Here is a 72,089-nt window from a genome sequence, read left to right on the forward strand (position 1 = left end):
CAGTCCCAAGGCCTCAAACACCTTTGAAGGTGGAGAGAGCTAGTGGGGAATGAGGGTAGGGAAGAGGAAGAAGAATCATCCATAGGAGAAAGAAATAGTTCCTCACTTATCATCACTCTTCTTGCTTAGCATAGCATAATAGCATAGTAATGAAGATGAAGAAGATGGCAAGCTTAAGCATTGAAGCATGGCTCTTGGTTGGATTTGCATTCCATAGCCAAGAGTGTTACATACATGACTTTCTCATGAAGGGAGTGGGTAACACATAGCCTATTTCCATGGAGAAGATAACCATCCTGCAAGGTGAATAGTTCTTGTTTCTTTCCCAAAGCAAGGGCTGACATTATGTCTCTAAAGTTAGTCAATAGCATACTTGTCTATCATAGAAGATAGATCATTGTGAGTTGCTATAGACACCGCATTAACTTTTGGTCGTCTCATGAAAGTGCATCGACCACTTGAGTGTGCTTACGAGCAATGTGAGCAATATGGAAATTAAATTGTGAAAGAAAAATTTCCCACCTCATTTGTTTGTCGAAAAGTTTGGTTTGCGTCATGAAGTACTTGAGAATTTGGTGGTCGGTTCATAGAATAAATGGAGTCCCCAATAAATAGTGCTTCTATGTGTCTAGGACATGTAGAACATCTAAAAGCTCTTTCTCATAAATGCCTATGGCGCGTTCATCTGTATGTAGCCTTTAGCTCTCATATGCTATGGCATGCCCTTCTTGAAGCAAGACTGCTCCAAAGCAATCACCACAAGCATCACATTGGACCTCAAATGGCTTTGAGAGATCCGGAAGCACGAGGACTGGTTGGGAGGTAAGCTTCTCTTTGAGCATGTCAAAAGAAATTTTCTCCTTAGCAGTCCATAAATACTTAACGTTCTTCTTTGTTAAGTCATGTAATGGTCTTGCTATTTGATTTTTTTTTTCTATGAAGCGTCTATAGTATGCACACATACCAATAAAGCTTCTTATCTCATGTAGATTCCTTGGATTAGGCCATGCTTTTATTACCTCTACCTTCGATGGATCCATACGGATACCATCTTGAGAGATAATATGACCTAAGGATTGGATCTCTTGAAGGAAAAATTAGATTTTCTTTTGGTTGAGAACAAGCTTGTTCTCCCTCAATGCTTGAAAAATCACTTGGAGATGTTTCTCCAAGAACTTGGAGTAGATGATGATATCATCAAAGAACACTCCAGTGAACTTGTGGTAGGGTCTAAATATTTTCTACATCAAATGGTTGAATGTGGCTGGTGCATTGGTTAAGCCAAAAGGCATGACTAGATATTAATAAAGACCAAACGTTGTACGAAACGCGGTTTAGGATATCTTCATCCACTATTCTTATTTGATGATAGCCACTTGTTAGAAGTAGGTAGAGCCTTGTAGCACATGAAAGCTATTTTTGATAGTGATATGGTTTAGTGCTCGATAGTCCACACACATACGGTATGTACCATCTTTCTTTTGCACTAAAAGGACTGGAGAACAAAAGGGAGAGGAGTTAGGCCTCAACATCCCTTTGTCTACCAATTCTTGTACTTGCCTCATGATCTCCTCTTGTTGAGCTTGGAAAACTTGATAAGGAGGCTTGTTAAGCAGTGAGCTTCCTGGTAGGATCTCAATTCGATGGTCATCATCCCCTCGTTTTGGAGGTAAGTCCATAGGGATATCACCGATGAAAACATCTTGGAATCCATTTAGAAAAGTAGACAAGTCTAACTCTTCTTGATTCCTACCATTTTCATTTGATAAACCATTAGCGTCATTAGTGGATTCTTTGCCAAAAAATCATGTATGCAGAAATCGAGCTTTTCATTCACTTATCAAAAGCTGGTGAATTTACAAGTGGTATAGTACTATGACCAGACTCATTAGCATCTATATACATGTTCTTTTCCCTATAGGTGAAGTAGATTCTCCTTTCAGGGAACTTCATGTTGGCAGCCATGCGATCAAACCATGGCGCCCCTAGGATAGCATCCTCGTGTTGGAGAGGAGACATGAAAATTTCTTCTTTGTCGACACAACTTTGGACATGAAGCCTCGACTTCCCAATCAAGGGAGTAACAGAGGCTTGCTGTCCCTTGAAAGCTGTGTCATCCGTTACAATATCTCCCATCTCAAAAGCTTGAATGTCCAACTTGGTGGCCAACTCCGTTGATATGAAGTTGTGAGTAGAGCCAGGGTCAAACAAGATGAAGGTATCATGCTCCGTTACCTTTCCCCAAGCATAGGAGAGAGATGATCCTTTGCAATGAGCATCCTCTTTTGGAGCTTCGATGGTGGAAGCCCTAGAAGTCTCATTGCGAGCATTTTTCTTGGGGCAAGAACGATAGGCATGTCCTTGCTCCCCACACTTAAAACACTTATGGTCCTTGCAAAAAGCTTCAAGATCTTCATGAGAGAGTTTGTTTTTACCTTTGTAAAGTCCCTTCTCCTTGGACCTATTGTTGTTGTAGTTGTTGTTGTTGTAGGAAGTGCCTTGGGAAGAATTTTGGGCATTGGTTTTTGCCTTTGCATCATTTTTGTCTTTGTTTTCCATGGGTTTGACATTCCGTCTAGCCCCTTGTTGGAAATTGATGCGGGAGCAACCATGGTGTGGTGGATTACTTCGGTGATAGAACCATGCCGTTGGGAGTTGACATACTTGGCCATTTCAGGTAATCCCGCACAAAATTATTGCTTTTGCTCAGTAAAGTCTATCTTTTGGAAGACAGTAGCCTTGAGATGTAATCCCAAAACTTGTCCACATATTTGTGAATAGACTCGTGTGAGAGAAGCTTCAAACTGCACCATTCGGTAAGTACTCTGTCCTTTGCATCGCTTGCAACGAATTGCTTCATGATGGAAACTCGTAGAGTTTTCCATGTCTTTGGGGCTTCACCATTGCCACGAAGGCTAGCCCACCATTAACGAGCCGATTTTTTGGAAGTGCATGGCTACATGGCATAGCTTGGAGGACTCCATGAAGCCCTCGTTTCCAAAGGCCGCATCAAATTGCTGGTTGAAGGCCAATACTTTGTCGGTGGCACCAAAGGTGCCATCATAGGTGAGAAAAGAGATACTTTTTCCTCCATGTTTGAACTTCTTGAGTTTTTGTGATCTTCGCCATGCAGAGTATGATTTGCAATGTTCTCCCCTCTAGTATTCTCTAGGAGAATAGCCATAGCTTTCTTCGGGAGAGGAGGAAGGTGAAGAAGAAGGAGAAGAGGGTGACCTCTTTCTTGCCCTTTTCTTCCTTTGTTTCCTCTCTTCCCTTTTAGAGTGACGAGGAGAAGGACTGTGTGTTGATCGTTTCCTCATGGAAGGAGTTGGCGATCATCTAGACCGCCGTCTTCGTGGAACCACATCTTCAGAGGAACTTAGGGATTCATTACTTTCTTGTTCTTTGGATTCCTCCTCTCGTATGGGAGAGAGTCTTCTTTTGGGGGTCTCATCAAGAGGCCTCTTAAGATCTCTCTCTCCTCTTGGAGAGGAAGGAAAATCCCATAAGCATGAATTTGTTGAGTAACTTCGGCTTGCAAAGTAGGATTGCCCATAGCTTGATGCAACCTAGTAACAAGATAATTGATAAACATGGGGGCATCATCATTAGCACCTTCATGTGCAAAATCAAAGTTATCAATGTTCATTCTACTCTCTTAGTTATTGTCAACCAGGCTAATTATACTTATGTGTTTACTTAGTGTATTCTTTGGCAATTCAAATCCTTAGTTGCTACTCCTCTTAGCCTTTGAAAATAAGCACTTAAGTATCTACACTCACGGCTCGAATTGGTTAATTATAGAGAGTAGTGGGGTGGGTCTAACATAACAGAATTGTTGAGGGATAGCTCCTTTTGAATTTCTTATGGCTCAATAATGATAAAGCCGTAGGCAAGTCTAAAAAGACCCTATTATTAAAACCAAAGCTTCCGAGGTGTGCACCATATACCACATAGTGGGCTCAACAAAACCAATAATAGATCCCAGTCCCACTTACCCTAATATAATTAACAAAATCAACCATTAATAGGCTACTTAAGGACGTCTCTTCTTAAGCAAGAAAAGAGAAACCAAATGCTTTGATACCAATGTAATGATAATGGCCTATGAACTTTGAGAATATCGGAATTAAGAGAATTCGAGTGAGCATTTTTGTGAGATTACTTTGAGAACATAGAGGGTGAACTTAATTGATGGTAGCAACATGAACATACTACTTAATTAACTTGGCATGAACAATACTTTTGCAAGAGAGAGAGTATTAGAGAACATGACAATAGTTGAGGACCGAATTTACTTGGAGCCGATCCCCTCCAAAAGACGTTTGTATTATAGATTCTCCCATCAAGAGAGACTTGCTACAATACAATCTTTGTGATCCTTGTGACCTTGGTGATGCTATGAAGATGGAAAGCTTCATGCATCACGAGCATAACATAAACTTTGCAAAAAGCATTACCTATCCAAGCCTCAATCCCAAGGCCTCAAACACCTTCGAAGGTGGAGAGAGCTAGTGGGGAATGAGGGTAGGGAAGATGAAGAATCATCATCCATAGGAGAAAGAAATAGTTCCTCACTTATCATCACTCTTCGTGCTTAGAATAACATAATAGCATAGTAATGAAGATGAAGAATATGGCAAGCTTAAGCATTGAAGCATGGCTCTTGGTTGGATTTGCATTCCATAGCCAAGAGTGTTAGTGAAGACTCTCCACTTCTCAACAAGCTTGGAGAAGGAGATGGAGCTTTTGCACTTTGCACTCCACACAATGAGAGAATGTGTGTGTGTGTTTGTGGGAGAGTATACCCCCCTTCTCATGCTTGGTCCACACCTCTCTCTCTCTCTCTCTCTCTCTCTCTCTCTTATTATTTAATTATTTCATTTGGACGTGTGTCCTCTTTTTCCTCTTTGAGAGAAAAAATTTAATTATTTATTTTTATGTATTTAAATTCTCATTGGACCCCTTTAAAACCTATCCATTAGCATTCAAACACATCATGAGGGCCAATGTGGAGGATCATGAACATGTGTCTTTTATGCTTATTAAGTCATTTGGTTTGAATTGAATACTTCAAGCACTTAGTCAATCAAGCATGGAAACGTTGATGCCTCTTGAGAGTTTATCTCTGAATCGAACACTTCAAGAACCTTAGTCATTTAAGCATGTGAGAAGCACCTCAAGCTTTTGGACAAGGTTCCCACTAACACTTAGCAAGCAGACAAGCACCTCATGCTTGGGTAGGATTCCCACCTCAAGGTCAACCTTAGCTTGCCTAAGAGCAAAAGACTTTTTAACACTAACTTTTGGAGGTATTTAATGAAGATAACCCTAAAGTCTTTAAGCTCCATTAGGTAGCATTTTTCCTTAACAAACCATCTCTCATTTGGCCCCCTTTAACCTTGGCCCCATGTTGAAACAGATCCATAAGCACATGTCTATATTCTAACCCTTGTTCCCGTTTATTCTCCCACATTAAATGATCAGTTTAACATGAGAAAATCGTTAACACTAGTTCTATAATCGGACACTCAAATGTCAAGAGACACTAAAGTGTCATGTTTTCTAGCAACTTGTCATAATTATTTGGTGAATAAATAAAAAAATTAATAGGTCATGTTCATATCTTAGGTCAGTTACGAGGTGAAGAACATAGCCAAATTTTACTTCTACCAAAATTAATACCAAATTAAAATTATAATGATAAGTTTTGAGATGAAAAAATAACAGAAATTTAGTCCAGTTCTAACAAAATTTTCATAAATTGAACATAACTTCTCATCAAAATAAGATTTTGCATAGATTTCAAGGTGTATGGATAGGAACTTATTATAGCAAGAAATCGAGCTTCATAACCTAGTTATAGGACTAGATTTTTGTTATAATCAAAAGAACAAAATCTTGAAAATGCTGACAAAGAGGAAATTTTTGGTCTTTCAAGGCCTCTTTCATAAACATGATGAGGTTATGGGACAAAACCTAAGGTGTATAATGTATGTATAGGTCAATACCCATCAACTAAGCATTTTCCAAGGGTTCAAATTTATAGGCATCTTGTAATTTAAGCTTATTTAAAAAAAATTGTAGTGCGTAATTTCTTGCAAAAAAAACATTGCTATGAAAAACTAATAAAAGTGTGTATATAAATCCCCCAATTGTGTCCATATGAGGTTTTAAGTGAGATGAATGGAAAAATCCAAAAGTGGACTTTATTTTAAGGCTTATTTTTTATAAGTAAAAAATCATAACTACAACATGCGCAGTTTTTTGGATATGCCATAAACCATCAAATGTGGCTTGCATAACCATTAAAAATTATCACCTTATGTAATGGAGTTACATGCATCATAAGACATTGTAAATTTAGATGAACTAAATGTTTTTTGTGATCGTTAATTGAATTTGTGAACGTTGTATATTTGACCACAGGACTTTATATAATTAATTCTAGTCACAAAGGATTTTTTTCTCACATGACAATTGCAAAAATATCAAACACATATATAAGTAGTTACCACAGATTATTGCATGCACCTTGTTCATTTTTTTTCTTAGGTTAGAGTACGAGTTTTAATGAAGCATTGAATGTTGTTTTGCGTAGGTTCTTTTCATGAGTGTAGTTACTATTGAGGTTATGATAAAAAATGAGGGATTATAATTTCTATGAGTACTTTGAATAACATTTTATAAGTTTGCAAAAGCATTCCTTGAGATGTGCTCTAGATTTCATGTACCATTTTAGTTAAATTCGTGGAAAAAGGACACTTGTCCTTTTTGGTACCAAACTAGTGTTAAGGCATGAAGAGCTCATTGGTCTAAGCACTAAGCTTTGGTCTCCATAGCACAACAAAAAGAAATTCCAAGGGTTCAAGCATTCAAGTGCAAGCTATAAGCACCCAAAGCAATATCAACTATTAATCCCAAAGAAAGCGGCTTTCTCAAGTATAACAATCATTTTTCAAAGCCTCTTTGCCAACTCTCAAATTAGAGGTTGAAAAATATTCATGGCTCCAATTATTCTGGTTTACGGCTTTGATAATCATTGTGACATATACAACTGTCTAAGTGATCACATCTCTCACATTGCACACATAAGCACTTGTACACAAACTTTTACAAAGGAGATAAAAATTGCCTACCCCAAAGACACGGTAAGATCCTCCTATATTATTTTTGTGCCCCTATGATGGATATGCACCAAACCAAGTTTAAAACCCAAGTGTACTCATAAGTGCATCATCATCAAAAAATCTCTCTAGATTTCAAAAAGTAAGAAAAATTAAAGCATAGAAGATAAGGCCACCACATAGTTTCCAAAGGAAGTGATAACCTGCATTTGTAAAGTGTTTAAACACTGTCCCAAACCACATAGTTTGGAGGTAAGCCCTATATTACCTTCTTGCATGAGATACATCATTATCAACCATATGTAGTTACCAAATGTAAGCCATATTAAACTCCATGATTAGAATCCATGCTTTTAGTGTAAGCTTCAACCTACAAGGGCATTTGTTGGGGTAAACCTTTAGCTTACACTCACAATGAGAACTATCCCAAAAAAGCCAAGCATGGACCATTATTTGCAAAAGTCGCACTTTTTCCATTGAACCTTGTAGCCGCACACATGCTACTCATTTTACAAACACGTGATACACATTATAGCCACATGCTACTTGTTGTAACCACATGCTATTTGCCCTTTTTCACACGTGGTGCAGATCCCTCTCACCTTTATTTCCACTTTCCATCTTGAGATTACATAAGGCCCTTATGAAAAACTTGTAATTTCTCTCCTACTTTTTCAACAATAAATCAAGCAAGTTTCATTTTACATTGTATTGAGCTTCTCTCTTCTAGTCTATGTAATTATCTATTGCTATGGTGCAACCACAATCATGATTGCTACATTGGTTTACCCACCATGACACTTATATGCTTGAGAGATGCTTTCTCTAAGTTGAAGTGACAAACGTCAAATTATAGTTCACGTGTTGTATTATTAGATTATTCATCTACAAGATTGAGGACCATCCTTAGATTGGCCCTTGCACCTTAAGAGAAGAGACACTGAATGTTTTATATTGATTACTCCTTAGGATTTCATCAAGCCCATCTTTCAAAACCAAGGGTGACATTGGTAGTCTACACTGGGCACAATGGGTGGCATAGAGGCATGTACCTCAAGTAATACCTGAGTAGCTTCACAATACTTTGATTGCTATCAAGAAACAATAAGGCAAGTGTCACATTGGGGTGGGTATAAGCTGACCATGCTGATGTGCCGGGCAACTATTTACCAAAGCAAAAAGAGAAAGTTGGCTATGTGTACATGCTTGAGGGAGCCCCCCCCCCCCCCACCCCCCCCAAAACACCAAGTGTTGGCCAACTACAAAAAGGAGTGCGAAAAGCGTCGCAAAAGTACTTTAGCATTAGCACTTAGCTATGCGTAGGAAGGTTTTACAATTTCTAGCAATCGATCGGTGAGAAAAGTGGGCAACCTTTCTATGTATGTCAAGTGAGATAATGTATTGGTTGGCCACATGCCAGCTAAGGTTGGAACACCCTCCTAAGTGTGACATAGGCCTACAAAAGCCCTGGATAGTTCTTGATGTTATTCGTATTAATCTTTAAATAACTCTACTTTTCTTGTTGTTTGCCGAAGGCGGGTGGAGTCCCACTCTACAAGGGAAGGCTAATCTAAAATTTTCATACTATAGAGAAAATCTCTTATTTTGTTTGAAATTTATCTCTTCTGAGTGATGTGCTTACTTGTTCTCTCTCTCTCTCTCTCTCTCTCTCTCTCTCTCTCTCTCTCGTGGTAAGCACATGCAGTGCTCCAGACGTAAAAAAGGTGGAAAATCATGCTTGACCCACTACCAGCGTTGCACAGACATGTCCATCTATGAGCCATCGACAACTCACTGTTGCCATCGAGATGGACTAGTCCTCATCCTAATGCTCATTGTCGGTGATGCACTTGGTGGGAGCGTCCTTGATTGGCTTGCACCATCCTGTATTGTGTCAAAGACCTTTTTAGCGCTCTCTCTCTTTCTTTCTCTCACTAAACCACTTGCATGTGCTCGATATGCAGCGATGGCCGCAAGGAGTGCATAGTGATTGCTTCTTCAATGGATAAAGTGCATGTGCTCTGTCTATGTATGTCTCCATCCCTCGCCAAATGTGGAAGACCGAGTGGGACAAACCTACTCGTAGGCTGGTTTGAACCAGTAGTTACAAGATGCTCAATTTTGACCCAGAAAATTAATGTACAATGAAATCTTTATTTGCATTGTGTAGCCGCTTGCCGCCGGTAAGCGCACAAGCTTGTGCCTCATTCCGATTGGAGATGGCGAGAAGACAGCCCCTTAAAAGGTTGACGTGCAAGGCTGCAGCCCAAACGGCACGCCATCGCCTAGCATCGGATTCTCCAACCCACTAAGGGAAGGCGGTGGATCTCTGCAGGGGCGTGGTGGGCCTGTAGGTGGATGCGCTGCACTTTTCAACCGAAGGTGCATGTGCGCACCCTTAGAGCAGGTTGGACCATCGGGCGCCAAGTTATACATGTTACAGCTTGCTTTTCCGCAGATATGGACGCTTAAGTCTTTCAGGTGATGCGCCTAATTCTTAGTTCTGTCAGATCTGTTGCATTTCTCTTCACGTGTAGAAGTTCTGGTAGTGGGGGCCCTTTATTTTCCTCTTTTATTGTAGAAAGTAATGACGACTCAAGATCTTCGAATCCCGACCCTTCAAAATTTCTTACAAGATCCTATGTTTGCTTTGTTTTTTTGTGGGGATGTCTGTGTGTCAGATTGCAGCTAAGGAATGAGAGAGAGAGAGAGAGAGAGAGAGAGAGAGAGAGAGAGAGAGAGAGAGATGCGAGAGGGAGGAGGAGATAGAATGAGAATGTGGAAGTTGCAGACAATCTCTGAACAAGAGATACAAGTGGCTCTCAGAATGCAGCAATCACCCCTCCCCCCCCTTTCCCTCTCTCCTTTACATAGGGATGCTCATAGGCTGCCCAACTTCTCCAAATTCCCCCACAACCCAAAGAACGGGAATATGAAAAGTCATATTGCCTAAAAAATGGGGTGCCCTCTAAAAGGTGGCAAGCCCAGATCTCTGCATCTGGCCCCATGCATTAAAAGCTCGCAGGATATTGGGCTACATATGCAGGTGAGGGACGGGGCTCCCTTATACTTGGGTTTGTTTAATTTCAAAAGAGAGAGTGTCACAAACTGCTGACGTGTCAAAGCCCTGAAGAATGGAACCAACTTGCAGATGCCGGAGGGGCCTAAACCCTAAGGAGAACAAGTAACAGAAGAAGTCCTACCAACTTATGGGGACCCCGCCCGATGGGGCCCAAGTGACATAAAGGATTAAAATAAAGCAGGACCTGCACACATGCGTAGCAGCTGATGACATGGCAGTTATCGGATTTTACGTTGACAGTGCTGACGTGGTAGTTGTACGGAATTCCGTGATTTACGTTGGCAGCTTTTTGGCATTGCTTTTGGATCAGAAGCTTTTGAGTTTGAAGGCTTTTTATGTAAACTGTTTTTCATAGGCCAAGGGCCTATAAATATGTGCTAAGGGCTCATTCTTTGGCATGCTTCCTTGGCATGCTTCCTGGCGGTTGTACGGAATTCCGTGATTTACGCTGGCAGCTTTTTGGCATTGCTTTTGGATCAGAAGCTTTTGAGTTTGAAGGCTTTTCATGTAAACTGCTTTTCATAGGCCAAGGGCCTTTAAATATGTGCTAAGCGCTCATTCTCTGGCATGCTTCCTGGAGAAGGTGCAGAGTCTGGAGTACCGGCTTGTACTTTGATGATGCAATATAAAGAAATACCGAAAGGGGCGCCAAGGTTTGGGGCCAATACTCTCTGGGGTGGAATTCCGTCACTCCCTGTCGCGTGTCGTCTCTCTCTTTCAGTCCAGTTGTTATCGAAGTGCTAAAAGTATGTTTAGTCTGCCCTTTTCTATTCGTGGTGCTTGTCTTGTGACGGTGGTATCAGAGCATCAGGCGTGTGCTTTTTTGAAAGCATACCGGTCCTACCAAAGAGCAGACAGAGCAAATCGGCGCTTCCAATAGTCTACTGAAATTTTATTTGAAGTATCTTTGGGCCCGACCCTGGACTTCTTAGTCAATCCCACCCTTACTTCATAGCGCATTGGGCGTGCTCCCGTCTTCATTGCTCTGTCTTACAGGGCATAAACCATGAAGAACCCAAGACATGGCGTTCATGGGTTCAGCAGAATATTTGCACTTTTTGCTTGACGAGCTTCACAACCTTCTTTCGCGGCATTCTCAGTAGAATCTTCCCATGCTGCAAAGTTTTCAACAATTTTTGAACTATATGTTACCTCCTATGATGCCCCAGGTGGTACCTCCTCCTCCTACACCAGAAAGTACGAGAGCTTCCAACCGGCAACCTTCTCAGCCGTCTGTGGGGGAGTCTTTAGGAATATGGTGCAGCTATCTGACTCTGATCCAGTGCAACCGCCTTTGCCACCGCCATTGCCCCACCACCACCACCACCACCACGAGGCTACAATGGTTGGAGCCCATATGGATACCCTTATTATCCATACCCGGGATATGCGGCTAACCAACCCAAAGATTTCAAGAATGACGGCACAACAGTCAAAATTTTCACTTTTTCCGGGGTGAAAGATCGAAAGAAAGCATTGCAGTTCCTACAGCAATTCCACAACATCTATGCTTTGGGGAACAGAAGAATCGAAGATTTCTCAAGCAGGAGGATTTCTTAAAGATAATGCTATGCAATGGTGGAGTTCAATCGCGACACAATTGCATGCTCCCAAGACCTGGCAAGCTTTCAAGATAGTTTTTGCACGCAGTTACATGACTTCTATGTTTGAATTCCGGATTTTGGCAGTGGGGCAACTTGAAAATGCTTGCCACTAAAACCATGGACGATTATAACCAGAGGTTTCTCGACGTGTACCTTCTAGTGTCCTTCTTTAAGTTCATTTCCTTGGCGAACCAGTGCGAGCGCTACACCATTGGACTACCATCACCATTGCAGGAATGTCACGTGACACATCCAACCCTATGTGTCCGTGGACAAGCTACAACATGATCAGGGTTCAGTCAGTCCAGTCAGTCTAGATTAGAAGTGATCTTCTTTTGTGAGTCTATTCGTAGACCGTGCATGCCCAGTCACTTAGCATAGATGCATATCCTCTGGTCGCGCACAGCATGATCATCAGTATCCTGGCGTTTTCAGTTGCAGTGTCGCCGCAGTACCAGATCAGCCAGTGTTTTCACTAACACTTCCCAATCAGCCCAGCGTTTTGCTAGCATTTCCAGATCTGCCAGCGTTTTTGGTTTTCAGCCCATTCCGCAGCAGATGGTCAGCGTTTTCAGCCTTCATGGACAGCAGCAGATTCAGCCCTAGACTCATGCAGAGTATCCCCATTTTCAGCCTTCAAAAACGCAGCCAAAACAGTCATTTTCAGCCATCGAAACAGTCCCAGATTTTCAGCAGATAGAAGACCGCAGATTTCAGTCCTAAAGTCGTCGTCGTCATCCCCGTTGTCGTCACCGACATAGTCCCAGGTTGCAACAGTCCATTGCATCGTCATTGTACCACTTTGTGCAATCAATAGTAGACCACTCTCGCCGACGAGAGTGGGGCCTTCGGAGGAGGGTTTTACAAAGTCTCTGGTGTCGTATCTCTCTTCTCTCTCTATCTCTCAGTCTCATTCACTTGCATGCACAATGTCCACTCACTTTGTTTGTGATCACAACACTTTCCATTAAGAACGGAAGGCTCTCCCTTCCATAAGAACTAAAAGGAACCTTGAGCACAGTTCGGAGCACTCATCTTGAGCAAAGCGCAAACAATCATTCCGTTGCACCTTACAAGGAATATTGTCTCTTCAAGCAAGTCTCTACCATGCAAGAGCTTATGGACCATGTTGCGGTCGGCTACAAATTGATGAAGGGAAAGCTAGAGTTTACCACAGAAGAACCTCCGGCCACTAACCACAACTCTCGCCAACAAAGAACAAATTCTCGAGACTCTCGTGAAAGTCAACCACAAAGGCCTTGTTTGACACCTCAATAACGAGACACCTTACTACAAGAAGGCTGATGTTTTGGATGCTTTAAATAGCACATAACTATTTTGGTTGTCCCCAACGCATTGACAGACCAGCGGAGCCCGACTCCCGCGTAGACGGCCGATAGAAACCTAGGACCATTTCTAGCCAAACGATCTAAACCGGCCATTAGATTAGTACTTGACATCTATTGTCACCAGGAGGTGTATTTTTCCTGTTGCCTTCAATAAATAAGTACTAGATATTTTTTATTTATTTTTATTTTTACTTGTTTCCACGGGACCTTTAAAAAGGTGCAAGTGGACATTGCATGGCCAATGTGAAACGGCTGCGACCGAGTAGGTTTCTCACATCGGGAGTCTGGGTCGGTCAGTCTGGGACTAGTCATGCCAGTTAGCACTGAATTCTGATGAGTATGGAAGCCTGTGCCCTCCAAACGAAATCTGGGCCACTCGGAAAGTCACAACTCTATAAGTGAGTGGGAACTAGGGAATTAACTCAAAGGGGCAAACTGGACACTTGGCAGGAGGAGGTCAATCTGCAGGACACCTCAGCAAGAGGAGGCGCCCAATTTGAGAGGGGCTGATTATTCACTGATAAGTGACCTACAGTGTGTGTGTGTGAGTAGTGGGTGCAGGTCTACAGCTTTAATGGAAAGCTTGCCTTCTCCTCTGTCTCATGTAGCGCGATGACTTGCTCTCGTGCATCTCTCTCCCCCCTTTGGCACATATGGTAATGCTCCACTAGTTGGGCTACTCAGATGAACATGTATAGTTCTGGGGGTTTATGCACATTTGCCAAGGCAAGAGCCTTCTGAACAGGAACCGGATTAGCTAATTGCTAATCCCCCACAGGTACACACAATTCCATCGCGAAAGATTGCGAGTTCGGAGAGTTTTCTCGCGTGAAAACTCATCCAATTCGCAGGGGAACTGTCCCATTGCGTGCAAGAGCCCTTGGGACACGTGTAGGCGTGTTCGCTCCGCTAAAAATGATCCGAAACAGCGAATTACAGCCTGCTGTGTTTTTCTGTAGGTTTAGAGTTTCGCACCTAAACTGCAAGGGAACCCCGGGGGAGCCTCGTGAGAGCCTTGGGATGCGTGTACAGGCTTTCGGGCACCTGGCAGTGAAAAACATAGAATTACAGCCCGCTGAATTTCTGTGACAGCTCACCAGAAGGCTTCCAGATAGCGAGGGAATCCGTCCTAGACAGGTGCTTTTGGCGTATAGGGGTTTTTGCGTCGTTATGTTGCCGAAATCCAATCGAAAATCTGCATTTTCAGCCCTCGCCAGGTTTGGACAGCTTTGTGAAAGCTTGTGCTAAGTGGTCGGATCGTCTACCTTAATTTGAATAAAGAAATACCGAAAGGGGCGCCAATCTTTGGGGCCTACTGGGTGTCGGTCTCGTGTGCGTGGTGACATTCTAGTCGCTGGACGCAATTGTGTTCTCTTCCCTTCTCAGTGCTCTGTGTAAAGTTAACAGGTAATTGAAATAGTACCGCCCTCTACGTTGTACAGGCTGGTTATATGGTTCCATCGACGGGATAGTCACTTTTTCTTCAAAAAGTGCAGCGTGGATTGTTGTGGGTGAAAGCAACACAGAGCTTGTCGTTATGGCAGAGAAGAGAGACCAAGTACTTGAAGAGGGATCTTCCTCACATGGCACAGAGAAAGTTCCTTCAACTCTTCAAGAAGAGGATAGGTTGTTTAGAACTGAACTGCGTTGCTACATGGACATGTTTCAGCAGTTGGCTAACAACCCAAGGATGCAGGAGTTCTTATAAACTCCGACACAGGGTTTTCAGCCTCCTACACAGGGCATGATTGAGCCGTTGCAGGAAAAGGAGATTTCCAATGCGCAGAGGACTCATGATGCTCGAGGGAAAGCCCATGTGGTTGAGCAACTAGCGGTGTCCAATGATCCAAAGCAACTTGCTTTAGCTGGATAGGAACCGTTTTTGAATGGTCAAGGGAGTAATGAACACGCTATGCGTCAGACCCTTCCATTACCTAATACTTATCCTGATTATTTTGGAGGTGGTTCAATGTTTCAAACTATGGCTGGACCTTCCACAGGTTATATGCCAGGGAATGTGTTCGGGACAATGCAAACAGGCATGGGTAACCCTATTTACGCGAACATGGGTGTCCAACCAGGTTTTCAGGGTGCCTATGGCCAGTTTCGAGTGCCTGGAACACAATTTGGTATGGCTGGTTTTTCGCAGCCATACGTACAAAATGCAGATATGACAGGTAAAACAGTTGATGCGAGTGCTGGAATGAACAGTCTTGGAGCACCACTGTTTTACAGGCACCTATTTATGATAATGTGGCTCCGTTGAGTCAGCTTAAGGATTACAAAGTGAAGTTTGAAACTTTCAGATAAACTGAGGATCAATTGAAAGCTTTGACCTTCATACAACAATTCGATGCAGCTTATGCTGGAGGAAACTTCACGGAATCTTCAAAGATACGCAAGGCTGCCACTTTCTTGAAAGGGAATGCGCTTCAATGGTGGACCGCATTGTTGAACGAGGGTCAAGCCCCAACAACGTGGGTCCAATTCAAACAGCTTTTTGCGTCTACATGGCTGACAAACACTTTTGAAGTGGATGTGATGACAGAATGGCACGAGCTGAATGCTAAACAATGTGCGAATTTGGAAGAGTACAATAAACAGTTTTGGGCTGCATTGTTGCCAGTCACCTCTTACAGGTTTGTGCCATTGTCAGAACAGATTTTTTTTTCCGAAAAAAAGATCCTTCTATTAGTTAATGAAAACTGCCCGTAGGGCTACAACCACCACTGCAAGAAAGGGCTACAACAAACATGATGGGGAGACTCTCCCAATGAAAGAACAACATATATACAATGAGGCTAAATCAAGAGATGGGAGGAGGGAAGAGCCACACAGGTGGTCGGTAGTGCCATCTAAGAATACCCTGGACACTGGTGAAGAAAGGCCCAGGGCTCCAGAGTCGAAGGAAAGCCTCGCGGCGCTCCCACATGCGGTCGGAGCTGCCTTGTAGTCCCTCTAGCTGTCCTCTGAGAGTATGGATCAGCTCTAGCCAAAAGTCACGAACAATCTCTGTTGGTGGCACAGAGCGAGTCTCAAAAATGCAGAAACAGTGGGCCTGCCAGATGAACCAAAGTGTCAGGCCACTGATGAGCTCCCAACACTCCTCTCTCTCACTGCACCACTCCTGTGGAGTAAGCTCTGTAGCAGGCTGGAGTGTAGGTCGCCGCCCCCCCTGTATCACTATCATCCTGCTGGTGGAAGATAGCTCAAACTGAAGTGCCAGGCTCGTGAGAGTGGACCAAGCCGCTGCCCCCCAAGTGTACTGTCTAGCCGTGGAGAGAGTAGGCATCAGCCGAAGAACTTGTAGCCACACCTGCTGGGCCAAGGGACAGTCCCAAAGACAATGACGCTGACTCTCCACCAACCGGTCACAGGCTGCACATGCGGCCGAGAGACCACTATGCACAAGCCATCTCCCTACTGCTGTAGCTCTGTGTGCAACCAGCCACTGAAACAAAGTGACGCGCCTCGACTGTCTGGAGTCCCACAGCCTCTGTCAAAAGGCTGCCAAGAACTCGACTGTGAGGCCCTCCTCCTGTCAATGACGTGCTGCAGTTGGGCGGGCCTCTCTCTGTGCTGCAAGTATATGACGTCCAAGCCGAACAGTGTACTAAAAGAAGGGGACTCCTGGGTGGTCTGCAGAAGAGAAGGGGTCCCTCCATAGCCACTCACCAGGATCCCACTATACTCGTGCCAGTGGACAACACTCCCAAGCCCATAGCCTCCAGTGTCCAGTCTCAAGAGCTGCTGGGTCAGGGTCTATGACGCAAGTCCTCCCACAAATGCCCACAACTCGGATCCTTTGGAAACAACACTCTGCTACCTGCGGGGCCTCTACTGCAACTCGCTGTAATCGTCCCCCACCTTGAAGCTCGAAGAACAGGGTTGGGACAGTCTCTGAGCAGGCCCTGACTGAAATGAGAACCTCCAGTCGTGTAAAGGCTCCCATCCACCGAGGTGCTACTGGCTCGAGAGGCGTGAGCCACTCAGCTGGAACTGACTCTGAGATGTCCTGACACATGCTCTGCACCCCTCTCATGCCTTGTAGTTGGAAACCCTGCACCTCCTCTGACAAACCTGTGAACTCTAGCCAGTCACCTAGAGAGCGCGCTGGACCTACTGCCATGGGACCCCAGGAAACATGAGGCTGACTACCAACCAAGTGGCCTCTCTGAGTGCTAACCATGGGGTTCCAGACGAGGGGCTGCCGTAGGCGCTCCTCCGTGCACATTGGCTGTCTCTGCTCCAGGCAACGCCGTAAGAGCTCCCAAGATCGAAGCAAACTCACAGTGAAGCGGTCCTCCAGTCTCCTACTCAAACCAACTCGGCGCATCTCTGTAAAGATCCATCTGGTCGAAGGTTGCCAAGGGCCTCCTGATTGAGGCACCCTGGCACGAAGCCTTTGCAACAAGAACTCCTTCCAGGGCTCCTCACCTGGAAGAAGTCCTCTGACTATGAACTTCCCAAGAAGGGCTCTGCTGTGCTGTGCTGGATCAGTGTTCCCAAGCCCTCCCTGAGAACAAGGAAGCGTGATGACCGACCAAGCCACCTTGGCTCGGGCTATCTGAGTGTCACGTCCTGACCAAAGGAAGTTCTTGATCAGCTGCTCTACCTGGCTGATACAAGAACTCGAGAAGATCCAGCAGGAAGTGATGTACCACATAGTCGCCAACAGCACCTGGTTGGCAACTACTACTCTACTAGCCAGCGAAAGTCGTGCTGAGCTCCAATGTAACAGCTTTCCTCTGATGGACAGGAGAAGAGGAGCAATCTGCTGCTCGGGAGACAAGTCCAAACCAACCTGACAACCCAAGTACCGAACTGCAGTCCCTAGGGGAATCCACCTGAAACCCTCTCCTGGCATTTAATTTGGCACAGGAGCACTACCAACCGAGAAAGCCACTGTCTTTCTCCAGTTGATCAGTGCGCCCGATGCACAACAGAAGGTCTCCAAAGCCTGCTCACATCTGTGAAGATTGGCCTCCTGGCCATCTAAGTACAAGGCTGAGTCATCGGCAAACTCAGCGTCGAGTAGCTCATCTCCCCGAATAGGGAGTGCTAAGCCCCGTAAACCAACCTGCTGAGACACCAAAAATCTGCTCATCGCCTCCGCATAGAACAGAAAGAGAAAGGGGGCAAGAGGACAACCCTGTCCAACCAAACGTGTGAGCATGAAGCGCTCAACTCTCCCTCCTGCCAAAAGCACCTGACTGTGAGCCTGTCTGTACAAAGCTGACACCCCTCTGATCCAAGCATTTGAGAAGCCCATCCTGCGTAGAGTGCCCTCTAGAAAGTCCCAGTCAACTCTGTCGTATGCCTTCTCAAAATCGAGAACAAGAATCACAAGGTCCTCATCACGGAGCCGTGCCAGGGCAGAAGCCTCCCAGAAAGTAAAGATGTTGCGCAGTATCCTTGACAAAACCTGTCTGAGTCCCATGTATAAGGCTCTCTAAAAGTGGCTGAATCCTCAAACTCAGAGCCTTGGCAAGAATTTTGTAGGCTGAGTTGAGGATGGTGATGGGGCGCCATTGTCGAATCTCATCGAGGGAGCCACCCTCCTTGGGAATGAGGTAGATCAGGCCCTCACTCATGCTGTCAGACATCACTCCTGTGTGCAAAATGTACTGAAAAGCACTACAAAGATCTGGGCCAAGTAGGTCCCAGTACTCCAAGAAAAAGCTGGGAGTCAACCCATCCTCACCTGGACAGCTACCACGAGGGAGGGCCCTAAGAGCCGTGTGCAGCTCCTCAAGCTAAAGTGGCATCTCAAGCCTCTGGCGCATCTTCTCTGTCACAAGACATGGCATCTGTGCCCAAACCTGCTCCCTACATGCATCTTGCCGCTCTGACTGAGGCTCAGCCGACAGTAACTCACGGTAAAAGTCAGTAGCAACTGCAAGCATATCCTCGGGCTCACAAGCAACGGACCCATCGGGCCTCCTCAACTGAATGACCTTGGCATGCGAGTGCCGAGGTCCCACTTTCTCAAAAAAAGCACCAGTCACTCTGTCACCCACCCGAGTCCACTGAGATGCCTGTTGGTGAAAGGCAAACTCATGACGCCTCTCCTCTGTGCTAGCAAGCTCCTGTCGAGCCTGCTGTAACTGCTCCTCCAACAATGGACTGTCTGGATGCTGCTCTTGCATCCTCTGTAGTGAAGCAATGCCTCGTTTGAGACGCTGCTCCGCCTCTCTCGCTGCAGCCCAGCAAGCCAGAGACTCCTGAAGAAAAAAGTGGCTAAGCTAAGCTAGGCCTGAGGCCACTCTGTCTGCAGGTGAAACCTGGCTGTCCATGCCCTCTGTCCAAAGAGCCTCTACCCTCTCTCTGAGTGCTGAGTCCAACAAGACCCTCTCTGGGATGCGAAGCATCGTGCTCCTACTCCTCTGCCTGTCTGCCACTTTGAGGATCATTGGTGCATGGTCCGAGAAGGATGTCCCTGCCAGGATGCCCACTGATCCCCCCAAGTCACTGAAGTGGTCACTAGTGTAGAAGCGATCTATTCGCGATAGATTCACTCCTCCCACTCTGCGATCCGATCTAGAGAAGGCAAGACTGTCTGGGGGCCTCACAAAACCAGAGTGCTGCCATGTATCCGAGACCCTCAAAGTCATACACAACCTCTCCCAAGCTACCAACTCGACTCCATGCACAGTAGCATGGCTGCCACCAATCCGGTCAGAAGGGTCCTCCAACATGTTGAAGTCCCCTCCTATACACCAATGATCGGCCTACGGCAAAGACTCAACAATCTGTGACCAAAACTCTGCACGAGCATTCGCCACATTGGGCGCAATCGGCCCCGCTGTCACTGAAACTGGGGCCCACCAAGTCCCTGCACGTTCCATGAGACGATCCTCACGAGGAGCGAGAGAACAGATGCCGCCAGAGCAGCAAGACGGGCTATCTTCGAGGCTGGCTTGGATGGGGAGTAATAAGCATCCGAGCGTCCTCTAGATAGGCGTGACTGCAGTGAGTGCCTAGCCCAAGCCCAAGCAGAGCGAGCCGTGCGTAAAGCAACCTCCTCTGTCCAGGAGTCCTCATGAATGTATACATAGCAAGGCAAACACTGCGTATCAGCAAAGAAGTACACCACAATGTGCCTACATTCTGCTGAGTCTGGGGATGTCACTGCAAACTTGGCCAATGGCCACAAAGTCTGCAGCATATCTGTAACTCCAAGTTCTCCCATGTGGTGAGAGAACTCTAGGACCTGTGTATGCAACCATCCCACCACTGAGTCGAGGGACCACTCTGACCCTACCACAGAGGGGGAAGGAGAAACCAACTGCTGAGTCCAAGGCCTCTGTCCCCCTAGCAGCGAGGAACAAAACATGGACCCTGAAGCAGGCTGCCTCATGGTCTGCTGCGGAATCGCCGAGAAAACGAGTGAACCCGTAGTCGAAGAAGTCCCAGCGGTGTCGGATGACAATGCTCGTCAGACCACGCGGGATAGCTGCAAGGGAAGACGTCTGAATCTGCAAAGGGGGCCGCAAGAAGGGCTGACCCTCTCTCGCTAGGCGACTCGTGGCAAAGGCGCTGCCAAGAGATCTCCTAGCCGCCGGAGAGGGACCTGTCCCCTGAGTCGACTATGAAACTGGAGCAGGAGGGGGAGGAGAAGGAGCTGGGGGAAGCGGAGGAGAAGAGGGGCGACAGAGGTAGAGGGGCGAGGTGGAACGGCGACGGGAGCAGAAGGCGGGGGGGAGGATGAAGAAGAGGGGGGGGGGGGAGCAGCTGTCGAGGGTGAAGCGGAGGTGGGGGCTGGCGCAGGGATCTCCTCCTGCTCAAGAGGACCAAAGCGGTTCCCCATGGGAACCTACTGCTGCTGAGTAGGCACCTGAGGGCCTCTCTGAGTACCAGGCTGACGCTGTGGCTCCTGGCGTCGTCGGCCACGGGCCTGCTGCCACCCCTTCTCTGCTGGAGCCCCAGGCTCAGAGGGTGGCTCTCTATGTGTGCGCTGTGCCGCTGATTGTTGCTGCGGGCCAGCCCTGTCAGGCTGGGGCTGAGGCTGTGGTGCAGGTCGCAGCCTCCTCTGTGGACAGGCCTTCGCTAGATGGCCCATCTGTCGGCAAATGAAGCACTGGTCCGGGAGGCCCGAGTACTCCACACTCTGTCTAAACCAACCCCCACTCACCCGAGGCAGAAGGATAACCTTCGGGAGCGTGTGGGTATCTCTGACCAAAACTCGAAATGAGGGGATGCCTTTCGCCTTGGCAGCTACTGATGCTGCCGTACGAGGTGCCTCCAGGACAGTTCCAATGACAGAGCCGATCCTAGAAAGAAGTGGTAAGTACTCCCTCCGTAAACCCGGAAAGCAGACTGAGATGGGGATGTCTGCCTCCTCTACTAGAACATCCGAAGCCGGGTCAAAACCATGCCGCCATTGTCGAAAGTGGGCGCGTGATGCTCGGATGGCCAATGGACTCATAGCTATGACCTTGGACGGTCTCAAACTCGATCTGATACTAACCCCGTCCGAGAATCTGGACATCCAAGATCTTGCCCACCTCTGCGAGAAGGCGGGCCTGGAGAAGGTCTCGCAGCTCTCCTCTGCTAGGTCGGGTGCCGAGAATCTTGTAGATGACCGAAGTCGCTTGCAAGCGCTCTACCTCTGCGGCTAGGCTCGCTTGCTCTGTCGGTGAAAGAGCAAGTCGAATGGTGGGCTCAGCGGGGTCGGGCGAGGGGGCTTCGGGCGAGTCCCTCTGTGGAGGAGCTGGAGCCTCCATCTGTGTCTACTGCTGTGTCGGAGAAGTGGATATAAAGATAATGCTGCAAACGACCTTGATGAGCACTGTCCAAGGAGGAGTACTGCCAATGCCGGATTGGGCTGGGATATGGCGACGGGCGGGGCAAGGAGGGATAGCGCGCTGGAGGGGCTGCGGGCTGGGATTGGGCATGGCAACAGGGGGGTGGGGGGTGTTGCTAATTGGACTATTTTCTTATTTTTAATGATTAAATCTCTTTTTTAGGATATTTTATTATGTGCACTAAGAACTGTTAAAAAGATTGTAGCTACAGGAACTGCCATCAGGAACGGACAACTCTGATGTGTCATTTGATGGGTGACGGTAAACATCGCGAAGGAGTTTCCGTAAGTTCGGTGGAAAGGGCCGGGTTACGAGTGCCTCTGATGCGTCACATGATGGGTGATGGGTGCATCAGTAAGGGGGCATCCCATAGGCTAAGGAGGAAATCCGAACTGAGTAAGAAAATACGCGTAAGAACGCAAGCACAAGAATAAAGATGGGTTCAATGAAGCTTTTTACGAAAAGCAGGAACAATCGCGAGAGGACAGATGTTTTGTCGCGAGGAGTCTGTGTTCAATGAAGCTTTTTACGAAAAGCAGGAACAGTCGCGGGAGGACAGATGTTTTGCCGCGAGGAGTCTGTGTCTGCATTGCATCTGTGTCGTGTCCTGCACCCGGGGACGCCTGGAATGTGTCCATGTAGCATTGTTTTCACTAACTGAGTGAGTTTTTAAAGTTTGAACATGTTCACACTTTATTTTATTAAAGTGGCCGATTACTTTTAAGTGACCAGGCTTTTATTAATAAAATAAAGCAAGCAAGGCCCTTAAAAAAAAGCCAGCGCTAAAACCTACGCAGAGGGGCTGAATTGCGATCTCTCTCTCCTCTCTCTAAAAAACGCGATTTTCTCTCCTCTCTCTAGAAAATGCGATTTTCTCTCTCCTCTCTCTAGGAGCGCCAAGCTCTGCTTTTGGACCCCTATTCTTGCCGGGTGTCAGACCCTATAAAAGGGTAGCCAGCGTTTCAGTTTGGAGGAGCCGGAAGCAGCAGGAAGTGCAAGTGCTGGGATTTTGGAGCATAGACTTGCGACGGAATTTGCAAGTGCTCGCGTGACGACTGAGTACGGAGGTTGATTCTCCGAGCAAGGAGCGACAGGTATAAGGTGTTGATACGCATTGAGAATTGCTGCTTTGTGTGGTTTGTTTTGCAGGAATCTCCCGTCTCACGGGAAGGCCCTTCACGGGAAGTACGGCTTCACGCCTAAGTCCCTTACGGGAAAGTACGGCTTCGCGCCTAAGTCCCTCACGGGAAGGAGCGGCCTTGTGCCCAAGCCCTTTACGGGAAAGCACGACCTTCGGGTCTAAGACTATAGAACGGAGGGGTTTCCTCGGGTTCTCGTGCTTGTATAAGAATTCTCCCTGAATAAAAGAATACTCTTAATGTGGGAGGGACCAGCCCATCTTCTGGTCCCCAATACTGTGTCGATCTTCTCCCTTCTCTCATGTTCAAAGAATTATAATTTTCAGATTTTCTAAGTGCTCGTGTACGCTCCCGTTTTGTGACAGTGGTATCAGAGCTCGGACTCCTCTCTTTCTCTGCAAAGAAGGACGATTCCGGGAAGAACGGGAAGAACCATGTCGAGCCAAGGGAGAAGCGTTGAAGAGGAGCTTCAACAAGTGCAAGCTCAGCTTGCGGAGTTGCAACAAATCTTACGGTTGCCAGACGTCCAAAAGCTTTTGGGCGGAATGAAGAAAACAAATGGAACTGATGCAGCCAAGCATCCAGACAAAACTGTTGGCGTGAGACCACAGGAGGCAAGAGAAGAAGAACGTGCCGAGGTGCACAAAGGATCTACGGATCGGAATGAACAGCCTACTTCAAGGAAAGGCCAGGAAAAAGCGCTCTCTTTGCTAGACGAGAGCAAGGACATCTCTATCTCATCTCCATCTTACTCTCCTGATTATACTTCTACTTCTCGATCATCTCGTCAGAAGAAGGAAGCCGCTACTACTGCCACTACCCTACATTAACCTAAAGATAAACCTCGATTCAAGAAGCATGGTCGCAAGTCTCAACATCGCATGAGAGTCTTCAAATCGGGCGACAAGGACATCAAGTTCGAAACCTACAACGGACGGAGAGACATCTCCAAAGCACTGTCCTTCATCAGACAGTTCGAAGTCGCCTTTACCAATGGGCACTTCACAGAAAAATCCAAATTATGCCATGTGGGGATGCACCTCAAGGAAGCGGCAAGTAATTGGTGGTTAGCCAAGATTCTGGAAGGTTCTCAGGCCAGAACTTGGGAGAGCTTCAAATCTGAATTTTATGAACAATTTCTTCCGCCTGACTTCGAGCAGGACATACGGAAGGAATGGGACTGGCTTGCCCAGAAGGAACATGAAAGAGTAACGACCTATGTGGACAAGTATTTGTCGGTTTTTCTGAAGGTCACTCCCTTCATGAAGATTGCCGACGAGGAAAAGAAACGAATATTCGAAGCGGGTCTCCAACCGCAGCTTCGAAAGAGTATGAAGGTGTATCTACATGATACTCTTCAGAGGATGATGGAGTCAGCAATCATCGTGGGGATTTGCACTCAACTGGGACGCCCAGAAAGATGGAGCATAGCACTTACCGTGTAAGACAAAGAGGGGTCTACAATGACCAAGGGGGCCAAGGAAGAAAACGTCCTCCATCTTGAGACGATGATCATTCTAAGAAGCCAGAGGGCATTGGCAAGCGAACTAAGTACCTTTCTCCTACTCAACTTCAAACTTTCAGAGAGGAAGGAAGATGCTTCTATTGTGGCGAGAAAGGACATATGAAACTGGACTGCCCGCTAAAGCAGCAACGGCAAGAGCAAGCCTCTACGAGGCAAGAGAAAGCAAGGAAGGAACCCGCACCACCAAGCTCGAACTCAATTCCAGATGTTCAAGGAAACACAGAAATGGAGAAAGGGAAGCGTCAACTTCTGAAGGGCTGGGGGTCTTTGAACAACCAGCGAGTACTGATTCTTTATGATCCAGGATCCACGGATAACTTCATCTCCCTGGATACTGCGGAACGTTTGTGCCTCACACCGGCTTAGCTTGGCACACCGGTTACATCTGGATCGGCATTCGAGGGGTTGACAACCAATGCAACTCCCGTGCAAGGACAGCTCAATCTTCGGATTGGCGAGTACAAGGACCGCGAATCATTTTTGATGGCACCTATCGAGGGATGTGATATCATCTTGGGTATGCCATGGCACTTTCACATGACACCTATTCCTGATTATGTGGAAAAGACCCTCACTTTTGATCATGGGGGTAAGAAAATAAAGAGTCAATCTGATGCAGGAGATTGGCAGTTCCCAATTGTAAGCCATATCTCCATTAAGAAAGAAATGAAGAAGTGTGTTTCTGCTTACTTGATTTTTGCAAAGGATAAAACTAGTAGGGACTCTCTCTCTAGTCTGGAAATTAAGCGTCTTCAATTTATTGAAAAGTACAAGGATTGTTTCACGGAAACACTTCTTGATGAAGTCCCTCCGGTACGCCGGGAAGATCACCGCATAGATCTCATACCGGGTAGCTCGCCTCCCAATCAACCCCCTTATCGGGTAAGTCTTGCTCAGCAAGAGGAAATTTTGAAGCAAGTCAACGAGCTTCTAGAGAAAGGGTTAGTACGGCCAAGTGCTTCACCCTACTGCTCTCCAGTTCTACTGGTGCAGAAGAAAGATTGCACGTTTCGAATGCGCATAGACTATCGGTCTTTAAACAAGATCACAATCAAGAATCGCTTTCCGATCCCTCGGATTGATGATATACTTGATAAGTTGCAGGGTGCAAGTGTCTTTAGTCGCATAGACTTAAAGAGTGGGTATCACCAGATACGGATCGCCCCTGAGGATGTCCATAAGACTGCTTTCCGCACAACCTTTGGACTATATGAATTCTTGGTAATGCCTTTCGGCTTGACCAATGCTCCTGCGACGTTCAATCGCATGATGGACCGCATTTTCAGCCCGTATCGAGCTTTTACGGGAGTATTCTTTGACGACATACTCATCTTCTCTAAGTCAGAAGAGGAACATCGGAAGCACTTGGACTTAGTGTTTCAAGAATTGCGAAAGCATGAGTTGCATGTGAATGCAAAGAAGAGCGAGTTCTTTCTCTCTGAGATACACTATCTCGGCCATATAGTCTCCCACAATAAAGTGAGTATGGATCCTGCCAAGATCCGAGTGGTAGAAGATTGGCCTATTCCCACTACGGTACATGATGTACGTAGCTTTCTGGGATTATGTTCATATTATCGAAGGTTTGTCCGAGGATTTGCTCATGTAGCAGGACCACTTCATGATTTGACAAAGAAGAAGATTCCTTTCAGATGGGGATCGAGACAACAAGGAGCTTTTGATCGGCTCAAGTACTTGCTAAGCCATGGACCTATTTTGATAGTGCTTGACTTAAGGAAACCATTTGAGGTTCACTGCGATGCTTCAGGTGATTGCATCGGAGCAGTGTTAAACCAAGAAGGCCATGCAGTGGCTTATGAAAGCAGACGGCTTAAGGATGCAGAGTTGCATGCATCAATCTACGAAAAGGAACTCACGGCTGTGATTCACGCCTTATCCAACTGGAAGCACTATCTTCTAGGAGCGGATTTTGTGATCAAGACTGATCACCAGAGTTTGCGGTATTTTCTTACGCAAAGGAAACTATCTGAGAAGCAGATGAGGTGGGCAAACTTTTTGTCTATGTTTCACTTCCAGATCCTTCACACGGTTGGGAGTAAGAATGTAGTCGCAGACGCACTGTCTAGGCGGCCAAGGGTGAACGCTATCACATCGGTGTATCACCAAGAATTAGAAGCACTACCGGATTTATATCCGAATGATCCAGACTTCTCCACCATCTAGGGAAAGCTACATCGTGGAGAGAATGAGTTTCCCTATTCCATTCGAGATGGTTATCTCTACCACCATCAGGCCATATGTGTGGCGGAACCATTAAGAAAGAAGATCATGGATGAAGCACACGCTTCGCCTTATGCGGGTCATCGGGGTATTCTCCCTACAACCTTAGCAATGGAAAGATATTTCTTTTGGCCTAGCCTTAAAGCAGACATTGATAAGTATGTCAGGGAATGTTTGGTTTGCCAAAAAGTGAAGTATGATCGGCATAAGACGCTTGGGTTGCTACAACCTTTGCCTGTGTCTAATGAACCTTGGGAAAGTATTGCCATGGAATTCATCATGGACCTCCCTAGAACTCATACTGGAAATGACACGATCTGGACCATTGTGGACAGGTTTAGCAAGCAAGCACACTTTATACCAGTCAAGAAAACGATCAAAGCAGAACATATGGCTACCTGGCACAGATCTTTAAGCATCATGGAATGCCTAAGTCAATTGTGAGTGATCGAGATCCTCGCATGACAGGAAATTTTTGGCGTGCCTTGATGGATAATCTTGGTACAAAGCTGAATTTTTCATCTGCCTACCATCCTCAAACGGACGGGCAAAGTGAGATAGCCAATTCCACAGTATTGGATATGTTAAAAGCTTATGTGTTAGACCGGCAATCTGACTAGGAGAAATATTTGCCTCTTGTCGAGTATGCGTATAACAATACCATACACTCATCGACGGGGAAAGCACCTTTTGAGATTCTTTATGGTAAGCCTTTTGCTTCCACCCATCCTTTTAACTAAGGATAAGATCTTTGTAGCAGATGAATTTGTCCGGGATTTGGACACCGCCTACGGGCAAGTTAGGAGAGCTATTCTATGCTCTCAGGAAAAGCATAAGAAAGTTGCAGACAAGCACAGAAGGAATCTAGACTTAACAGTCGGATAGTTAGTCTTACTCAAGTTTGAGAAGGCAAGACTTAAGAAACAAGCGTCTCATAAGGGGAAAGTGGTAAAACTTTCTACCCGTTATTATGGGCCGTTTAAGATCACTGAGCGAGTGAATGATGTCGCTTTCTGATTAGAGCTACCGCCTAATTGGAAGATCCATAATGCTTTCCATGTCAGTTTACTCCGGCCGTATGTAGGACTGCCTCCGAGCCAGCCTAGCGCTGAGGAACCTCCTGAGGTTGAGGAAGCAGAAGAAATACTCCAACCGGAGCAGATAGTAAGTCATCAGGAGCGGTCTCTCAAATCCGGAAAGATAACACGGAAGTATTTGGTTAAGTTTAAGAACTATTCGAATCTAGATGCTCAGTGGATGACGCAGGAGGAATTAGCAGCTTATCCCGAGATACTGGAGGTATATGTCCAAGTACTACAGTTGAGGTCAACTGTTTAGAAGCCAGAGGGATGTTGCTAATTGGACTATTTTCTTATTTTTAATGATTAAATCTCTTTTTTAGGATATTTTATTATGTGCACTAAGAACTGTTAAAAAGATTGGAACTGCCATCAGGAACGGACAACTCTGATGTGTCATTTGATGGGTGACGGTAAACATCGCAAAGGAGTTTCTGTAAGTTCGGTGGAAAGGGCCGGGTTACGAGTGCCTCTGATGCGTCACATGATGGGTGACAAGTGCATCAATAAGGGGGCATCCCGTAGGCTAAGGAGGAAATCCGAACTGAGTAAGAAAATACGCGTAAGAACGCAAGCACAAGAATAAAGATGGGTTCAATGAAGCTTTTTACGAAAAGCAGGAACAGTCGCGGGAGGACAGATGTTTTCCCGCGAGGAGTCTGTGTGCATTGCATCTGTGTCGTGTCCTGCACCCGGGGACGCCTGGAATGTGTCCGTGTAGCATTGTTTTCACTAACTGAGTGAGTTTTTAAAGTTTGAACATGTTCACACTTTATTTTATTAAAGTGGCCGATTACTTTTAAGTGACCAGGCTTTTATTAATAAAATAAAGCAAGCAAGGCCCTTAAAAAAAAAAGCCAGCGCTAAAACCTACGTAGGGGGGCTGAATTGCTCTCTCTCTCTCTCTCTCTCTCTCTCTCTCTCTAAAAAACGCGATTTTCTCTCCTCTCTCTAGAAAATGCGATTTTCTCTCTCCTCTCTCTAGGAGCGCCAAGCTCTGCTTTTGGACCCCTATTCTTGCCGAGTGTCAGACCCTATAAAAGGGTAGCCAACGTTTCAGTTTGGAGGAGCCGGAAGCAGCAGGAAGTGCAAGTGCTGGGATTCTGGAGCAGAGACTTGCGACGGAATTTGCAAGTGCTCGCGTGACGACTGAGTACGGAGGTCGATTCTCCGAGCAAGGAGCGACAGGTATAAGGTGTTGATACGCATTGAGAATTGCTGCTTTGTGTGGTTTGTTTTGCAGGAATCTCCCGTCTCACGGGAAGGCCCTTCACGGGAAGTACGGCTTCACGCCTAAGTCCCTTACGGGAAAGTACGGCTTCGCGCCTAAGTCCCTCACGGGAAGGAGTGGCCTTGTGCCCAAGCCCTTTACGGGAAAGCACGACCTTCGGGTCTAAGACTATAGAACGGAGGGGTTTCCTCGGGTTCTCGTGCTTGTATAAGAATTCTCCCTGAATAAAAGAATACTCTTAACGTGGGGGGGACCAGCCCATCTTCTGGTCCCCAATACTGTGTCGGTCTTCTCCCTTCTCTCATGTTTTCAAAGAATTATAATTTTCAGATTTTGTAAGTGCTCGTGTACGCTCCCGTTTTGTGACAGTGGGCAGCGCACGGGGCGGACAGGGGGGAGGCTGTGCAGGAAGGCAGGAAGGGTGGGCTGCACAAGGGGGGCAGGGGCGGAGGTGCAACGCAGGGGTAGGGAGGAGGAATGGCGATGGCGAGGAGGAAGGGGGGGGGGGGGGGGGGGGGGGGGGGGGAGCGAGCGGCAGCAGTCATTGTCAGAACAGATTGAGAAGTACTGTTGCGGATTGCCCAAGAAAATCAGGGACTACTGCACAAAGACTACTGTCATGAATATGTTTCAATTGATTGAGAATGCAAGAGTGGCCAGCAATCTGTCGAAGGGAGATTTCGATGGATTTAATAGCCACAAGAAAAGATCCAAGGGCAAACAGTTTTCAGCCAAGGGCAATGTGGCAGCAAAGCCTTCTGAGCCTCCCACAAAGAAGCCCTCCACTGAAGAAGGTGATACGTCCAAGAAGCAGTCTAAGTCTTCTTCGGAAAGAGGACAAGGACAAAAAAGGCATTTTTTTTTCTACTTTTGAAGAAAGGAAAGCTCTTAGGGAGACCAAGAAATGCTACATTTGTGAACAGGAAGGACATTTTGCAAATGAATGCCCACAGAAGAAGTCACAGGATAAGGATGACAAGTCAGACCATAAAGGGAAGAAGCCAAAGCTAAGTGCAGGACTTGTTCCAGATTTGGTTGGAGACCAGCCAAACACAGATGCCACGGAGTTGTGCAGAGCTTGGAGCAAAGTTAGAGACCAGACAATGCTTGTTTTCTTTGATCCAAGAGCCCGTGCAAATTTCATATCACCAGAATTGGCATCAAAGTTGGGCATTCGTGCAGAGGAGATGGGTATGACAGGGGAAGCAGGTTTGGCATGCCCAGGTCATTCAGAGCCCGTTACTCCCATGTTGGGGAAGCTTCGTCTGCACATTCAGAGTTATGTGGATGCGAAAGAATTTCATATCATGCCACTTGAGGGCTGCGACGTGTTACTGGGTATCCCATGGTGTTACAGGTTACATGCTATGGTGGATACTTACAACAAAAAGATTACCCTTGTACATAGAGGAAAGACTCATGTCCTTGATGTAAAGCTTAAAGGCGAGTCTGTTCTAGTTGTTTCTGCTTCTGCTATTTCATTTGTAATAAAGAATCATCTTTCTACGTACTTGATCTTTGCAAAAGAAGTACCTCAAGTTGTATCTAATTTGTCTACCTTAGATAAAGACATGTCAACTTTTTTGAGTGGTTTCAATGATTGTTTTTCGGACTCTTTGCCAGGGGAGTAACCTCGTGAGAGACCTGAGGATCATACCATAGATTTGGTGCCAGGTTCTAGTCCACCGAATAGACCACCATACAGGGTTAGTGCAGCCCAGCAGAAAGAAATTATGAGTCAGGTCAATGAGCTTTTAGAGAAGGGGCTGATTCAGCCCAATTCATCTCCTTTTTGTTCGCCTGTACCCTTAGTGCAGAAGGACGGTTCATGGCGCATGTGCATTGACTATCGCGCCTTGAATAAGAATACCATCAAGAACAGGTTCCCCATACCGAGGATAGATGACATTCTTGATCGGCTTGAGGGAGCGACATTGTTTACAAGGATAGACCTAAAGAGTGGCTACCATTAGATACGCATTAGGCCAGAAGATGTCCATAAGACTGCGTTCAAGACAACATTTGGTCTCTGTGAGTCTCTTGTCATGCCATTTGGTCTCACAAATGCTCCTGCCACGTTTAATAGAATGATGGACATAATTTTTAGACCACATAGAAACTTCGTGGGTACCTTCTTTGATGACATGATTGTCTATTCGAAGTCTGAAGAGGAGCATAGGGATCACTTGACTGCAGTTTTCAATGACTTACGTAAGAACAGGCTACTCATTAATGCGAAGAAGAGTGAATTCTTTTTGCAAGAGATTCACTTCCTTGGGCACATTGTTTCAAAGGATGGGGTACGCATGGATCCCGTCAAAGTGGAAGCAATCAGGTCATGGCCAGACTTCAAGTCTGTACATGACGTTCGAAGCTTTCTAGGCTTATGTTCCTACTACAGGAGGTTCATCCGAAATTTTGCTGAGATTGCTTCTCCACTCCATGCACTGCAAGGAAAAGGAGTTACTTTCAACTGGACAACCAAGGAAATTTAAGCGTTCAAACACTTGAAAGAGAAGCTGACTTCAGATCCGGTAGTCATTTTGGCAGATCTTTCGAAACCTTTTGTGGTTCAGTGTGATGCGTGTGGCCATAGTCTTGGTGCAGTTCTAATGCAGAATGGCCGAGTAGTCGCATATGAGAGTAGAATTCTTTTGAAGACTGAAAGGAACTTGCAAGTCTATGAGAAAGAATTGCTGGCAGTAAGTCATGCTCTCACTAGTTGGAAACACTATCTGCTAGGGGCTGATTTTGTTGTCCAAACGGATCATCAAACCTTGCGATATTTTCTCACACAGACGAAGTTGTCTGAGAAGCACATGCGATGGGCAATCATCTTGTCAATGTTCCATTTTCAGATTGTGCATGTGCAAGGGAAAAAGAACGTGGTGGCTGGTGCGTTGTCACGAAAGCCCCAAATTTCAGCAGCGTCAATTCCGTACCATTGTGAACTAGACGAAATGAAGACACAACATGCTGAAGATTCAGATTTTGCAAGGATCTATGACCAACTTGTTGATGGGCAACATCATGAGCACTATATGCTTAAGAATGACTTTCTCATGATGCATGGAAAGTTATGCGTTACTAAACAGTTACGGCCAAAGATTTTGATGGAAAGTCATTCTCCACCTTATGCTGGGCATCGTCGAATTGATGCGACAATGAAAGCGGTTGAGGCATTCTTCTATTGGCCAGCTTTGCGTCAAGATGTTGACACCTTTGTAAGATCATGCTTAGTATGCCAAAAAGTCAAATTTGACAGACAAAAACAACCGGGATTGTTGCAGCCATTGCGTATCCCAGATAGGCCATGGGAAAGCATAGCATTGGACTTTATCTTTGATCTTCCAAGGATGCAAATAGGCAATGATGGGATTTGGATTATCATTTGTAGGTTCAGTAAGCAGGCCCATTTCATTCCTGTGAGGAAGAAGATAAAGCCATAACACATGGTCAAGATTTTCATGAGCAATATCTTTAAATATCACGGAATGCCTCAGTCAATTGTCAATGACAGGGATCCACGTATGACGAGTCTTTTCTGGAAGGCATTGTTTGAGAACATGGGCACTACGCTAAAGTTCTCTTCTTCGTTTCATCCGCAAACTGATGGACAGTCAGAAGAGGCAAATTCTACTGTCCTGGACCTGCTCAAATGTTATGTGTCAGAGCACAAGGCAACTTGGGAACACCATCTTCCATTGGTTGATATGCTTACAATAACACTGTGTATATATTAAAAGGTAAGGCACCATTTGAGATAGTGGAAGGAGGGAAGGAAGTCCCACCCATTTTGCAGACTAAGGACAAGATATTTGAGCCAGACAAGTATAACCGACCTGTACAATGTAGAGGGCGGTACTATTTCAATTACCTGTTATCTTTACACAGAGCACTGAGAAGGGAAGCGAACACAGTTGCGTCCAGCGACTAGAATGTCGCTGCGCACACGAGACTGACACCCTGTAGGCCCCAAAGACTGGCGCCCCTTTCGGTATTTCTTTATTCAAATTAAGGTAGACGATCCGACCATTTCGCACAGGCTTTCACAAAGCTGTCCAAACCTGGCGAGGGCTGAAAACGCAGGTTTTCGACCTGATTTTGGCAGCATAACGACGCGAAAACCCCTCTAGGTCAAAAGCACCTGTCTAGGACGGACTCCCTCGCTATCTGGAAGCTTTCTGGTGAGCTGTCACAGAAATTCAGCGGGCTGTAATTCCCTGTTTTTCACTGCCGGGTGCCCAAAAGCCTGTACACGCATCCCAAGGCTCTCACGAGGCTCCCCCGGTGTTCCCTTGCAGTTTAGGTGCGAAACCCTAAACCTGTAGAAAAACACAGCAGGCTGTAATTCGCTGTTTCGGATCGTTTTTAGCGGAGCGAACACGCCTACGCGTGTCCCAAGGGCTCCCGCACGCAATGGGATAGTTCCCCTGTGAATTGGACGAGTTTTCACGCGAGAAAACTCTCCGAACTCGCAATCTTTCGCGATGGAATTGTGCGTACCTGTGGGGGATTAGCAATTAGCTAATCCGGTTCCTGTTCAGAAGGCTCTTGCCTTGGCAAACGTGCATAAACCTCCGGAATTGTACATGTTCATCCGAGTAGCCCAACTAGTGGGGCATTACCATATGTGCCAAAGGGGAGAGAGAGATGCACGAGAGCAAGTCATCGTGCTACATGAGACAGAGGAGAAGGCAAGCTTTCCATTAAAACTGTAGACCTGCACCCATTACTCACACACACACTGTAGCTCACTTATTAGTCAAATCAGCCTCCTCTCTCAAATTGGGCGCCCCCTCTTGCTGATGGAAGTGGAAAACTGCACCAGGAGCCGCCATGTGTCCAATTTGCCCCTTTTGAGTTAATTCTCTAGTTCCCACTGACTTATAAAGTTATAAGTGACTTTCCGAGTGGCCCAGACTTCATTTGGCGCACACAGGCTTCCATACTCATCAGAATTCAATGCTAACTGGCCCGACCAGTCCCAGACTGACCGACCCAGACTCCCGCTTTGAGAAACCTATTCGGCCGCAGCCGTTTCACACTGGCCATGCAATGTCCACTTGCGCCTTTTCAAGGGTTCTGGGGAAAACAAGTAAAAATAAAAAGAAATAAAAATATCTAGTACTTATTTACGGAAGGCAACAGGAAAAATACACCTCCTGGTGACACACCCCACCCTTGAAATACTGCAAGCGACCTCGCTTGCATGCCAATAATACATGCGGTATCTCTTGATATCACATATATTCTATGATGGGAATCCAAGATATACATGCTTCCGGAAATGTAGCGTTGGACGATTAAACAATCCCACCAACCTGGCTACGACACATATATCAAGCATAGAAGCCTTCTAGTGTACTCTGAAGCACAAACTTCTCTAGCTAAATTCTGTATGGAAAGAGTAGATACAATTGCTTAACTACTCTCTTGAGCATCATGAGCCATGCTGTTTCCTTGCTCCAAAAAGTATACATCAAGTCATTGTGGGTTCCATCTGAAAGGCTTCAAGATACAATTGCAATAGCCGAGGTGAATCAAGCAATTCAGAGTCTTCCATCCATTTGGCATCCAACGATGGATAGTTCTTGAACTTCACCAAATAGCGTCTTGCAACCTTTCCTCTAACCTTTCTTTCTTTATGTGCCAATATTTGTTCAGGAACAAGGATTTCATCCAATTCTTCCACTTCGGGTTGTTCCTCATCAAGCATATTCTCTGGCACATCACCAACAAAGGGTCTTAGAAGGCTGACATGAAAAGCATTATGTATTTTGCAGCCTTCTGGTAGCTTTAACCTGTAAGCTACATCGCTGATCTTTTCTGAAATCTGAAAAGGACCATAATATCGCATATTGAGCTTAGGAAACAAGAGTTCCTTGCCTTTCCTTAACCTGGCCTTTTCAAAGCGCAAAAGCATCCAATCACCAAGTGAAAATACAAGTTCACGACGGTGACGATCAGCAGCTTTCTTTTGCTTAGCCTGAGTCTTCTCAAGAGCAATCTTTATCTTCCTGTATGTTTCATCCATATCTTGCACATACTTGTTTGCCTCAAAAATCTTGTCCTTAGTCTGCAAAATGGACGGGACTTTCTTCCCTCCTTCCACTATCTCAAATGGTGCCTTACCTGTTGACGTATGCACAGTGTTATTGTAAGCATATTCAACCAATGGAAGATGGTGTTCCCAAGTTGCCTTGTGCTCTGACACATAACATTTGAGCAAGTCCCGGACAGTAGAATTTGCCTCTTCTGACTGTCCATCAGTTTGCGGATGAAACGAAGAAGAGAACTTTAGCGTAGTACCCATGTTCTCAAACAATGCCTTCCAGAAAAGACTCGTCATACGTGGATCCCTGTCACTGACAATTGACTGAGGCATCCCGTGATATTTAAAGATATTGCTCATGAATATCTTGACCATGTGTTCTGGTTTTATCTTCTTCCTCACAGGAATGAAATGGGCCTGCTTACTGAACCTACAAATGATAGTCCAAATCCCATCATTGCCTGTTTGCGTCCTTGGAAGATCAAAGATAAAGTCCATTGCTATGCTTTCCCATGGCCTATCTGGGATCGGCAATGGCTGCAACAATCGCGGTTGCTTTGGTCTGTCAAATTTGACTTTTTGGCATACTAAGCATGATCTTACAAATGTGTCAACATCTTGACGCAAAGCTGGCCAATAGAAGAATGCCTCAACCCCTTTCACTGTCGCATCAATTCCACGATGCCCAGTGTCACGAGGACGTGGCAGTTATTAACCATGTCACAGAGATGTGGCAACTGCTAACCTTGGTTGTTGGTTTCTTTCCAATGGGGTTTATTTTATTTGTTTAAGACCCTCTTTTTGAAGTAGCAAACGGTCGGACATTGTATGGCCAATGTGAACGGTAGATTCACCCGCAGACGGGAAGTGGTCGGCACTAGAATTCGTATGGTAAGAGGATGTCTAGGCTCAGAGCAAGATCATATAGGTTCCCCCGTCACACTTAGCAAGTTGGTGGATACTAGGAAGTGAACTCAATTAAGGCGTAAAGTCAAGGTGGGACTACCAACAAAAAGTATCCGACAGTTGGGCCACATTGCATTTTTGGATGCGGCTCCAATGAGGATAGATGGTCAGAAGACCAGTGGGAACCCAACGGAAGCATCTCCTAAAATTTAGGGAACTGCTATTTTGGGCCGTGAAAAGTGTTCGCGTCATTACCTCCGGTATGACTAGGGGAACATTTTATAACTCTGCCGCGAAGTCAACTGGGCAACCGGTCAGGATATTTTTAAGCGGCAAACCCGAAACGGGAAAATGCTTGAAAATGCGCCAAGTGTCACATTTTCGTGAACTTTCCTCTTGCAGAAAAATGGGCGCTGATTTTTAAGCTGGGAGAGGCCTCATTTGCAACCTGTCACAGGTTAAGAGCTATGGAGTGCTTTCTTTCCCTCTCATGTACAGTGTGGTGCTAGGAGTGATGCCCTGCACACTACACACTGCTCTCTCTCTCCCCTACGTGCAGTTATGTGATGCCCCACAAGAGGGCTACTCATTTGACTGATGTACAGTTGTGTGGGTTCATGCTTTTGTGCTGAGGCAAGAGCCTCCTTGAGCAGGAACAGGGGTAGCTAACTGCCGCTCCAAAGCAGGCACTGGTGAGGGTCATAACCTCACCGTACAGGTGCAAAATCAGCGCTGTGTATGCGCTGTAAATTCACTGTTTTTCAGCCGTACGGACGCCAGGATCATTGGGAATCGTGCCCCACTGGCAAAGGACAGTTAGGGGACTGTTTGGGGCTGAAAACAGGGCAAAAACCAGTAAATACAGCGTGCTGAATTTACTGTTTTTGGACAGGAATCAGAGGGTATACGCCAGTGCAAGCGAGTTCTAGCAGGGGAATTGGTTTCGCGCAAGTTTTGGGGCTGTTATGTTGCCGAAATTTGGCCAAATCAAATGGTATCTAGGTGGATACACGTGAAGGATTCCCAGGACCTTACCTTGTAATTTACCCTCCTAAAGAATAAAGAAATACCGAAAGGGGCGCCAATTTTGGGGCCTACAGGTTGTCGGCGTCTGCTCGGAGCATTCTAGCTTCCGAGCCGTGTGTGTATTCAAGTGTTAACTCCCGTCGCAGGTTCTCTTTGCAAAGTGCTCTATGTGTGTATAAAGTAAAGAATTTCGGGTGAAAGCCAACGCCTACCGCCCTACGGGCCGGTTTCACCCAGCGTAAGGTGGAGCATGACTTTCCATCAAAATCTTTGGCCATAACTGTTTAGTAACGCATAACTTTCCATGCATCATGAGAAAGTCATTCTTAAGCATATAGTGCTCATGATGTTGCCCATCAACAAGCTGGTCATAGATCCTTGCAAAATCTGAATCTTCAGCATGTTGTGTCTTCATTTCGTCTTCACAATGGTACGGAATTGACACTGCTGAAATTTGGGGCTTTCGTGACAACGCATCAGCCACCACGTTCTTTTTCCCTTGCACATGCACAATCTGAAAATGGAACATTTGCCCATCGCATGTGCTTCTCAGACAACTTCGTCTGTGTGAGAAAATATCGCAAGGTTTGATGATCCGTTTGGACAACAAAATCAGCCCTAGCAGATAGTGTTTCCAACTAGTGAGAGCATGACTTACTGCCAGCAATTCTTTCTCATAGACTTGCAAGTTCCTTTCAGTCTTCAAAAGAATTCTGCTCTCATATGCGACTACTCGGCCATTCTGCATTAGAATTGCACCAAGACTATGGCCACACGCATCACACTGAACCACAAAAGGTTTCGAAAGATTTGGCAAAATGATTACCGGATCTGAAGTTAGCTTCTCTTTCAAGTGTTTGAACGCTAAAATTTCCTTGGCTATCCACTTGAAAGTAACTCCTTTTCCTTGTAGTGCATGGAGTGGAGAAGCAATCTCAACAAAATTTCGGATGAACCTCCTGTAGTAGGAACATAAGCCTAGAAAGCTTCGAATGTCATGTACGGACTTCAAGTCTAGCCATGACCTAATTGCTAGGCTTCATTATGGCTGAGTCTGCCCTTGATCTCCGGAGTCATGACAGAAACTCAGTACGCTGAACTTTGTGTTGATGTATGCTCATGTGTGTGCGCGTGTGGTGTGTGTTGTGTAGGGGAGCATATGTTAGTACCTAGTTCTACACGCACTATTGGGCACTGACGACGTTAGTGGGGATGTCGTGGCATTTAGTCAATACTATGCATGATGGAGTTGATGGTTATATCGTCTTGTGGGTGACTACCATGGGTTTATACCTTGCACTTTCCTTCAAGGGTGAATCTGGGCTTAGATTGGATTCATCTAGGTATATTTCTTAGTCGTATAGCGGACATGCAGACTTCACATTGTGAAGTTTTCGTCCGAGTTACGACCAATTGATATTGTGCAAATTCTTTCTATCTTTTGTGGTGTGTATGCCCTATCAATTACCTCATTTTTGTGCTAATTTTTTCGATTTAATGCTTCTTATAGTGCTAGGCTTCATTATGGCTGAGTCTGCCCTTGATCTCCGGAGTCATGACAGAAACTGAGTACGTTGAACTTTGTGTTGATGTATGCTCATGTGTGCACGTGTGGTGTGTGTTGTGTAGGGGAGCATATGTTAGTACCTAGTTCTACACCCACTATTGGGCACTGACGACGTTAGTGGGGATGTCGTGGCATTTAATCAATACTATGCATGATGGAGCTGATGGTTATATCGTCTTGTGGGTGACTACCATGGGTTTATACCTTGCACTTTCCTTCAAGGGTGAATCTGGGCTTATCCTGGATTCATCTAGGTATATGACCTAATTGCTTCCACTTTAGCGGGATCCATGCGTACCCCATCCTATGAAACAATGTGCCCAAGGAAGTGAATTTCTTGCAAAAAGAATTCACTCTTCTTCGCATTAATGAGTAGCCTGTTCTTACGTAACTCATTGAAAACTGCAGTCAAGTGATCCCTATGCTCCTCTTCGGACTTCGAATAGACAATCATGTCATCAAAGAAGGTACCAACGAAGTTTCTATGTGGTCTAAAAATTCTGTCCATCATTCTATTAAACGTGGCCGGAGCATTTGTGAGACCAAATGGCATAACAAGAAACTCATAGAGACCAAATGTTGTCCTGAACGCAGTCTTATGGACATCTTCTGGCCTAATGCGTATCTGATGGTACCCACTCTTTAGGTCTATTAAACAATGACGCTCCCTCAAGCCGATCAAGAATGTCATCTATCCTCGGTATGGGGAACCTGTTCTTGATGGTATTCTTATTCAAGGCGTGATAGTCAATGCACATGCGCCATGAACCATCCTTCTTCTGCACTAAGAGTACAGGCGAACAAAAAGGGGATGAACTGGGCTGAATCAGCCCCTTCTCTAAAAGCTCGTTGACCTGACTCATAATCTCTTTCTGCTGGGCTGCACTAACCCTGTATGGTGGTCTATTCGGTGGACTAGAACCTGGCACAAGATCTATGGTATGATCCTCAGGTCTCTCAGGAGGTAACTCCCCTAGCAAAGAGTCCGAAAAACAATCACTGAAACCAGTCAAAAAAGTTGACCTGTCTTTATCTAAGGTAGACAAATTAGATATAACTTGAGGTACTTCTTTTGGAAAGATCAAGTACGCAGAATGATGATTCTTTATTACAAATGAAATAGCAGAAGTAGAAACAACTGGAACAGACTCGCCTTTAAGCTTTACATCAAGGACATGAGTCTTTCCTCTATGTACAAGGGTAATCTTTTTATTGTAAGTATCCACCATAGCATGAAACCTGTAACACCATGGGATACCCAGTAACACATCACAGCCCTCAAGTGGCATAATATGAAATTCTTCTGCATCCACATAGCTCTGAATGTGTAGATGAAGCTTTCCCAAAATGGGAGTAACAGGCTCTGAATGACCTGGGCATGCCAAACCTGCTTCCCTTGTCATTCCCATCTCCTCTGCACGAATGCCCAACTTTGATGTCAATTCTGGTGATATGAAATTTGCACGGGCTCCTGGATCAAAGAAAACCAACACTGTCTGGTCTCTAACTTTGCCCCAAGCTCTGCACAGCTCCGTGGCATCTGTGTTTGGCTGGTCTCCAACCAAATCTGCAACAAGTCCTGCACTTGGCTTTGGCTTCTTCCCTTTATGGTCTAACTTGTCATCCTTATCCTGTGACTTCTTTTGTGGGCATTCATTTGCAAAATGTCCTTCCTGTTCACAAATGTAGCATTTCTTGGCCTCCCTAAGAGCTTTCCGTTCTTCAAAAGTTTTGCCAGAAAAATGCCTCTTTTGTCCTTGTCCTCGTCCTGAAGAAGACTTAGATTGCTTCTTGGACGTATCACCTTCTTCAGTGGAGGGATTCTTTATGGGAGGCTCAGAAGGCTTTGCTGCAACATTGCCCTTGGCTGAAAACTGTTTGCCCTGGGACCCTTTCTTGTGGCTATTACATCCATCAGAATCTCCCTTCGACAGATTGCTGGCCACTCTTGCATTCTCTATCAACTGAAACATATTCATGACAGTAGTCTTTGTGCAGTAGTCCCTGATTTTCTTGGGCAATCCGCAACAGTACTTCTCAATCTGTTCTGACAATGGCACAAACTTGTAAGAGGTGACTGGCAACAGTGCGGTCCAAAAGTGTTTATTGTACTCTTCCAGATTCGCACACTGTTTAGCATTCAACTCGTGCCATTCTGTCATCACATCCACTTCAAAAGTGTTCGTCAACCATGCAGGCGCAAAATGCTGTTTGAATTGGACCCACGTTGTTGGGGCTTGACCCTGGTTCAACAATGCGGTCCACCATTGAAGCGCATTCCCTTTCAAGAAAGTGGCAGCCTTGCGTATCTTTGAAGATTCCGTGAAGTTTCCTCCAACATAAGCTGCATCGAACTGCTGTATGAAGGTCAAAGCCTTCAATTGATCCTCAGTTCCTCTGAAAGTTTCAAACTTCACTCCCTGCCCACCTTCCTTGTAATCCTTAAGCTGACTCAAAGGAGCCACATTATCATAAACAGGTGCCTGTAACAGTGGTGCTCCATGATTGTTCATTCCAGCACTCGCATCAACTGTTTTACCGGTGGTATCTGCATTTGGTACGTATGGCTGTGAAAAACCAGCCATACCAAATTGTGTTCCAGGCACTCGAAAGTGGCCGTAGGCACCCTGAAAACCTGGTTAGACACCCATGTTCGCGTACATAGGGTTACCCATGCCTGTTTGCATTGTCCCGAACACATTCCCTGGCATATAACCTGTGGAAGGTCCAGCCATAGCTTGAAACACTCAACCACCTCCAAAATAACCAGGATAAGTATTATGTAATGGAAGGGTTTGACGCACAACGTGTTCATTACTCCCTTGACCATTCACAAACGGTTCCTGTCTAGCTAAAGCAAGTTGCTTTGGATCATTGGACACCGCTAGTTGCTCAACCACATGGGCTTTCCCTCGAGCATCATGAGTCCTATGCGCATTGGAAATCTCCTTTTCCTGCAACGGCTCAGTCATGCCCTGTGTAGGAGGGTGAAAACCCTGTGTCGGAGCCTGTAAGAACTCCTGCATCCTTGGCTTGTTAGCCAACTGCTGAAACATGTCCATGCAACAACGCAGTTGAGTTCTAAACAACCTGTCCTCTTCTTGAAGAGTTGAAGGAACTTTCTCCGTGCCATGTGAGGAAGATCCCTCTTCAGGTACTTGGTCTCTCTTCTCTGCCATAACGACAAGCTCTGTGTTGCTTTCACCCACAACAATCCACGCTGCACTTTTTGAAGAAAAAGTGACTCTCCCGTCGATGGAACCATATAACCGGCCTGTACAACGTAGAGGGCGGTACTATTTCAATTACCTGTTAACTTTACACAGAGCACTGAGAAGGGAAGAGAACACAGTTGCGTCCAGCGACTAGAATGTCACTGCGCACACGAGACCGACACCTTGGAGGCCCCATAGGCCCCTTTCGGTATTTCTTTATTCAAATTAAGGTAGACAATCCGACCACTTCGCACAGGCTTTCACAAAGCTGTCCAAACTTGGCGAGGGCTGAAAACGCAGGTTTTCGACCTGATTTTGGCAGCATAACGACGCAAAAACCCCTGTAGGTCAAAAGCACCTGTCTAAGACGGATTCCCTCGCTATCTGGAAGCTTTCTGGTGAGCTGTCACAGAAATTCAGCGGGCTGTAATTCCCTGTTTCTCACTGCCGGGTGCCCAAAAGCCTGTACACGCATCCCAAGGCTCTCATGAGGCTCCCCCGGTGTTCCCTTGCAGTTTAGGTGCGAAACCCTAAACCTGCAGAAATACACAGCAGGCTATAATTCGCTGTTTCGGATCGTTTTTAGCCGAGCGAACACGCCTACGCGTGTCCCAAGGGCTCCCGCACGCAATGGGACAGTTCCCCTGTGAATTGGACGAGTTTTCTCGCGAGAAAACTCTCCGAACTCGCAATCTTTCGCGATGGAACTGTGCGTACCTGTGGGGGATTAGCAATTAGCTAATCCGGTTCCTGTTCAGAAGGCTCTTGCCTTGGCAAACGCGCATAAACCCCCGGAACTGTACATGTTCATTTGAGTAGCCCAACTAGTGGGGCATTACCATATGTGCCAAAGGGGAGAGAGAGATGCACGAGAGCAAGTCATCGCGCTACATGAGACAGAGGAGAAGGCAAGCTTTCCACTAAAGCTGTAGACTTGCACCCACTACTCACACAGACACACTGTAGCTCACTTATTAGTCAAATCAGCCTCCTCTCTCAAATTGGGCGTCCCCTCTTGCTGATGGAAGTGGAAAACCGCACCAGGAGCCGCCATGTGTCCAGTTTGCCCCTTTTGAGTTAATTCTCTAGTTCCCACTGACTTATAAAGTTATAAGTGACTTTCCGAGTGGCCCAGACTTCATTTGGCGCACACAGGCTTCCATACTCATCAGAATTCAGTGCGAACTGGCCCGACCAATCCCAGACTGATCGACCCAGACTCCCGCTGTGAGAAACCTATCGGCCGCAACCGTTTCACACTGGCCATGCAATGTCCACTTGCACCTTTTCAAGGGTTCCGGGAAAAACAAGTAAAACTAAAAATAAATAAAAATATCTAGTACTTATTTACGGAAGGCAACAGGAAAAATACACCTCCTGGTGACACAAGTATGTGCAAGATATGGATGAAACATACAGGAAGATAAAGATTACTCTTGAGAAGACTCAGGCTAAGCAAAAGAAAGCTGCTGATCGTCACCGTCGTGAACTTGTATTTTCACTTGGTGATTGGATGCTTTTGCGCTTTGAAAAGGCCAGGTTAAGGAAAGGCAAGGAACTCTTGTTTCCTAAGCTCAATATGCGATATTATGGTCCTTTTCAGATTTCAGAAAAGATCAGCGATGTAGCTTACAGGTTAAAGCTACCAGAAGGCTGGAAAATACATAATGCTTTTCATGTCAACCTCCTAAGACCCTTTGTTGGTGATGTGCCAGAGAATATGCTTGATGAGGAGCAACCCGAAGTGGAAGAATTAGATGAGATCCTTGTTCCTTAACAGATATTGGCACATAAGGAAAGAAAGGTTAGAGGAAACGTTGCAAGACGCTACTTGGTGAAGTTCAAGAACTATCCATCGTTGGATGCCAAATGGATGGAAGAGTCTGAATTGCTTGATTCACCTTAGCTATTGTAATTGTATCTTGAAGCCTTTCAGATGGAACCCACAGTGACTTGATGTAGCCTTTTTGGAGCAAGGCAAGAGCATGGTTCATGATGCTCAAGAGAGTAGTTAAGCAATTGTATCTACTCTTTCCATACAGAATTTAGCTAGAGAAGTTTGTGCTTCAGAGTACACTAGAAGGCTTCTGTGCTTGATATATGTGTCGTAGCCAGGTTGGTGGGATTGTTTAACCGTCCAACGCTACATTTCCGGAAGCATGTATATCTTGGATTCCCATCATAGAATATATGTGATATCAGGAGATACCGCATGTATTATTGGCATGCAAGCGAGGTCGCTTGCAGTATTTCAAGGGTTGGGTGTGTCACCAGGAGGTGTATTTTTCCTGTCGCCTTTAATAAATAAGTACTAGATATTTTTTATTTATTTTTATTTTTACTTGTTTCCTCCGGACCCTTAAAAAGGTGCAAGTGGACATTGCATGGCCAGTGTGAAACGGCTGTGGCCGAATAGGTTTCTCACATCAGGAGTCTGGGTCGGTCAGTCTGGGACTGGTCGGGCCAGTTAGCACTGAATTCTGATAAGTATGGAAGCCTGTGCCCGCCAAAAGAAATCTGGGCCACTCGGAAAGTCACTTACAACTTTATAAGTGAGTGGGAACTAGGGAATTAACTCAAAGGGATAAACTAGACACTTGGCAGGAGGAGGTCAATCTGCAGGACACCTCAGCAAGAGGAGGCGCCCAATTTGGACGGGCTGATTTTTCACTGATAAGTGACCTACACTGTGTGTGTGAGTAGTGTGTGCAGGTCTACAGCTTTAATGGAAAGCTTGCCTTCTCCTCTGTCTCATGTAGCGCGATGACTTGCTCTCGTGCATCTCTCTCTCCCCTTTGGCACATATGGTAATGCCCCACTAGTTGGGCTACTCAGATGAACATGTACAGTTCTGGGGGTTTATGCGCGTTTGCCAAGGCAAGAGCCTTCTGAACAGGAACCGGATTAGCTAATTGCTAATCCCCCACAGGTACGCACAGTTCCATCGCAAAAGATTGCGAGTTCGGAGAGTTTTCTCGCATGAAAACTCGTCCAATTCACAGGGGAACTGTCCCATTGCGTGTGGGAGCCCTTGGGACACGCGTAGGCGTGGTCGCTCTGCTAAAAACGATCCGAAACAGCGAATCACAGCCTGCTGTGTTTTTCTGCAGGTTTAGGGTTTCGCACCTAAACTGCAAGGGAACCCCGGGGGAGCCTCGTGAGAGCCTTGGGATGCGTGTACAGGCTTTTGGGCACTCGGCAGTGAAAAACAGAGAATTACAGCCCGCTGAATTTCTGTGACAGCTCACCAGAAAGCTTCCAGATAGCAAGGCAATCCGTCCTAGACAGGTGCTTTTGGCCTACAGGGGTTTTTGCACCGTTATGTTGCCGAAATCCGGTCGAAAACGTGCGTTTTCAGCCCTTGCCAGGTTTGGACAGCTTTGTGAAAGCTTGAGCTAAGTGGTCAGATCGTCTACCTTAATTTGAATAAAGAAATACCGAAAGGGGCCCCAATCTTTGGGGCCTATAGGGTGTCGGCCTCGTGTGCGCGGTGACATTCTAGTCGCTAGACGCAACTGTGTTCTCTTCCCTTCTCAGTGCTCTGTGTAAAGTTAACAAGTAATTGAAATAGTACCGCCCTCTACGTTGTACAGGCCGGTTATATCTATGGCATACGCCTTGAAAGTACAAATGAATTGTGTCGAGTATATGGCAAAGTCAACGGTTTGAAAGCCCTAATTTTCTTTGACACAGGAGCTACAAAGAACTTCATCCATCGAGAATTCTTGAAGCAAATGGACTTTGATTATGATGCAGAGGGTGGAGAAATTGAAGCTGAGCTAGCCACTGGGCAAACTCAGAAAGTGGTACACTCATTGGTGCTCTTCCAGTGACTATCCAAGATTATCATGGAAAAGCCGATTTCCACATTATGAAGTTGGGCAATTGTGACCTTCTATTAGGCATGCCTTGGCATGACAAGAATGATGTGACTCTCCAGGTTCGAAACCGAACCATCACCGTGATGCAGAAGGGCAAGCCAGTCGTCCTCAAAGTTCGGTTCTCCGAACAAAACCCTGAATGAACTCTCTAGTTGTTTTATAGTTAAATACTTTTGAACTTTGTTTGAGAAAGTATTGTTTGAAATGGATGGTATCTGTTTTGAACCTGTCGTGGTGCCGATTTGAAATGTTTGACTCTAGTTTTAATACTGATTTCAATCGTTGGTGATTTTTACTCTCGGGTGGAGGGTGAGAAATGATGTTTGAGAATGCTTGTTCATACTCATAGCCCCGACCCTTGTGGTTATTTGCGGGGGGAGTATTGAATGATTGAAAAGTGCTGTTTTTACTCATGGCCCGGACCCTTGTGGTTATTTACGGGGGGAGTATTGTTGTTGTTACTCATGGCGCGGACGTGCATGGTTATTTACGGGGGGAGTATTAAGAAGTCTGAGTAGTGGTTACTCTCAACACCTCCAAACGACGCAGGCTGCGGTCTAGGGGGCGTTTGGTTGTAAAAGGCCTCTATATCTCATGGCCTGTTTATTTGCCGGAGGAGTGATGAGGGAGTTGTTGAACAGCTCATGGCCCGGATCTGGATGGTTATTTGCGGGGGGGGGGGGAGGGGGGGGTTCATCGACGGCTTTATGTTTCTATGTCTTGTAACATGCATATGTGAGCATTTGTGTTGCATTGTGGTGTGCCAACCAATGAATATTCCTAATCGGATGAGATTGCTTGGGTATGTAATTTTAGTGCATCAAGACACCCGTGGAAGATCAGTGCGGTCTAGGTGTGATGGTTAATTTACTATGTCGGAATATCAAGAGTTCCGATCTGACGAAAGGAGAAGCCAAGTCCTTGATCAAAAGAGCCGAAAGGAGAAGCTAACTCCTTAACAAAAAGAGAAAACTGATTGTCCCTCGGAATGTCCCCCGGAATGACCCTCGGAAATTTTTTGAGCTAACTTGAGTTGTTTTGCAGATATGCTGTAATCGTGGACGATTACTCTCTTTCAAGAAGGGCAGATGTCACAATTTGCTGACGTGTCAAAGCTCTGAAGAATGTCGCCAACTTGCAGATGCCGGCCGAGGGACCTAAACCCTAAGAAGAACAAGTAACAGAAGAAGAAGTCCTACTAACTTATGGGGATCCCGTTCGATGGGGCCCCAAGTGACAAAGGATTAAAATAAAGCTGGACCCGCACACATGCGTAGCAGCAGATGACGTGGCAGTTTCAGGATTTTACGCTGACAGTGCTGACGTGGCAGTTGTACGGAATTCCGTGATTTATGATGGCAGCTTTTTGGCATTGCTTTTGGATCAGAAGTTTTTGAGTTTGAAGGCTTTTCATGTAAACTGCTTTTCATAGACCAAGGGCCTTGAAATATGTGCTAAGGGGTCATTCTCTGGCATGCTTCCTGGCTTGTACTCTGATGATGCAATATAAAGAAATACCGAAAGGGGCACCAAGGTTTGGGGGCAAGACTCTTTGGGGTGGAATTCCGCCACTTCGTGTAGCGTGTCGTCTCTCTCTTTCAGTTCGGTATTCTTTTCTATTGGCATGTAGTGCCTGTCTTGTGACAGAGAGAGGGTGGAAAGTGGCTTGGCTCTGCATTAATATACTTTCCATGCGATTTGGATGATCAGTGGGAAGGCTTGTGCTTCACAGGTTCTATATTTTATTGGCCATTGAATTCAACCCCTCACTTAGACTTTGGGTACTTAAGCTTTCTGTCTTGCTTTAGAGAGAGAGAGAGAGAGAGGAGAGAGAGAACAATTTCATGGAATGGTGATTATGGTCGGAGACATTCAACTTCACTCTACTCTCAACATTGACTGTGTGGCGGATACCTATTGCTGTCTATATTGATGTGCTACTGAGTTTTTATGGTGCTTGTGGATTTTTTCTAGCTCAGGATATATGATTGGGTTAATACTTTAAGTGGCTGGTCTGAGCGATCCGATTGAATAACTTTTCTTGATACTCCTTTGGCTGATGCCTATTGCTGTCTGTAACCTAAGTTAGATCTTGGTTCCTAGTTGATTTTACTGATGTGCTACTGAGGTTTTATGATGCTTTTGGAAGTATACTAGATCACGATTGGTTGGCCACTTTAACTGGTTGGCATGATTGATCTGCTGGATGTTTTTTCTTGATACTCTTATAAATGGTGGAATGAGTTAAAGGGGGAATCATGCTCATTACCTTTGGCTAGAGGTTTACTTCTTTCTAAATGAATGTCTGGCTTGAACTGAAAAGGGCTCTGTCATAAACACACAAGTTCAATTTGTCTCATATCTAATTTTGTTCAATTGGGGTGACTATTGGTCTTTTAGCTTGGCTATTTGCTGAAGCACCAGTTCATTGGGAAAGTATTAGTCTAAATGTGCTATTGGAACGAGGTGATTCTTGAGGATTGTTTCGGATTTCAGCTTTTGCTTGAGGACTTCATACCTCCTTTTTGGCTCTAGGCTGATGCTTCGGCTCATTCTATGGTCCTGATAGGAATCTCTTTAGGATGCTTGGAGTAGTTCACTTGGGTGGACTAGTTCTAAATGCTTTGCAATAGTCATACATACCCCTCCTTGGATATCACCAGGTCCAAATGCAGCTGACCAAAATGTCTCATATCGCCCACGCAAAAGCTGACCACATCGTCTAATGCGGCTCTCACAAAGATGTTGCTCCTGCAGCATAAGAAGATCAATCTCTCCGCCCACAAGGCATCGCTGAAGCTCCTGACGCAATCGACCCCGCTGGCGTTGAAACTGGGGCCCCACCTAATCTCTGCACGTTCCATGAGACAATTCTCATGGAGAACGAGAAAGAACTGATGCTGCAGCAGTAGCCAACCGCGCTATCTTTGGGGCTGGCTTGGATGGGGAATAATCCTCATCCGAGCGTCCCTGAGATAGGCGTGACTGCAAAGAATGTCTAGCCTAGGCCCAAGAAGAGCGTATTGGTGCATGGTTTTACACTCACTATTGAGCACTGTGATGTTAGTCGGAATGTGGTATTATTCAGTGAAATACTCTTCATGATGGAGCTGATGGCTAAATTGTTTTGTGGATGACCACCATGAGTCTATAACTTGAACTTTATATGGGATGCTAGGAATTTTCTAGGTATGTCCAAGCAGCTCTTCATATATTTGCAGCTATATTCAGAGGAGGCCCAGTTATCTTTAAGGACCAAGATTAGCATTGTTTGCGGATTCTTGGCATTGTGTGTAATGCCACTTCCTGCATGCTTGGATGATGCATTCATTTCAAATGTTTCCATTAAATGTATCCACCCTCACAGGCAAACGAGATTGGAAATTTTATGCTGCAAGTAGTCTTCATCTGGTCAGAGGTTGAGTCAATGTTAAGTTTCAGCATGCCTGAATTAGTTTTCTCAAAAGTGGATGATCTATAAATGAGAGGTGCTCGATTTTTTAAGCTAGCCAATCACTTTTTTCCACTGATGGATGTTTCTGTACAACTTAGGAAGGCTGGAGTTTCCTGATGATCTTTTTGTGGACCAACCCGTGTTATGCTGAGCCGCCGTTCTCGCCAAGCTCTTCATCCAACATTGCGCTTGCTTGCATCTGGTGGGCGCCAGTGGGCTAGGGATGCAGGACAATTGGCTTTATACAGGATTCTAGGAGGCCTTTTTCTTGTACTGCTCCTCTTCTCCAGAGCAGTAATGCCTCCGCAAACTGTCCATCCCATATATCAACCCCTACAAATTGACAAAAGTGAATCTTCATTGAAGCTCTTGATTATCACTCTTGAGTTCAAAAAAGGCACGTTCAGTGGAAATGGTGTATATGCTCAGTCTATAGCAAGATCCCTTGCACATAGAGGGAATGAGGTGCTTGTTATTAGCGGTAAGCCAGTGAAGCATGTCGACAGAGGCAAAATAGTGGACAACATGAAACCAATGAACATGGAGGCTGGAAACATGTTAATTAATCAAACTAAGGATGGCCAAAATTTGTCTCCAGTCTCAAGTGAAGCAGTTTCAAATGTTCAGCTTTCAAAGGACTCAAACTTGGGGCTGTATGAGCTCGAAGTAGAAGTGGAAGAGAGTGGTTGGGGGCGGCTTGACTGGAAATGCCCTTGGCAGAGTTTTGCTCAAGGTATTGGTGTTTATACAGAGTTTGTAGTAGAGTTCAGTCCGTCCTGGGCTTTGGTTGTTGATTGGTCAGCGGTACCTGCGTTTGAAAGCCTGTCTCAAGTAGCCAGACTACAATGGCGCATGGCATTCCTCAACTTTAGAATCTATACAGTTTCCGAGTATCAAGGAGAAAATGGGGAGGTCGAAAAGCTGTTTTACAAAGATATGGAGTCGAAGGCAGTGTCTATGGCTTCTGCTGTCTCAGCTTTGAGCTCGAGAGATGCCCATATTCTTGCAACACAATTGGGAGCAGGTATCCGAGATGGTGTTGTTCCAAAGCCTCATTTCCCACCCTTAAGGGAGGATCTGCGAGCACTTGCTCTTTCTGCTAAGGTGACTAGTGAAGGCTTTCAAAGTACAGAGGAGTGGCTTAGTGGGCGGGTATTTTTAACCTGCTGTGTACGCCTCTCTCCAGAAAAAAATACTGAGTTGTTTGCTTCTATGATAGAAATTCTAGCTGCATTTCTGAGAAAGCAACAGGTAGTCCCATTCCTTTGTGGTGGTGCCAAAGGGGGAAGCCCGTATGCCGAGCGAATCAAGTCCAGGGTGAAGGCAGTGATGCCTGAGGCAATTATCCATGAGGGGTTTATGGGGGCTTCTGACCTTGCAAATCTCTACTCTCAGACTCTTTTGAATTTTCATCCATGCATTTATGATGCTTACGGTATGACCATTGTTGAGGCTGCTGCTTTTGCATCACCATCCATTGTTCATGTAGGCTCTGGTGGTGCAGTTGGGGCAGCAGAGTTTCTTGATCCATCACAAGACCAGGTGTTTGCATTGGATCTTACAGCCACTGCGCCCATCATAGCGGGGAACATAAAAAAGGTGTTCTTAAATAGAAATTTACTTGCCAAGATCGGTCAGACGTCATCAAGAAGAAGTCTTTCATGGAACGAGGATGCCAATGCAGGCCAGCTTATTGGTATTCTTGAAACTGCTCCAATTTTTGCAAAACAGAGCAATACGGAGCAAGGGATTAGCTTGACAACTAAACTTTAGCTGGCTCTATGTTCTTTGCTTCACATCATTTGTCTACTTGCTGGATCCACTACCCAGTGTCCTCATCCCTTACTTTTGGAGATTTTGGGACTAGCTCCAACCAATTTTTATTACCTACAAACTACAAGTCCTTTTACTAACTGTGCTCATGGAGTCATGCAATGCTGGTTAAAAGGATGTGTTGTAGTTGTGTATAAGCACGCAGGGTTAGTGGGCTTCATCGTGGTAAAATGACGTGGTTTTCCATCTTGGAAATAAGTGTACTCATTACTGCCACATAATTTATGGTCTCCAATTCTTGCCATTGTTGTCTGTAGTAGCGATGTATGCTTATTGTTGCCACTCCTTGTGTTTCATGTGTAACATGCCTTGTCCACTAGTCTTTGAAGCAATATTGGCAGGGTTAACATGCTTTTAATCTTTAATAATGCATCCAGCTATCTCCATCATTGAACGATTGTGATCATCGAGCACCACAATTGTGGTCGATAAAGTGTTACATTAAAGATCAAGTGGTCTCTTGATCTTTTGTTTTCCTTGAGCCATGTAAGTCACAAGGATGATCTAGAAATAGCATGCCCTTGGGAGTGAGAGGCTACATTTGGCATGTTGTTAGATCTCACAAAGAGGTCTTTTAACCCTAGCAAATCCCAACATCAACTCAAATATGACATGTACTATGCTTGCCTCGAGAAAGGGAAATGGATTTTAACATTGATGTGCTTAGTCCCATGGGTCCAATATACGAGTTTCATGCATTTGAGCATGCTTGAAGTAAAGCATGTTAATTATGTAATTTCAAGTTGCGTCTTGTTACATAGACATGTATGCTATCTAGGGACTACTCAAGATCAAGTTATTGATGTCTATGTAAATTAAAGGTAAAAGGTTTTGTTACCTTGCAACCAAAAATTTCACACGAGAGGCACCAGCTTTCAAAAATGTTTGTCAAACTCAATGAATCATAGCAAATTCCTCAATGAGAACACATTTGGAGCGTCTATAATCTCATATTCACGCTTGTTTGGTGACCAGCTCACACTTTTGACAAAGTACGCCGGAAACAAATTTCAAAATATGGCTTCATAATAAGATCTATGCAAGATTGAATTCATTAAAACATGTATTATCTTAGTGTTACCATATACATGTGGTAGTGATGTGTGTGAACACACTAGGACCGCCGGGGCATTTTTTCCCCTCTTTAGGAGGTTTTTTCCCTCGAGCATTGTATATACGCCCATCACTATAGGGCTATCTATCTTTCCATTGCATACTAAGTAACACACTCTCTATTGTGTGCCTTGAGCTTCCTTCGCCTTCTCCAAGCTGTGCGTTTCTCTGCAACCCTAATTCCAACTGCATCCTGCCGGGCTTAGTCGTCAGCTGCTCCAGCACACACCTGCTCACCTTCTTCGATTTCAGTGAGCTTTGGCGAGCGTTCGCAGGTCGTCTGCTCAGATTTTGGATTGGGCTCATTTTGGCCTCCGTTTCCACTACATGCAGTGCTGCACAGGCTATTTTGTCATTTTGTGCAGAGTTTTTGTCAGTGCCGTTTTCTGCATAACAGGTGTCTTACAGTCTTCTACGGTTTGTGCTATATAGCACGTGTTGTTCCCACTCCATTTCTCCTATTTTCGAGCAGTTTTCACATCAGGTGCAACATTTACCATGGCTGACAACAACACAGATGTGTTCAAGATGTTTGTTGTTGAGGACAGGTTGGATGGGGACAACTACCCTATGTGGGTTTATATGATGCAACATGTTCTTGTGTCAAAGGGCGTCTGGAACATTGTGCAGGGCATTGATGTACGTCCTAGTTCTGAGGATGTAGGCGATGTTGAGGATGTTGCAGGTCTTGCTACAAGGATTGCTGCTATTAGAGTTGTTTTGCGTACGACAGAACAAGCTCGTTGGGATGTAAAGGATGCGCAGGCTCATGCATTGATTGCTTTGTCTGTGAAGCGCACCATTGTTCCTCACATTCGTTCAGCAAAATCTGCAAAACAGGCTTTGGATATTCTAGCAGGTCTTTATGCAAGCCGCAATGAGCCTAAAATTGCTTTGCTGCATAAAGAGCTGGAGTCGAAGATTATGCATGAGGAAGATGATATGGACACTTTTCTTGCTGGTGTCAAGGATATCAATGAGCAACTTATTTCTGCAGGTGAAGTCATTTCAGACAGTTCCCTTGTGCAGACTGTTCTTGATGCCTTACCAAATTCTTACCAGACTTTTGCTAGTACTTGGAGACTTATGACCCAAGGAAATCCAGAAGTTGTACAGTTTGATGCATTATGCATATTGTTGTTGCAAGAGTCACTTTCCAGAAAAAACAGGACTAGACAGCGTGCAGTTGAACAGGCTTTTATTGCTTCTCAAAGAAAGGGTGGTAACAGCAATGCAGCCACTTCTTATGGTTCTGCTGCGAGTGGCAAAATTTTTGTTCCCAATGCTTCTACTGGCAGCACTTCGTCTGGCAATTCTGGTGATAAGGGCAAAAAGAAGATGCGTTGCCATTATTGTAAAGCTAATGATCACTTGATTAAGCAGTGTCCTAAGTTGAAGGCCAAAGAGGCTAAGAAGAAAGAGGGTGGTTCCACTGCAAATGCTGGTTCCACTACAAATGCAGCCATTGTTGAGTCTTCTGTGAAAGGAGACTGTGATGCTGATGTCGATGCAGAATGGGCTTTTAGCGCAGAGTGCACTTACAATCCTGTTGTCCATGATACATGCTTGTCAGTTGCTGCAGATTCACATGTGTGGTATTTCGACAGTGGTGCTACAAAGCACATTACCTCACATCGTGAATTGTTCACCTCTCTCGAGTCTGTCTCTCATGGGAATTTTGTCACTTGTGCCAACAATGCCTCTTATCCAGTTCAGTGAGTTGGAAAGATTGTGCTTATTGCTGCTAATGGCAGTTCTTTCACACTTGTTGATGCACTTTATGTACCTGGGATCAAGAAGAATCTTTTGTCTGTATCTGCACTTGCTAGACTTGAACTTGTAGTCAAATTTGTGGATGACAGATGTACAGTTCATGATCTCAGTTTTGGTGATGAAATTGTTGCATCTGGCCTTTTGTGACGTGGGCTGTATAAGCTCACTTTGTATGACAAGTGCGGACAAAATTTTGCAAATACTGTTGAAGATTCAAGGGCTATTTCAAATGCACAACTTTGGCATGCACTTTTTGGTGATGAATTTTGTCAGTTTGCTGCGTTTGCAGAAATCTGATATGGTTGCTTCTTTGCTGCCTCTTGAAGCACCTGTCGAACATGTTTGTGAAGGCTGTATTTTGGGTAAGATGCAGCGTTCTAAGTTTCCAAAGGATGGTTCAGTTCGGGCCACATGCAGGTTGCAGCTTGTGCATAGTGATGTTTGTGGGCCCATGCAAACTCCGTCCTTGGGCAATTACCTTTACTTCGTGACTTTCATTGATGATTACTCCAGGCATGCATGGGTATTTCTACTTAAAGCGAAGTCCGAAGTTTTTATGTGCTTCAAACAATTTTTGGCTATGGCTGAAAATGTCTCGAAATGTACTATGGGCACCCTCCGTTCCGATCGAGGGGGGAGTATATGTCTCATGAATTTAATGCATTTCTGGCTAGTCATGGGATAAAACACCAATGTACAATGCCTTATACACCTCAGCAAAATGGTGTTGCTGAGAGGAAAAACGGGTCACTTACAAAAATGGCACAATGTATGGTCAAAAGTCAAGCTTTGTCGCATTCTTTGTGGCTTGAGGCCATCATGTGTGCCACCTATTGCCTTTACAGGTGTCCAACGAAAGCTTTGCAGTCTATTACTCCATATGAAGCATGGCATGATAGAAAGCCTTCTATTGAGCACATGCGTGTTTTTGGTGTTTGGCATATGCTTTGGTGCCACAAACACATGGCAGAAAATTGGATGATAAGGCTGTCAAAGGTATTTTTGTTGGTTATAGTGCTGAAAGCAAAGATTACAGGTTATATCATCCGCAAACAAAGCGGATTCTTGTTTCACGGGATTTAGTGTTTGTGGAAGATTCTGTTCAGCCCTTGCTGTCATGTACTAGAGACAGTAACGTAAGCTCACAAGACATTTATGACACTTTGTTGCCTCTTTTTAGTGGTAGAAATACGAACATAAGTTCCACTGAGGCAAATGTACAGCCTCTCGGGGCTTCTGAAAAAGTTACACATCAGCCTATTACTGATGCAGATGTACATGATGTACTTGATGAGGAAAGGGCTGAAAATGAGCAGGCTAGAGGTATGCCAAAATGGCTGGTGCACACTTTGCGTGACAGTAAATTGGATGCACCTTTGTCTAGTCATACTCGTTCAGGATCTCGCCATGCATCTTATGCTTCAGATTGTTATGCTTTGGCTGTGTCTAGCTTACATGATGTTGAGGAGCCTCTGTCTTTTGATGAAGCACAGAATTCAGAAAATTGGATGGCTGCCATGCAATCAAAATATGATGCACTTATAGAAAATGACACATGGACTTTATGTGATTTGCCTCCTGGCAAAAAGGCCATTGGTACGAAGTGAGTTTACAAGTTGAAATGCAAGCCGGATGGTGAGATCGATCGCCATAAGGCTCGACTTGTTGCAAAGGGTTATGCATAGCAAAAAGGCATAGATTACAAAGAGACTTTTGCTCCCACTTGTCGTATGACTACTGTGCATTTTCTATGTGCATTGGCAGCTCATTTTGGTTGGGATGTACATCAATCAGACATTGTTACTGCTTTCTTGAATAGTATTTGAGGAAGTTTATGTAACACAGCCTCGTGGTTTTGTCATAAAAGGACAAGAGGACAAAGTGTGCAGATGTAAGAAGGCTTTGTATGGGTTGAAGCAATCTCCTCGTGCTTGGTATGAGAAAGCTGACACTCATTTGGTTAAACGAGGCTTTCATAACAGTCCAACAGAATTCACATTGTATGTAAAGCGTGAGGGTGATGTACTTCTCATTGTGGTTCTTTATGTCGATGATTTACTGATCAATGGACCAAATGAGAGACATTTTGCTAAATTTAAGGCTGATTTGAATGCTACTTTCAAGATGAAAGATTTGGGGCTGTTGCATCATTACTTGGGTATACAGTTTAAGCAGTGTGATGGTGGTATTGCCTTGTGTCAGAAAAGTTACATAGAGACATTGCTATGTAAGTTTGGACTTGAGGATTGCAAACCTATTGCCACTCCCATGGAAACAGGTTTGAAGTTGAGTCTACATGATGCTGGCGATCCTACTGATGTCACTCTTTACCAAATTGCTATTGGCTGCCTCATTTATGTATGCAACACGAGGCCAGATATTCAGTTTGCAGTCTCACAGGTCAGCAGATTTATGCATAGCCCAGGGTTTAAGCATTGGCAGGCTATCAAGAGGACTTTCCGCTACCTTAGTGGCACTTTATATCTTGGCTTGTTTTATCCCAAGGGGAGATCATTGCCGCCAGACTTACTTGATTTTTCGGACTCAGATTGGGCTGGTTGTTTTAACACGCGAGTGTCCACAGTGGTTTTTGTTTCATGCTTGGCAGTTCATGTATATCATGGTTGAGCAAGAAGCAACCTACTGTGGCCACTTCGAGTTGTGAGGTTGAGTACAGGGCAATCTTCACAGCTATGGTTGAGTGTGTATGGCTCAGATGCCTTATGGATGATTTAAGTGTTGGACAGGACACTGCCAACACTATCTACACTGACAGTCAGAGCGCCTTGGCAATTGCGAGGAACCCAGTTTTTCATGCTTGCACAAAGCACATTGAGGTGCATTACCACTATGTCAGGGAGAGGCTCTCAGCAGGAGAGATCATCTTGGCTTATGTGCCAACACAGGACAACCTTGCAGATCTTTTCACAAAGGCATTGTCTCGTGAGAAGCTTGAAGCTTTCCGCAAAGCTTTGGGCTTACTCCCCTTTGTGGACTGATCATGTCCTCAGGGCATGGCACTTCCCTTTACTCATGTGCTAGCTCTCGTTCACCGCATCACTCCAGGGGGGATTTGTTACCATATACATGTGGTAGTGATGTGTGTGAACACACTAGGACCGCCGGGGCATTTTTATCCTGTTTAGGAGGTTTTTTCCCCCGAGCATTGTATATACGCCCATCACTCTCGGGCTATCTATCTTTCCATTGCATACTAAGTAACACACTCTCTATTGTGTGCCTTGAGCTTCCTTCGTCTTCTCCAAGCTGTGTGCGTTTCTCTGCAACCTAATTAACACTTAGTTTTAACTTACAAAATAATTTTAGAATATAACATTGCTCTAAAACAACATCATTTCCTCATTACGAGCTATGAAAGACTGAATATTGCCTGCATCCCACTTAGCATTTTCAAACTTCCAATGTTTTGTTTGCTATTTATTTATACTAGGAATGAAAACTAGGCTTTTGAGATTTTCTTTTCATAATCATATAATAGTAATGATTTATAAACATGAGGGATACAATTTTTCTTAGAGGTTCTAGTAGATGCAAAATTCTGACATGTATACATTGACGATTTGCATTCATTACTTTGTAGCGTTGTCTGTGTTCTTGAAGGATGTTCTTTTTTCGAACATCCTTATTTGAGACATATTCCACATGTGGAGAATATGAGTCTTTGGACTGACACTGGCACTCAAGTTTTGCCGGTTTGTACACTAAAATCATCCAAATTTGGCCGGTTTCCATCAAGGTGATCCTCCAAACTAACCAGGAATTTTTAGGTTTTGTCCTTTAAAATACACGAAAGGCCGGTTTTGTGTCCTACCATTGATGTTCGAGAATAGTCACTTGGTATCAATATATGGGTTCTCTATCTAACAAGGGAAAATGAGATCTTCCCTTGCCATTACTCCAAACTCTATTAAACTCCCTACAACGCCCTCCAAATGACCAATAAAATTTCCTAGTGATATTGTACACAAAAAGGGAACAGTAATGAATGCAAATCCTCAACCCATGTAGATTAAAATTTGCATCTGATTCAGTGAAGGAAGTGTGTTGCTGCATTTCCCAATGAGAAGAGGATGGTGGACACACTCTATGTCCTAAAAAAACTAGGGGGACAAAGTAAGTCTTACACTTCTTAATGGCCTCTTACCTAGGGAGAAGTTGCCCGCCGCAGAGGGGGGGGGGGGGAGGACACTTGGAACCTCCAAGTTTCCCTCCTCCTCCTCCTCCTAATTTTTATTGCTCACCCATGGCCAGCTCTACTCCGCAAAGGCGGCCAAAGGATGAGGTCACAACACTTACATGCCACAACACAAGAGGTTTAGGTCAGTGAGTGGGTGCCACAAGACTTCACCAAAGGTGCTTGCGCATACATGCAGCTATCTGCTATTGGCCCTCACAGTGTTCGAAACCGTGCAAACTTGGATCATCATTGGAAAGGAAAACTCCTTGGCTTCAAAAATTGCAAGGGCAAGGGGACCGTAGTCATTGTACAACATGTTTCCTCAACCACCTCGATTCCCAACACATTGTATAGGTACATGTTTTGAGAATACAAAGCTGGGTGTGAAGTCACAATGGAATGTTTTTATGGCTTATAATTATGATTTTCCTTGATTTTGAAGTCATATTTCCATCCACATTGGTGGAGGAGCAACCACTTTATAGCCTCTCCGGCACATTCAATGCTATACATGTTGATATTGAAGCAACAATTTTTACACACCTTTGCCCAACCAAATTGGTTCAAAGAAGAATTTTCTTCTATTTTCACTCATATATTGTACCTACTTCTATACAAGGGTATGAGAAGCTTGAACCCATCAAAGTATCTTCCTTATTAAGTATAGAGTGGCCACAACCAGATTTATGGTCGGTAACATCTTTCAAACAAAAGATGGTAATAGATGTCAAAAACTCTTTGAAATATGCTAAAGCTTCTAGATCTATGGGGTTGAGTTGGTGTTTGCCTATTCACTATTTTGTGCATATCTTCAAAGAGTTTGGGATTTGTGAAGACTACCACAATTCTTGTATGTAAAGATGTGCATTATGAGGATTTAGGGAGGCTTTTAGAAGAGGACGGGGGTTTTGTGGAGGGCATACAAAATGGGGATAGGTACCGTTGTAAGGTTGGAGTATCAGGTATTGGGACACGCTATTCAAAATCCTGCACCTCCTTGTACATACGATTTCACTATGATTGTTGGATGTGCAAGCTTGGAGTGTGGACTCCCTTACAATGTGTAGATGGCGCTATGGGAAGTTTTGACATTATAGTGAGGATGCCCAATGATGCTTTGGAAGTTGTCCAAGTGAACAAGCATTGGACTTTCAGTAATGTGCGAGAACATCTGGCCATTATGGACTTTGAGGACCTTCAACAAGCTCAATTTCTTCTACAAGGTCACAATGTGAGAATCCTTCCACCAAATTTTCACTCCATCAAATTTTGATGATCATTGCCTATTTATTGTTGAGAATGTCTGCAGATTGAAAAGAGAATGGAAAACAAAATGAAGGTCCTAGATGATTGGGGCATGGATGGAATTATACTATCGATGTTATAGCTTTGTAACTCTTGCATTTTCGAAAACAATCCCCTCTATAATCACTTTGCTTTGCTTCGGCAAATTTTCGACTTTGAATACGATTTTTCATTCTATAATAGCGGTCTTGTGTACAACTTGTTTCAATATCATTTTTAGTAATTATTAAAATCTACGCGTCACAATGAGACGAAAGTCCATTTTTATAAAAGTGCCTTTTTTTAAAAGTCATTTTTTCAATGGAAAAAGTACCTTCTATAAAAAAGGTACCATTATAAAAGGGGGGACCTGGATAACTCATTCTAGCTTTTCATTTTTGCAACCCTTGATCGTTTTCACTTTCTATTTACGCCCCAAACTAGATATGGATGCCTCAACAACCTCTGCATCTGCACCCACGTCCACCCCTTTGTCAGGCTTCACCCTCTTCCTTGAGGACACCAACTACAAGGGAAAAATGGATCTTCACACCTTCTTCACTTGTCTCCGTGACCTTGATCCATAGTTGTCCTCCACATGGATGCATTTTTCAAGATTTCAACGTTCATGGAGGAGCACATCATAAAATATGTCGTATCTATCCCCCACATGTAGGGATCTGGGTGCCTTGCAATCTCTTGCGCTACATCCACAAAGATGTGTGCGCATTCTCCAAGTGCTTGAGACGGTTCCAAGAAATTGCCATCGATGCATGCCATTTCTTGGACGAGCAAGCCCCAGGGGTGCCAGTGCTGAAGAAGTGCAAATTGGGGGTGGAGCACCTTTCTCGGCTGTCTACATTCATCTTTCTTGTCAGCGAGGAACCCGATTTGGAGGAGATGCACCTTCCACACCTGCAGGTTGGGTCCATCATCAAGGATGCCAAGGAGCAGGAGGGTGTCGTGCGACCACGCTCACTAGCATCTATATACATATTCTTTCCCATGTAGGTGAAGTAGATTCTCCTTTCAGGGAACTTCATATTGGCAGCCATGCGATCAAACCATGGCGCCCCTAGGATAGCATCCTCATGTTGTTGGAGAGGAGAGATGAAAAAGTCTTCTTTGTCGACATAGCTTTGAACATGAAGCCTCAACTTCCCAATCAAGGGATTAACGGAGGCTTGTTGTCGCTTGAAAGTTGTGTCAGCCGTTACAATATCTCCCATCTCAAAAGCTTGAATGCCCAACTTGGTGGCCAACTCCGTTGATATGAAGTTGTGAGTAGATCCAAGGTCAAACAAGATGAAGGCATCATGCTCTCTTACCTTTCCCCAAGCATAGGAAAGTGATAATCCTTTGCAATGAGCATCCTCTTTTGGAGCTTCGATGGTGGAATCCCTAGGAGTCTCATTACGAGCATTCTTCTTGGGGCAAGAACAATAGCCATGTCCTTGCTCCCCACACTTGAAACACTTATGATCCTTGCAAAAAGCTTCAAGCTCTTCAGGAGAGAGTTTGTTTTTGCCTTTGTAAACTCCCTTTTCCTTGGACCAATTGTTGTTGTTGTTGGAAGTGCCTTGGAAAGAATTTTGAGCATTGGTTTTTGTTGAACCGGAGAGAGAGAACGCATGTAGACGAGAGGAGAGAGAGATGACACCAACATGTACAAGCCCCAAAGTGTATGTAGAACACACACTGAGTACACATATATAGTGGGGACTCTTAGCTATATATAGCATAAGTGTGGGCTTTCTATATAGCTCCAATACCCCCACTCAAATAGGATTCCCTAACTGTGGATGAAAAAACCCTTCGGGGTATAAGGGATGGTATACCATGTTGAGAGAGAGAGAGAGAGAGAGAGAGAGAGAGAGAGAGAGAGAGCACAGAAATAGAACCCCAAAGTGTGTACAATACACACATGAGATGATGTATATATAGAGGGGACCTGGGTGCCATATATAAAGAAGCCATATATTGAGTAGCTTCACATATAAGCTCAACACCCCTGCTCAAATAAGGGTCCCTAACTGTGGATGAAAAAACCCTTGGGGGATCAAGGGAAAAACCCACAACTCTATATACACCCACCGTTATATTATAAAAATCATTGAATGTACAAATATTAATGAGGAGCTACATCACTCCTTTTACAATGAATATTTTATGAGGAGCTACATCACTCCTTTTACAATGAATGTTTTATGAGGAGTTACATTACTCCTTTCCTATCAAATACAATAATGAATACAAAGGTTCAATAAAGAGGTGTAAAGGCTATCGATTAGCTTGTAATCAGAAGTGTCTCCGTGAATCTGTTGTGTAGCTTGTCATCAATATGGCATCACCAAACATGTCTTCATAAATCTTTTTATTGTCACCAAGTTTGTCTTCATGAAATCAATTCTTTGATCAATCCTACATAGATCATAGACTCAAAAAACCTAGTCATGAAAATTATTAGCATCGTTAGTGAAATAATTACATTCACAATGCCATAAGAGATGGTTCGCGACGCCACTCTTTTGACGACATATATACGCACAAAAACATATAAGTATGAACGTAAAAGTACAAGATGCGTGATTACGTGATGCAAATGACATATGTATATACTACATAAAAATGACATTTATCAACGTAGTGATATCAATGAGTATCATCAAAGTATTAACAAAATATCATCATTGTATCAATAAAAATGAATAAATCATCACGGTATCAACGAAAAGCATCATGGAATAATCATTGTATCAACGAAACAACGTCATGGTATCACCGAGAATAACCATGGTATCAATGAAACAACATCATGATATCAGTGAGAATAATCATTGTACCAACGAACAACATCATGTATCACCGATAATAACCATGGTATCATCGAGAATAACCATGGTACTAACGAAACAACATCATGATATCACCGAAAATAATCATTGTATCAACGAAATAACATCATGGTATCACCGAGAATAACCATGGTATCAACGAAACAACATCATGGTATCACCAAGAATAACCATGGTATCAACAAAACAACATCATGGTATCACCGAGAATAACCATGGAATCAACGAAATATCATCATGTCATCACCGAGAATAACCATGGTATCAACGAAATATCATCATGGCCAAAGTACTAACAAAACATCATCATGGTACCATCAAAATCACTATGGTATCAACAAGAGATTATCAATAAAACGATGTAAACTATATGTCTAGAAGAATAATTATATGAGAATGAATGAATGAGTATATCATATAACAAAAGATCATGTACCAACAGTAGTTCGATAGAATTTGGACGATCATCAACGGCTCGACTGATTCGGAACGATATGTAACTGGCTTCTGCAGCAAAGTTATGTCAGTAACAAATATATGACTGATAAAGAGAAAATATAATTGAGAAGTTTTCAATTATGAGGAAAATCAAAAGCAAAAAGTAAAATTTGCTTTTCAAACATATTCGCAATACAAAAACAATAACCCAAAATCGGTGCAGAATTTAGAGAAAGTTTCTTCTGCAAAGTTATACACCACATCGATTCCGATAGCTTCAGCGATTAGTTTCTGCAAAATCATTCTCAATTAGCAGAAAAATAAAAAAACCAAAAACGAAAGTTGCTTTTCAGGCATGTACGCAGTCCGCAAACGATAACTCAAAATCACTGCAGAATTTGAAAAAACTTTCTTCTACAAAGTTGTACACCACATTGATTCCAGTGCCTACGCGTGCTGTTTCTGCAAAATCGTTCTCAATTAGGAGAAAAATTGAAAACAAAAAATGAAAGTTGCTTTTCAGACAGTACGTAGTCCGTCAACGATAACTCAAAATCGGTGCAGAATTTGAAAAAACTTTCTTCTGCAAAGTTGTAGACCACATCGATTCCGATGCCTTTGGTCGGATAGTTTTTGCAAAATTGTTTTCAATCAGGAGAAAAATCAAAAACAAAAAGCGAAGTTGCTTTTCAGGCATGTACGCTGTCTGCGAACGATAACTCAAAAACAAAAACAAAAACGTACTGCTTTGATACCATGTGAGAGAGAGAGAGAGAGAGAGAGAGAGAGAGAGAGAGAGAGAGAACACAGAAATAGAACTCCAAAGTGTGTAGAATACACACATGAGATGATGTATATATAGAGGGGACATGGGTGCCATATATAGAGAAGCCATATATTGAGTAGCTTTACATATAAGCTCAACAATGAATTTTGTAAACTTTCATAATTGTTAATATAACAGTGCATGTATATGGTGCTGTGGGTTTTTTTCTTATACTCCCAAGGGTTTTTTCATCCACAGTTAGGGACTCCTATTTGAGTGGGGGTGTTGGAGCTATATAGAGAGCCCACACTTATGCTATATATAGCTAGGAGTCCCCACTATATATGTGTACTCAGTGTGTGTTCTACATACACTTTGGGGCTTGTACATGTTGGTGTCATCTCTCTCTCCTCTCGTCAACATGCGTTCTCTCTCTCCGGTTCAACATGGTATCAGAGTGATGATTGCATGGGCACGCTCGACAAGCTTGAAGTTCTTATCACAAAGAAGATAAGCTATTTTTTATTTATTTTGTTTATATCCTTTTTTGCTTGAAGTTCTTATCACAAAGAAGATAAGCTATTTTATATTTATTCTGTTTAGATCGTTTTCTACTCGTGCTGTTCTCTTTAGGTCTACTTTTAAAAGGCATCGTTGAACACTGCCAGTCCTACAGAGATGAACGGTGGAGTTTTAGGGAGGGCTCTTTTGTGAGCACGCTTTTAGAGTGGCAAGCGTGCGTTTATTCTTAGAACGATTGCAGAAATAGATATTAGAAAGATTACTGCTTGGCCCTTTAGTCCTCGACCCCCACTAGGCACCGTCTACAGCTACCTTGAGCGTCATGGTGTTTTTGTGCAGCAAAGTTTTGCGCAGAATCTAAAGTAGGTGTATATTCGCAACGACCTCTGCAGTAGCGCCTTTAGGACAGGGATGTTTCCAGGCTTCTTGGATTTGAAAAGTTTCGTCCGGCAGGAGCCCTCAAGGCTACAGACTCACCGAGAAAGCGGCCCTTCATCTACACTTGCACTGATCATCTGCACGTAATTGGCAATGGCGCTCGTATGCATGCAATCGACTGCTTTTGACTTGCTTTATTTAACTGGTTACGCCCCAATTTAGCTTTGATCTTCAAATAACGCGATGTTTTTTTTTCTTAAAAATGGGACGGCTTGCTCGAGGCAGTTCTACGTCAATATGCCCTGCTTTTAGATGCTCATAAATAACGAAAAACAGATTGACGTAGAATTGCGGAGAGCTTCGGGTGCAAAGCGTGGTGTAGAGCGGATTTGAATTGCCTCTATTAACTTCAAAGGCTAACGTTTTGACTACCAGCAGCATGCAGGGAAGTGAAAGCATGTGTCGTGAACTCAAGGGTCATGGTGATAGAAGAAAGCTGAGAGTTGGTCGCAACGAGTAATAACGCAAAGATGGCGGAAAAATCTGAGGACAGCTCGATAAAATTGATCATCTGAGGTGAGCCAGGAGCATGGATGCGTAAGAAAGAGAGGAGTTGCTAAGAGTTGCGCCCCTATTTTGGGCAGTATGGTAAACTGATTTTCTTGCAATCTTCTACACTATATTAGAGTGCTGCCAGAATTAGAGAGTCAATAATATACGTAGCGGCAATTTCATACAAGCACAAAGTGCATAGTTACTTGACTTTATTTAGGGCTACCACAAGTCTAGGCTAATATTAGCATTGCCTGTGTTGGCCCAAAGTCTCCCCTTTCCTTGAGTTCTACTTGTTGTCACTTTGGACACTCCTACTGCTAAATGGTGATGCTTTTGTCTCTCGGATTGCTCATAGTAGCTATGCGCTAAGGATTCCAATACGTTTTGTAAAATTTCTTCACGGAAGGTAAAATTGTTGAACGTGAGTCATTTCACATTCACAATCAAAGTAGATGAAAAACACCGAGAGTAGATGATTGCAAGATGATACAAAAGCTTGTTGTCAACTTTATTGCTATAATTACTTATTTTTAAATTTCCATTGACTTGAGCATTACTTTAGTTCAAGGAAACTCTATCAAACACTATCGTCATTACAATCCAAAGATAGCATCATAACAGTCCAAAGATAGCATCCCATATTTAACACTCGTGAGCCAACTTGTGTATAGATAGAGCTATATGTTCAAATTTTGATTATATGGTGGTTGCCTCATCATTGGTGGAGTTTCACTTATATTTGGTCAATCGATAGTTTTACATCATGATTTTACTAATACTTTCCTCGATGATGTGATAGATGATGGATGTGACAGAGACCTTGTATGTGTACTTGAGAGCTCGATGCCTCGTACTCACATTTGGTGTTATGTTTCTGTACTTGAGAGCTCGATGCCTCGTACTCACCATTGGTGTTATGTTTGTGTACTTGAGAGCTCGGTGCCTCGTACTTACCATTGGTATTATGTTTGTGTACTTGAGAGCTCGATGCCTCGTACTTACCATTGGTATTATGTTTCATTTTGTCAGAGAGCTCGGTGCCTCGTCCTTACCATTGGTATTATGTTTATTTCATCATATTTCAAGTGCAAATATTCTCGGCATCAAGAATGTGACAAAGTTTACACGTACTTGGGAGCCTGTTATCATCCTCTTGATTGGTGCTATTGTTGTTATCGTCTTGTTGCACCATCGTCGTCATTGGTGCTATGGTTGTTATCGTTTTATTGCACCCTCGTCGTCATCAAGGATTTGGCAGTTGTGATTATATAGCACTAGTGTTTCATATCATTTTTGTGTTGGCTTGTGTTTATGGGTGCACATGTACTGCATTCTTGTTATATGTACCCGTGGCATCATTATTTGTTTCTCTGTCATCTCTAGAGCAGCGTCGCGAATCGTCTCCCAAGGACAATGTGATGTAATTTTTTATAACCTTCACATTTCGATATGTTTCTTGAGTTAATGTTATTCGCAAGATAAAGGCCATGTCAAGCAGCATGTATATGGGCTCAAAGATGTTGAAGCTGATCAAAGACATTGAAGAATTTGCATCGATTCAATTGTATATATAGGGTTGTTAAACTTCCAAAGACACTTGAGAGCGCACATTGTATTTTATGGAGTGATGTAGCTCCTCAAAAATGAATTTTGTAAACTTTCATAATTGTTAATATAACAGTGCATGTATATGGTGCTGTGGGTTTTTCCCTTATACCCCCAAGGGTTTTTCCATCCATAGTTAGGGACTCCTATTTGAGTGGCGGTGTTGGAGCTATATAGAGAGCCCACACTTATGCTATATATAGCTAGGAGTCCCCACTATATATGTGTACTCAGTGTGTGTTCTACATACACTTTGGGGCTTGTACATGTTGGTGTCATCTCTCTCTCCTCTCGTCTACATGCGTTCTCTCTCTCCGGTTCAACTGTTTTCCCCTTTGCATCATTTTTATCTTTGTTTTCCATCAGCTTGACATTCCGTCTAGCCCCTTGATGGAAATTGATGCGTGCAGCAACCACAATGTGATGGATTACCTCGGTGATAGAACCAGGCCGTTGAGAGTTGTTGTATTTGGCCATCTCTTCACATAATGCAACACAAAATTGTTGCTTTTTCTCGGCAAAGTCTATCTTTTGGAAGACAGTAGCCTTGAGATGTAAATCCCAAAACTTGTCTACATACTTGTGGATAGACTCATGAGAGAGAAGCTTCAAGCTGCACCATTCGGTAAGCACTTTGTCCTTTTCATCGCTCTTGCAAGGAATCGTTTCATGATGGAAACTCGTAGAGTTTTCTATGTCTTTGGGGCTTCGACATCGCCACGAAGGCTAGCCCACCATTGACGAGATGATTTTTGGAACTGCATAGCTACATGGTGTAGCTTGGAGGACTCTGTGAAGCCCTCGTCTCCAAAGGCCACATCAAATTGCTGGATAAAGGCCAACAATTTGTCGGTAGCACCAAAGGTGCCATCGTAGGTGAGAAAGGAGATACTCTTTCCTCCCTTTTTGAGCTTATTTATCTTTTGTGACCTTCACCATGCAAGGTAGGATTTGTGATGTCCTCCCCTCGTGTATTCTCTAGGAGAATAGCCATAACTTTTGTCGAAAGAGGAGGAGGGTGACCTCTTTCTTGCCCTTTTCTTCCTTTGTTTCCTCTCTTCCCTTTCAGAGTGATGAGGGAGAAGGATTGTGTGTTGATCATTTCCTCCTGGGAGGAGTTGGCGATTGTCCAGACCCCGTCTTCATGGAGCCACATCTTTAGAGGAACTGAAAGTTTCATTGCTTTCTTGCACTTTGGTTTCGTCCTCTCGTATGGGAGAGAGTCTTCTTTTGGGGGTCTCTTCAAGAGGCCTCCTAAGCTCTCTCTCCTCTTGGAGAGGAAGTGAAATTCCATAAGTACGAAGTCGTTGAGTAACTTTGGCTTGCAAAGTAGGGTTGCCCATAGCTTACTACAACCTAGTAACTATATAATCAACAAACATGGGGGCATCATCATTATAGCACCTTCATGTGCAAAATCAAAGCTATCAATGTTCGTTCTACTCTCTTGGTTATCGTCAGCCATGTTAGCAAAATTTGTGTACTTAGTTAGTGTATGCTTTGGCAATTCAAAACCTTAGTTGCCACTCCTCTTAGCCTTTAAAAATTGACTCTTAAGTATCTACACCCACGGCTCGAAGTGGTTAATTATAGAGAGTAGTGGAGTAGATATAACATGGCAGAGTTTCCAAGGGCTAGCTCCTTTTGGACTTCTTATGGCTCAATAATGGTAAAGCCGTAGGCAAGTCTAAAAAGACTCCATTATTAAGTCCAAAGCTCCTGAGGGTGTGCACCATATCCCACATAGTGGGCTCCACAAAATCGGTAATAGATCCAGTTCCACTTGCCCTAATATAATTAACAAAATCAACCATTTATAGGCTACTTAAGGACCTCTCTTCTTAAGCAAGAAAAGAGAAACCAAATGCTCTGATACTAATGTAATGGAATTGGCTTATTAACTTGAGAGTAGCGGAAATTAGAGAGAGTAATTTTGTGAAATTACTTTTTGAGCATAGCAGGTGAACACAATTGATAGTAGCAACATAAACATAGCATTTAGTTAACTTTGCATGAACAATACTTTTGCAAGTGAGAGAATTTAGAGAGCATGACAACATTTGAGGACCAGATTTATGTGGAGTCGGTCCCCCCTCCGATAGGCATTTGTATTATGATTTATCCCATCAAGAGAGACTTGTTACAATACAATCTTTGTGTTCCTTGTGACCTAAGAGATGCAATGAATGTGGAAAGATTCATGCATCACAAGCATAACATAAACTTTGTGGAAAGCTTTAACTATCCCAAGCCTCAGTCTCAAGACCTTAAACACCTTCGAAGGTGGAGAGAGCTAGCAGGGAATGAGGGTAGGGAAGAGGAAGAAGAAACATTTTATAGGAGAAAGAACTAGTTCCTCACTTATCATCACTCTTCTTGCTAGCATACATAATAGTATAGTAATGAAGATAGAGAAGATGGCAAGCTTAAGCATTGAAGCATGGCTCTTGGTTGGATTTGCAATCCATAGCCAAGAGTGTTGGTGTAGGCTCTCAACCTCTCTACTTGCTTGGAGAAAGAGAGGGAGCTCTTGCACTTTGCACTTCACACAATGAGGTTGTGTATGTGTGTATGTGGGAGAGTATACCCCCCAAGCATGCCCCTAGCAAGAGGTAAATCAAGTAACAAGGGTAGCCTTGGGACAAGTGTCCCCCTTTCCCCTTTAAGAGAGAGGACTTGATAAATGTAAAAACAATCAATTAAATCTTCTAAATTATTATTGGACCCCTTGAAAGGCCAACCAATAGACTTTAGGCACACCATGAGGTAACCTAGCTAGGGGCTTGACAGAGAATGGTCAAGCAACCACCCCGATGGTAGAAGCCTTGCCGAAGTGCTTGGGCCGGGTTCCCACCTCAAGCACAGCCCTAGCTTACCTAAGGTCAAAGGACTTTTAACACTAACTATTGGAGGTCTTCAATGAAGCTAACCCTATGGTCTTTATGCTCCATTGGTTAGCCTTGCTCTTTGATAGACCATCTCTCATTTGGGCCCCATTACCATTGGCCCAGTGTTGAGATAGATTTATAAGCACATGTCTATATCATAACCCTTGTTCCCGTTTATTCTCCCAAATTAAATAATTAGTTTAATATGAGAAAATAATTTGGGTTGGTTAGATATTAGATTTTTATGACACAAACAAATGTAGCTTTGGAAGCTTTGTGTAATTTGCATTGTAGAAATCCAAGTAGCACTTCTTAGGTGCATGTGATGCACAATCTACGACCTCCTCATTGGCTGCTCTTTTTCTTGTTTTGCTTGTTGTCCTATCTGCCATTAAAAAATATTCACAAAAATTAGATTCACAATCTTGATCTATAAATCAAAATCTTTTACATACAGTATGTTTGAGACCTAGATGGTCATGCAAATCAGTATCCAAGTATAGAGGTGCATGCTTGTTTGATTGCTACATTTACAACAGAGATTTAAGTAGTTGTATAAATTAAATGCTCTAAGTTTGTGGCTAAGATAAGACTTCCAAATTTGGAAAACCATCCAATTCTCAACTGAAAGCATAGTTTCTTTGACAACCACCCAAATTGCTGATGACGCATGGGTCAAATGTAGGGTTCAAATAACTAGCCAAGTATGGAGGTGCACACTTGATTACGATTAATATTTAAATAGTTTTGGAAGTTTAATGGCTAGGGGTTTATTATTGAGATAAGCCTCGTAGATTTGGACAACCATTCAAATATCAATCGATAACATATTTATTGCTTGAGGTTTGAGAAATTGTTTGACGAGGGAGAAGGTCTATGGGATTTGCACAACCATCCAAATCTCTCATGAAGGTTTGGTTTGGGGTTCAAATCACTAGCCAAGTATGGTTATGCATGCTTGCTTTTGTGGTCAATTTCTAAATTGTTTTAGTGGTCTCATGGCCTAGGTTCATGTGACTTACAAAAGCCTCAAAGATATGGACATCCCTCCTAATCTCAATGGACAACATATTTGTTGTTTTAGGTTTTAGAATTTTTTTAACAAGAGAGAGTTTGTATTCTTGATGAAGCAAGCATATGGCCTAGGTTAGTGAGACTGAGATAGCTCCTTGAAGCTTCAGTTTGAGATTGTTTGCATTTAGGATTGAGATTTAAACAGTTTTCCAAACAGTTGAGATAAGTCTCTGAGGTTTGGACAATCATCTAATTCTCAATCAAATCCATGTTTCTTGATTGGGGTTTAAGCCTTGGATAGTTGACCAAATCTGATTTTGGGTTTCAATTTGAAAATGAGAATTAACAATAAAATAATTTGGTAGATTGGATGACAAGTCTATGGGATTTTTTGCATTTAGGATTGATATTTAAACAGGGTTCCAAATGGCTAGGAAAAGTCTCTGAGATTTGGACGACCCTCTGATTCTCACACTAGAACATAGTTTCTGTTTGGGCATGAGGACTTGCAAGACTATATCTTGGACGCAATAAACAAATGGGGACGTTGGTATTTAAAGATCGTGCTTAAAGTTTGGACGGTTGTTCAAATTTGTTACGGAATTGAGATTTAGACAATTGCTCAAATCTAATCATTGCATAAATTTTTGCATTCATTAGCAATGTTAGCAATATCAAGTAAAATGATAACCTGTTTGCAACAAGTCTATGATGTAGATGATGGTCTTTGAAGCTCGAACCCATGGCTTAGGTTCATGACTGATATAAGTCTTTAAGATTTGGACAACCATCCAAAATTCAATCAACACCATGTTTCATGCTAGGGGTTTAAGCTTCGGACGGGTGTCTAAAAACTGATTTGGGTTTCAAATTAAAAATGAGAATTAACAAAAAAATAATTTGGTAGACTAGATGACAAGTCGATGGGATTTCGATAACAATCTAAATCTCTGATGAAAAATGCGTCAAGAGTAGGGTTCAAGTCACTAGCCAAGTATGGCGGTGAGGTCTTGATCGCATGTTACCTTTTGCAGTTAAGATGTAAACAATTTTGAAAGTTTCATGGCCTAGGTTCGTGATTGAGATAAGTCTTTGAGATTTTGGACATTTATCCAAATCTCAATCAACAACATATCTATTGCTTGGGTTTTGAGTTTTTTTTATAACGAGAGAATTTGGCATTTTTGATGAAGCAAACATAAGGCCCAGGTTCATGATTGAATGAAATAGGCGCTTGGACTTGAGATTTTTTGTATTTAGAATTGATATTTAACAAGGTTTTCAAATAGCTAGGAAAAGTCTCCAAGATTTGGACGACCGTCTAATTCTCACACAAGCTCGGATAGTTTCTGTTCGGGAGTGAGAGCTTGCAAGACAGTAGCTTGGACGCAGTAAACAAATGGGGATGATGGTATTTAAAGATTGTGTTTAAAGTTTGGACAGTTGTCCAAATCTCGTATGGATTTGAGATTTAGACAATTGCTCATCGCATAGGTTTTTAAATTCCTTATAGGTGTTAGTAATATTAAGTAAAAAAGGTAGCTTGTTTGTAGCAAATCTATGATAAATGCGATGGTAT

General features: G+C 44.1%; 1 protein-coding gene across 2 annotated transcripts; it reads left to right on the plus strand.

The window, feature by feature from the left end:
* Nucleotides 1-9,288: 9,288 nt before the first annotated feature.
* On the plus strand, nt 9,289-51,363 carry LOC147451855 (uncharacterized). Of its 2 annotated transcripts, none has more exons than XM_086517727.1 (2): nt 9,289-9,608; nt 49,391-51,363. In XM_086517727.1, the coding sequence occupies exon 2, from the start codon at nt 49,433-49,435 to the stop codon at nt 51,059-51,061; it is 1,629 nt and encodes a 542-aa protein (XP_086373853.1). In that variant the 5' UTR covers nt 9,289-9,608; nt 49,391-49,432; the 3' UTR covers nt 51,062-51,363. The 2 variants fall into 2 exon arrangements, with proteins under 2 accessions (XP_086373853.1, XP_086373852.1); XM_086517726.1 differs by having other exon boundaries at nt 9,290-9,608; nt 49,387-51,363.
* The last annotated feature ends 20,726 nt before the right edge of the window (nt 51,364-72,089 follow it).

The sequence above is a fragment of the Adiantum capillus-veneris genome, chromosome 8, assembly GCF_014529385.1.
Source record: "Adiantum capillus-veneris isolate H3 chromosome 8, ASM1452938v2, whole genome shotgun sequence".
In the NCBI taxonomy this organism is placed as follows: Eukaryota; Viridiplantae; Streptophyta; class Polypodiopsida; order Polypodiales; family Pteridaceae; genus Adiantum; species Adiantum capillus-veneris.

Excerpts from the sequence above, each read along its gene's own strand:
- LOC147451855 (XM_086517727.1), top strand. The coding sequence starts at position 49,433 with ATGCTGAGCCGCCGTTCTCGCCAAGCTCTTCATCCAACATTGCGCTTG.